Source organism: Eurypyga helias, unplaced genomic scaffold (assembly GCF_000690775.1).
Source record: "Eurypyga helias isolate BGI_N326 unplaced genomic scaffold, ASM69077v1 scaffold8346, whole genome shotgun sequence".
Taxonomy (NCBI): Eukaryota; Metazoa; Chordata; class Aves; order Eurypygiformes; family Eurypygidae; genus Eurypyga; species Eurypyga helias.
The window spans coordinates 1-52,039 of record NW_010255942.1 but is presented as its reverse complement, the minus strand read 5'-3'; the positions used below and the strand labels follow the sequence as shown (position 1 = coordinate 52,039).

The 52,039-nt window shown below is 46.6% G+C and overlaps 2 protein-coding genes across 2 annotated transcripts; one reads left to right on the top strand and one right to left on the bottom strand.

Moving 5' to 3' along the window:
* Window positions 1–5,434: 5,434 nt before the first annotated feature.
* On the top strand, window positions 5,435–10,717 carry KIAA1147 (KIAA1147 ortholog; the record flags this gene model as incomplete). The annotated part of the gene is made up of 8 exons (XM_010153484.1): window positions 5,435–5,534; window positions 6,555–6,713; window positions 7,385–7,538; window positions 7,789–7,927; window positions 8,390–8,521; window positions 8,711–8,861; window positions 9,346–9,414; window positions 10,522–10,717. Coding segments are annotated over 8 exons (1,100 nt in total), but the record flags the coding sequence as incomplete, so codon positions are not given.
* Window positions 10,718–17,309: 6,592 nt separating this feature from the next.
* Window positions 17,310–45,613, bottom strand: AGK (acylglycerol kinase; the record flags this gene model as incomplete). The annotated part of the gene is made up of 15 exons (XM_010153483.1): window positions 17,310–17,772; window positions 19,507–19,591; window positions 24,206–24,276; window positions 26,484–26,581; window positions 27,662–27,809; window positions 30,145–30,202; window positions 32,300–32,379; window positions 33,151–33,220; window positions 35,242–35,336; window positions 37,274–37,306; window positions 38,257–38,349; window positions 39,688–39,763; window positions 41,032–41,111; window positions 44,675–44,714; window positions 45,552–45,613. Coding segments are annotated over 15 exons (1,227 nt in total), but the record flags the coding sequence as incomplete, so codon positions are not given.
* Between the last annotated feature and the right edge of the window lie 6,426 nt (window positions 45,614–52,039).

The following is a 52,039-nucleotide window of genomic DNA, read 5'->3' as shown; positions in this document are numbered from 1 at the left end:
GGCACGATCGCCGGGCACGGGGATAGCAGCTGGGCTGTGTTTGTTGGTGACCGGTGCGTCAAGAGGCTGGCCGCGGGTGGGGTCTTTGGGATGCGTCGTGCTCTCTAGTGGAGGGCTGCCGTCCAGGAGAGGGGCACGGGGACGCATTTTCCACCTTTCGCTGCCATATCGATCGGACTTGGGCGTTGTATCACTTCTTTTACCGAGGGAGGTTATTCAGGTCTGCAGGTCAGCGCTTCAGAGAACATCTCGACTTTGCTTTGTTGGTCCCACTGCTCTGGCAGCACCCGCGGAGCAGGATGTTACGGCACAGAGAGAAGGGCAGCACCCGCCTCACATCTGTTAAGGCAGTGCTGTGCTCGGGGGTCTCCTCTCCCCAGACGGATCGCTGGGCCTTTCGGCTGCCTGGCACCAGCTGGGGGCCCAAAGGCCAGGGGGGACAGAGCTGAAAGTCTTGGAACTATCAGAGAGTGTAGGAAGTAGCTTGGGAGATGCAGGAGCCCACCTGCATCCGGATCTGGGAGCAAGCTCTTTCCTCCACAGACACTTTCTTAGCGAGTCCATAGCGAAAGAGCTCTGTAAAGCACGGTGGGTTCTTCTGTGGAAGGGGGCAGTAACTGACATCATGCTCATTAGGAGGGCCCTGATAGTGAAGACTGAATCCCGGTCTTGAACTGAAAGTCCCAAGGAAGTAGCCAAGAGAAGGGAGCCCCAGTGTGATGGGCAGTCAGACATCCACACTGCTGAACAGCATGGCCGCTGTGTCCCCAGACACCTGTGGGCTGTGGGGGTTACCTGTTTCACGCTGCACCAGAGAGAGGTGCCTTTAGTCTAGAGGTCAGAGGCCTTTGGCTCATCAAAATGAGATTGGATGTCATCTGTCCAGCAGGAGATGGAAAGGGGAGGTGTTTTTCCTAAGTATCCAAAACATGGAAGAGGCCGGATGACTGCAGCGACAGCAGGCTGCCTTTCAGTCAGAGAGCATATGCCTTCTACGAAATGGTGAGATTTTCCTGGTTGGCAGAAAGCTGAGCTTTCTCAGGAATTTGTGTGAACCAGCTGTTGCTTTGAATGAAGTCCAGGGAAAGTTGGGAAACAGCTCTTCTCACACCTGATGTGCAGTTAATGCTGGGTGTCAGCAGCCTTGGAGTAGTCTGTCAAGTCCGGGAAGAGCCAGCCTCCCGCTGCTACTCGGCGTAGATGCTGAGTGTGAGGAGCGTGACAGGACTGTGAGGAACACATCAACAAATGTCAGCTTCCTAGGTGGAGGTGCCCCATGGAGAATGTGGGCTCAGAAGAAAGAGATCTTGAAGCCGCAGGGCTGTGGGCTTGCTAGGGTCAGAAAGATGGTGGGGAAATTCCCGAGTCAACCACATCAGGTGGCGTGAAGGACTTCTGTAATGTTCATAAGGGTGTCCATCTAATGGTGAGGAGGGCCAGGAGATGCCCATCAAGGGCTAGTGCCATCACCATTGCCGTAAGGATGTGAAAATCCAAGGGAGAGGAAATACAAGAGAAAGAGGAAGCACATCCTTAACTCTGCACACCAGAAACTGGGAGTGCTGGTTCTGACTTGGCCTGGAGCTGGGACATCATCCGCTCGGTGTCTGAGCTGGAAACTGCTTGATCCTGCCCACGAGAAGCACAGCAGACCTCCTTTGGTAGCTTGCAGGGGCGCGTGGAAGGCAGGATTTCTGTGGTGGCTGGGAGTGTCATTACGCCAGGTATTGTCCACTCAAATACAGGTGAGCAGGTGGGTGAGAGGTGTTTTACTGTGGAAGGAGGAGGTGGTGAGTACACCAATAAAGGACATAACAGCTTTCCTCCTAAGTTTAGAAGGGCTAGAAACAGACAAGCTCAGTGTATGTAGCAGTTGCATGTTATGGGCTTACGAAGGTAGCTTAGGGGGTTGCCAGGCCACTGCTACGGTTCCGGTGTCCCTGGGACTCCGTCGATTCTCATGTGCATGGTGGAACAAAGGATCCAGAGGCAGCTTCCAAATCAGTGGTGCTGTCCCCACCTCCAGCATGGTGAAGCTTGTGGCAGTTGAGGAGCTCTTTTCACTGCTGTCACAAAGATGGCTGTTGCGTTAGTGCAGAAAGTGAACTGTACATTAAGTGCAGAATGGTGGCAGCCCGGGAGCCGACTGCGGCATCTGCTCGTTGCTCCCTGCCCTTTGGCAGTCCCTTCCTTCAGGGAGCAGTGAGTTGGGAATGCTCTGACACTTCAGAAAGTGCGAGCATGGGGTCTGTGCAAACGCTGTCCCTTAAAGAGTGTGGTCACAAGGGGCTTTAACGAGGCTGCTGAATTTCCTAGTGTGTGTATTTGCTTAACCCTAACCCTAATGGTAACAGAAGACCCAAGACTGTCATGGGCAGCAATGAGGATACATCTGGAAGGTGTGACCTACTTGGCATGAGGCTCGAGTGCACGTGCTTTTCGAGACGCCAACTTGTCCTGGGTAAAGCGAGCGAAAGAACACAGAACAACAAATTATGCTCTGGGAGGGAGATAAAGAAGGATGAAACAAAGTCCATGGCCACATCAACTCAGTCAGAATAGCAGAAAAGCCGCTGAACCTTCTTGGCCCTTCTTCTGTGGTGGGGATGATGACAGTCAACCTTCTGGAGGTCTGCTGGCTTAAAGGGTGATGTGAGTAGTGGAGAGAGATGAGACGAGAGGGAAGAAATCCATTTTGCACCAGCAAACATACAAATATTCTGTCCTGCATTGCTTCCATGCAGGAAATGGAGCTGGTGTGATGGCTAGGTCACGTCTTGTGCTCCTCATGCCCTCGCACAACGCTGCACAGCTGGGGACCCTGAAGATCTTGGGAAACATCTAATGGTGAAGAGGGCCAGGAGATGACCACCACTGTGATTGTTGTAAGGATGTGAGAATCCAGGGGAGAGAAAATACAAGAGGAAGAGCATCCTTATCTTTGCACACCAGAAACTGAGGAGTGCTGGTTCTGACTTGCCTGGAGCTGGGGGATAGCTCCCAGGAGATCTGCAGATCTGACTCTCGGCAAAACCTCTCGCCTGCTCTCTAACGCCGGGTGACTCTCACTTGGACAGCCTCCCGCGCGCACGAGAGCCGCTTTCTGCGCGGGGCAGGGTGACGCTTCCTGTTTTTCTACAACATCGTTGCACCCTCCTCCGGTTCCTGGGGCAGGCTGGCAGTCGCTCTCGCCTTGGGGTGAAGTCTCTCCTTTGTTTACTTTACTGTTGCACCACACCGCCTTTCTTACTTGTTTGGTTTTTTTTTTTTAATCTCCGCATTTGTTCTCCGACTGCCACGTCGCCGGCCGTTCGTAGGGCGAGGCGGCGCGAGGAGCAGGAGCGCAGGTGGGGGTTGCTTGTGTCGGCTCGCGGCGACAGAGCCCAGAAAAAAATAGCAGTGTGACACGCTGGTTGGTTTTGTGGTTACGCGTAGGGTGAGGACCTGTTTCAAGGCATCTTTTCCTTACTTGCTGCTGCAGAACAGACATTGGGCCATGCCCGCTTGAGCACCTCTGTGGTGGGTATTGTACCTGACACCGTGGTTTTTTGACCAAACTGAACAAAGTCAGACAGTTCCCTTTGCTCCGTGGCGCTCTTGGGTACTGATCTATACTAATCTATAGCTAACGACCAATAAGTGATTCTCTGTGATGCAAGACTTAAAAGCGGATCTTGCCTTAAACCACCGTGTTGTGGTTAAGAGGCAACAGTCTTAAAAGCTCCTTGCTCTTTCAAGGGAGGGTTTTGTGCCTTTAAAAAGACAGCCGAACGCACACACACAAAAAGCCCAAACGACAAAAGTCAACATCTATATATAATGTGCAAAACCTACGGGGGACCACGCAGGCTGACATGATGTCACTGGCTTTCCCTGCCAGCCTTTCACACGCCTCAGAGGCGAAGATGCTTCCCAGCAGAGCTCTGTGGTTTCGCGTGCGATTGCAGAGCTGCGCTCGGGGTCACAAGGCTGACGCTGCTCCCCAGCCAGCCCGGCTCTGCGGGAGAGGGCTACTCGTGGACTACAAGCGGTTGGTTGGGTGAAAAACTCTGCTTTTGCCACCCTTCACGCTGCTGGGGTTTTGAAGTCCTTGCCAGGCAGGGTTGGGGGAGGTCTGCTCAACACCGTGTCTGTGTGAGAAGAAAAATAGCCTGTTTAAATGTCAGTAGCTAAGCCCAAATCCTGTGCGAGAGTGCACGCAGACGCTTGTGCAGTATGAGTAATGCCACAACAGGCTTCAGAAAGGAGGCCTCCTATTTAAATCTCTCTAAAAGCCTCAGCTGAGCGAAAGGCCCTTCCAAACACGCGCAGTCCGTGCAAGCGCAGCTGGATGCGCACCCGGAGGGCGGTGGAAGGACTGCACCAGCAGAGAGCACTGTCAAGGGGCATCTGCCCTCGCGCTGTACTGAAGAGCGTTTGTGGTCAAAACAAAGTTACTTCCAAAGCTGTCGCTATGGGCAGGCTGCCGGAGACCGGGAACTCGGTGGGGAAACCTGGAGCACGTCTCCGTGCAGTGGGAGCTGCCAGATGAGTGGGTTAGGCTCTGACGTGCTGGCATGGGAAAGCCTGAGGAGCCCCCCTTTTTGTCCGTGATAAACTTGCCAGTGGCAGGGCAGGACTTCACCAGCTTTAGGGACTCTGCGAGTGCTCTGATATCATCTGTTCCGGGATCAGGCTCCTCAGGTGGCCTTTTCCACCGGACCTGCGTGCCTTCTGGCTGGGATGGCAGGTGACAGATGTTTGCTGATCTTGATCTAGCTCGCAATTGATGTGCTTTTCTGTTTGGCTAGTCGAGCACGCACAAACATGTTGCACTACTTGGATCACCTCCGTCTCCATATAAAGCTGAAGCTAACTCCTCCTCTCCTAAACTAAACATGAGAGAAGTACTACTACTCTTAATTCCAGGGAGAAGTAGTGATGACCGGGATGCTGGCTTAGGGAGTTCCTGTTTGACCAGCCCTGCTAGGCCCAGCCGAAGGAGGACGTTGATGGTGGTATGAGCTATAGAGTTTCTGTACAGAAACTCACCCTAAAGAGCAGCAGTCAGCACTTTGGGGTCTTTCTGTGTCAGATACTCATGCGGACAGCCTGAGCGGAACAGAAATAGTACCACAGCTCATCCACTGTCAGGTAAAACTGCAGCTGCTCTCTGATGAAGCTTGGGAAGGATAAACCTGCAAAGGAGCACTAGCCTCAGAACAGCTCAAACAGTTGTGCAATATCCGGGTGTTGCGCTGTAACAAGTACCGTTTGCCAGAGACGCCTGGAGTTCGGTACGTCAGCTCCCGCCTGCGACAATTCAGGGGTGGCGTCGGTGTGCTGTTACCGGCATCCCAGTGATGTAAGAGCAACCACTGGCTGTTGCTGGTGTTTGCCCTTCAGAAATGAGTACTGTGTCCACGTTTAACCGGATAAATTTGCTTCTCTGCAGGCAACATGGTAGAGTGGTGTTTACCCCAAGATATTGATTTGGAAGGTGTGGAATTCAAATCCATGGCAAGCGGGTCCCACAAAATCCAGTCGGATTTCATGTGAGTATGCCTGAGCTGTATTACTTTTTCCTTCTCTTAGCGACATATCTGCACCACCATCCCTTAATTCAGAACGTGCAAGAAAAATACCATCTATGAAGTTAAGTTCCTGCATCGGAATGCTGCTAAACTGCATCCAGCTGAGCCAGAGAAACCCTTCAGGTCCCCTCAACATCGTGTGGCGTACCAGCTAGCTGTGTGGACGCTGCTGTATGACAGTTCTGGCTGTGGAGGTCGGGTGGTGAATGGGGCAGGGCAGCTTCTCACTGGTATGCAAGTTTTATTGCGTACTGGGCAGATCGTGCCACGCTGCCCCTCTCGGGACTGTCAGCAGGGGCCTAGGGAGAGGACAGCAGAGCTGAAACAGGATTTTGCATGAACTGGACCTGGAAAAAGGTTAATTCTGCCAGTGCTTTTGGATCCTTTACATGTCCTTGCTCACTTTCTTCTCCGCTAGCTCCTTCCTTCAGTGGAAAGACATAAGCTGGGAATTTTCTCCCTTCCCATCCTTTTACTAACCCCAGTGTTGCAACGCAGCAGTTTCCTTTTGGTCAGGAATAACAGTTACTTTCTCAAAGGCACATGGACTTACCCCTGCACTCCGCTAGAGTATGCGTCCACGTGCTGGCGCCCAAGATACAGCTAGGTAGCTGCACGACACTGTCACGCACTGCAGGCTCTGCCTCCTTGGAAGAAGAGCTCTGCGCTGACTGGGTCCTGCATCCTCTGTTGGTCATCCTTCCGAGTTCCTTCCTTGCTTGCTTTCCTTATCAGCCTGTGACGTGGCTGGTAGGGGCTGTAGTGGTAGAGGCACTGGGAATTCTTGCCTTACATGTCCTGCCTTGTTCCTGAGAAGGTTAGCACACCCGAGGCCTGCCCTCAGCCCTTCAGATGCAGGGTGGGATCTCAAGGGGTTCCTTTGAGAAGGAACTGCATTCCCAGATCAGTATTTTTAGTACATAGGTTTCTTCCCCTTCCCTCTTTTTAACATTAACCCTTCTGTCAAACGTTTATCCCCAGTTACTTCCGGAAGGGGCTCTGTTTTGGGCTGGCCTGCTTTGCCAACATGCCTGTGGAGAGCGAGTTAGAGCGTGGTGCCCGCATGAAGTCTGTGGGAATTCTCTCCCCTTCCTACACCCTGCTGTATAGGTACATGCACTTCCTGGAGAACCAGGTCAGGTAAGCTCCCTTGGGAATGGGACTGTCCGCTCCCTGCCTGGGAGAGGTAACGTTGCCTCGCCAGGGAGCGGTTTTAGGCATGAGTGGGAATTTGGCTACAATGCTGAGCTGTGATCTCCTCGAGCACCAGCCTCTCCAGAAGGGGTTACAGGTTCACAACGGGAAGGAAACAAGGATCTGATTAGCTGTTGTCTGTTCACTGCTAACAGGCTACTCAAATGCTATCCAAACCCTTATTTTGTGAGGAAGGCCGAGAGGACAAGAAATTCCTCTGTTCTCCTGAAAACCATTTTACTAAGGGCTCACAAAAGCCTTCTAAACACACGATGGTTATCCTGGCCAGGTGTGTGCCTCGGCCGTGTTGAGTGGGCCTGGCAGGGAAAATGGTGACGGTGGAAGGGAAAGCTGTTCCTACCTGAGCGCGTTTTAAAACGGGATCAGTCCTGCGCATGCGTCACCTCGCTGTCTGCTTCGCTCCCGCCCGTGGTCTTTGGCAGCACTGGGGGTTGGTGCTACTCCAGATGCTTTGGCTGCCCTCCTGGATAAGTGGGTGCAGCTGAGGCACGCAGGGCTCCTTTGCGAGCTGGGAAGGCAGATGTTGGCTGGGGGTGAGGCACAAATAACTAGTCTGGAGCCGCTACACATCTCCCCTTTTCCCCTTTCTTTTCCAGACACCAGCTAGAGATGCCAGGGCACTACTCCCATCTAGAGGCGTTCTATGATGACAAGAAAGGGGTTCTCCCTGACAGCAAGGGCACCCCCACCTCTCAGCAACCTGTACACTGGCTGCCGTCCATCCACAGATACATGTACCCAGAGATGAAGGTGAGGCAGGCGCTCTGAGGCTTGCAGCAGTGTGCTGCTGCTCCTTGCTGGTGTCTCGTACTTCATACGAGCAGCCGCTCCAGCGCTCTGCAGGCTGCTCGAGAGAAGGTTTTGTTCCTTGGGCTGTTAGAAGCTGCAGCTCTCTGTCGCTGCTGCGTGCTGGTCTTGCTCCCACATTTAGACTTAGCATCTGTGCGTGTGTCCCTGTTTCACCTCGGAGCTGTTTTCTTCCCTCTCCCTCCACCTGCAGATCACACACCCTGCTGGCTGTATGTCTCAGTTCATCAAATTCTTCGGCGAGCAGATCCTTGTCCTCTGGAAGTTTGCCCTGCTGCGCAAGCGCATATTGATATTTTCACCGCCCCCAGTCGGAGTTGTCTGCTATAGAGGTATGTTTCCAGGGACACCGGAGAGCTCGGATCTAGTAGGCTGAAGTACCGCAGGAACGCCTGTGGGTACTGGGGGGATAGGTCTTCAAAATCCATCCCAACCATTCCTTGGGAAGACACCGTTCAGCATGCATTTCCCCATTTCCTACAAAATGGTTTTCTTCCGGCCTTTTGGGTGAGGACGTACCTGGCACTGTCAAACATAGTTCCTGCCACACAGGACAATATTCAGGAGTCCTGAATGAATCTGTGGAATCTTGAACATGGGATTCCTGTGGGAGAACTGATTATTTCCTGTGCAAAATAGGATGTCCCCTCTTGAGTTGTTCTGGTGTTCAGGGACATTTCCAAGCTCTAACCATTGTCTTCATGGACATGTGTGGGAGAACTGGGTAAGCGGGGTTCAGAATGCCCTTGAGGGAATATTGGAAGCATCTCAGGATGTACTTCTCTTTCCTGCAGTGTACTGTTGCTGTTGCCTCGCCAATGTTTCTCTACCTGGCCTCGGAGGAACTGTCCCAGAGTCCAAACCGTTCTTCTACGTGAACGTGGCAGACATAGAAATGCTGGAGACAGAAGTATCATATGTGGCCTGTAAGTACGATGGAGCAGGTGTGACGTTTTTAACTTCAGGCTGCAACATGTCTTGAGACACCAGACTGTAGAATAGAACTGCTGAGAAATAGGATGTGCATGGAATGACTAACTACGAAAACAGGAGAGAACAGTTGGTCTGCAGGGAAAGCAACATGCTGCTCTGAAAATCTTCTCTGGTTTTGGCAGGTACAACAGAAAAGATCTTTGAGGAGAAACGGGATCTCTATGATGTCTATGTGGACAACCAGAATGTGAAGACACATCATGAGCATCTGCAGCCACTCCTGAAAATTAACAATGCTGACAAGGAGAAGTACCGACGGCTCAACGACCAGAGGTAATAAGAGACGTCTGGCTGGTCCTGGCCCTGATAGGACAGCAGTGCGACACGGGATAAAGAGGACGCTGCTCCTTTGTACCTTCCTTCTCATCTTAGTATTTTCAAAATTTCCCATTGCTTCAGCTCATCTCTTTGGGATTCTGGTTCCACTGTAGCTGACTGGTAGGAGAGCCCCTGGGCACTCTGCACACGTACGATTACTTGGCCACTGAGCTGACGGAGGGGATCGAAGGGAGGAAGAGAAGCAGAGGTTGTGACTCACCTGGTTCACCACTGATCAGTGGCAGAACTGAAAACAGCCTGATTTCTATTCTGATGCCTTACAGCGACTACCCTTTCGCCTCATGTACCGGGGCAACTGTGTTAGTCTGATTTGTCTCCAAAAAATGGATATGAAGTTTTTAGCTGTGATCCTTATCTTCTCAGAATGCTTTGAGGTCTGCTGTAGGTATCTATATTTAATGTGTCTCCCTTCTCTCAGGCAGATGTTAATGTATTCTCAAGAAGTGGGTGAGGACTGTAGCTCCTGTGAAGAGGACCTTTTCATCTTGTGAGTAGCTGCCTCTAATACTTAGTTGGTCACTGTTAGGCTTAGGGAGCCTCTATCATGGATTTCATGTTGCTGGTTTGGCATAGTATGGAACATCATGGTTAATGTAATTCCATAGTAAGCTCTCTTCTTTTAGCAATCCAAGAACCAAACTGGCTCTTCCTTTTCAGATTATCTTCCTTCTGATTTGGGAAGCCAAATACAGCCATATTAGTTTCTACTGGGGTCTCTTAAATGCTGGGAGGGAGAAGGGAATTATAAAAACACAGTTAGAAATGAAAGAATCCCCTCCATGTTTGAAAATACAAGCACCGCAGGACTTCTCAAGCCAGAACATTTGGCTCAGGAAAGGACAATGTCTGGGAAGCAGACACTGTACCATGCTGGGGGAGGTACAGCACGGAGATAAGGCCTGCATGTGAAGGACTGGCCCATGAAAGTGGCTTGCTTAGTGCTTGGCAGAAGAACCAGACAGGATGTGGAGTATGAGGTATGGAATTTGGTGAAAACCACACCTCTACCACCTCTGAAGCCCATCACTGCTTGCTGCTGTTGTTCAGAGTCTGCAGCAGGTGAGAAGGAATGGGATGAAGGTGTGTGAAGGGCTGGGGTGGGAGAGCTCTGGGTTGAGCTGCACAGATGTAGTCAGAGCTCTTTGGAACAGCCTTGCACCTTCCTAGGAATGCACTAGGTAAGAGGTAGCTCTCACTGCTGTGCCATGTACCAGTAATGACCATTTATTTACCCAGTGGCTTACGAGATGAATGACAGCGCTGTTTCCTCCTTTGCATCATGGGAGCTCTAGGGCTGAGGTACCGTTGGATACCACAAAGTACACACCAGCCGGTAACGTGGCGTGCTTCTGAGGAGTGAAATGCCTACCATGAATCAGCCAGACAGAAGCACCGCTGTCAATTACAAGTCACTGTGCTATCTTTGTGTATTCTGGGTCAGCCGCAGGGTAGACGGAGTACTGCAGTGTCACCTAAGGTGGGATCTATGACTAAAGAGGGTTAAATGCAGTTCGGGGGCTCTGCTGACTGGTTGGTAAATACGCTGTCTTTTGGGGGGTCCCATGCCATCATCTCAATGGACTTTATCCTATAGGTTTTTCATGGAGCAGAACAACCGCATATTTCAGACGCTGATGGAGGTGTCAGCCAGCCAGGACAAGACCCTGACAGCTGACCACGCACGAGGCATGGGCCTGGATCCCCAGGGGGATCGAAGTTTCCTCATGGACCTGCTGGAAGTGTATGGCATTGATGTTATGCTGGTCATCGATAACCCCTGCTGCACTTAAACCAAGGGCAAGAGAGATGGGGAGCAAAAATCACTTTTTAAAGACTAGCAGGCATTGCTTAGGAGGATCACTGGAACTCACCCCAGCCACTGGACAGATCTCATTTTATTTAATAACTTTATATGGAGAGTATTTATAATTTTAAAACAAAATGTGATTTTATTTTCTCCCCCTCAACTTCCCAATGAGTACCTCCTCCAGCTGGTTTTTTGTTTGGTTTTGTCTCCCTTTCTCTTTCGTTTCTGTTATGTTTTGTTTAGATGGGACCAGTGGCACCTTTGCACCAGCCCTCGCTGTCGCAGTGACAGCTAGGTTTTGGCCTAGTCTGGATACCTGAGGGCTGAAGACTACAGGAAAGCATTTTGTCTGATGGGGACCAATGTGAAATGCTGTATCTGAGCTCTCAAGACTTGACTGGAAAACTCTCCTATCATCTCTTTTTCCACTTGGGGACTGCAGAGTGCTCCAGCACAGGCTGTTAGCGGCCCAGTCTCACAAAACATCTCCTGTCCTATCATGTTTACTGGTGGGGACAGTTAAACCAATGATAAAAGACAGGACTCCTTTAAACACCCCTCACCCAACTTTTAGAATCTGCGTGGGAATAAAGCCACCTTTCCTCGTCAATGGCAAAAGCACGTTTGGGATAGAGGGGTGCTACAGGACCTTATGACTTTACTTACTGGAGCAGCACGGTTTCACTTCCAGCGTTTGAGGTGGTATAAACTGGCAAAGACTACACCTACCTGTCTCACAGCTGGAGATGAGCACCATCTCTACTTCATCCCTCCTTCCACTTCCTCTGGTTTTCAGTTGCCTCACACCTGCTGCTTCGGTTCAAAATCCTCAAACCAGCAAGACGGTCTCCTCTTTACCAGGGACCAGCATCACTGAGCCACCTTGCAGTTGCTACGCTCTCCAGCCTCAGCTCAGAGGGCACTGGGCAGGATTGGGTTTAACACGTATGCTCTAACTAACGTCACTAGCTCTTCCTCTGTAGTAGATGCATTTCTCTCTCCTTTGCTTTAACAATGTCTGCTGATCCTCCTTTGCGAAGCAGCCTTCAGCACCGCCTGCCGCTGTCCTTGGCTTTCCGGGTGAGACGGAGTGCAGGTCACCTTTCAGGAATGGCATCGCACTTTGCAGGAGGTTCCCTTGGAGCTCGGTGTTCTGAACTGGTGTGGCTGCCAGGAGCAATGTCTAACGGCAAGCCTTTTTCTTCCTGGGCGGAGAAGCTGCAGGACCAGATGAACAGTGTTGCTCGTTCTTGTGCTCTGGACAGAACAGGATTCAGTTCATAACGGGCCAGTGGTTCCCTCCAGGAAGGCTGTCCCTGTGAAGGGTTATCCCTTCGCCATATGAAATCCAGGAACGGTGCCGTGGGTTCTTGATGTGACGTACCGCTTTGCGCAAACTCCTGCAGCCAGCAGTACCATCAGCTTGGAGCCAAGTGTTCTTCCTGAACTGTGGCTGTAGTTACTGAGCTGTTGTTTCCACCGTAAGAGACTTCAGCACCTTGGAGCCCGCCTGCAGTTTGTAGAAATGCAGCTGGAGCCGACATAGCCATTTATCCCAGCATGACACAGGACAAGACAGAGCCCAAACCACCAAAGTCTCACTTGCTGATTCTTTTTAAAACCACAAAGCAAACATCCCCCATGCAGACACTCTGTGGACTGTCTCCCTCTGGAAGGAAGGAGGCCAGCATGTCCTGTTTTTCCATGCTGCTCTCTGCGGCAAGGGGTAGTTTTGCTTGCTGTGGATTCAGGTTTTAGTGGGTCGTGGGACCAAGGGCCTCACAAAGCTTATTGCACACTTCACTGCTATGAGCTTCTGCATATTCTGTTCCTGTGACCTGCCTGTCTCCGAGCAGTCGCTCCCCTGCCTGCTCTTCCAGGGCTTTGGACGTTTTTGTACAGGGGAAAACACGGTGCTGCTTGTATTGCCAGTTGCTCACAGCTGTAATGCATTCATCTTAGAAAGTTGAGGGGAAAAATGAAGAAAGAAAAAAAAAACACCTGGAGCTGAATATCATGTAATGGAAAGATCAGTCCCTTTTCCTTGAGAAAAGGCTTTGTTTTTATAGCAGAGGTATCAGTTTCGAAGTGGCCTGCAATCTCCATGCTTTTTTCACTTCGGTTTTAACATGCTGCCCGCAGTGAGGACCCCTGAGGAAGTATAGCTGGCACTGTGTTACTGTCACTTACTTCACTTCCTTCAGACACAAAAAAAGGAACTGAGACTAGTCTCCAGCAATTCTTCCTCTCACTTTCTTAAAGGTTTGCTACATAGCTTAGTTGTGGTCAGCTGTTAATGACTTCTCTGTTCTCTTTGATGTCAGCGGCTCCTTGCTGACCTAAACAAGAACAAACCTTTGTCGTTAAAACTGTACAGCCTCTGCAGTTGGCGGCTTTCGCGCAGACAGCGCTAGAGCACTGTTCACAAGCTGTCAGGACATGGGGTCTGCAAGGCAGCACTGCTAGAACCCGCCGAGCAGAACCTCCTGAAGTTACCGTTTGACGTTTATTAAACTTCTGCCTCGCAGACATTAGGCCTTCAGTTGCTGGCAGGAGTGTGAGTGCAGAAGCATCAAAGCAGGCAGATTACTGTAAAAGTAGCATCCATGCTACATCCCAGCTGGATGGCTACAGCCCATTTTACTCTTCCTTGTAATTTTGCTTCTCCACAGCCACTCTTGGCAGGTGACTGCTACAAAAGTCAGGAACCTGACAGACAGAAACAGAACAGAGACTTCTCTCTCCTAACCCTTCCTTGTTTGATTTGCTGGAAAAGAACTTCCCACCTGCACTCTCCTTCGCTAACAGACATTGCTTTTACTGTTGTCGCATGTGGATAATCCATGATAAATGGGCACAAAATACAAACAAATGGCTACAGCCTGGGACATGAAGGCTTGTTCAGGAGGCTGGGTTTGTTCAGAACCAATTTAACTGAAACTAATCTTTTCAGGAAATAGCTGTTTTAACCTTGAATTGTATTAGGTGCCCTCACTAGCACTTAGTAGTTGCTTTTTTGAATACTAGCAGCTGGAAGGGAGACAGTTACTTGGTGTATTTTGAATTAAAAGGAGGAAAGTGTGGTGTAAGGTAGGATATTGCTGATTACTACAAAATCCTCTTCTCCGTCTGAAGTACTTTGCCTTTACAGTGGTGCCTTTAATTTCATTAGCGTGACGCCTCTGGTGGCTGCTTGTGATCCGAGCCCAGGCCGAACGGTGTGTGTATAATCGTGTCTGTAGCCTGTGCCCTGGCAGGGCCTGCTCGGTTCCGCTCCGACACCCAAGTCATGGTATGGCCACTGCAGGTTCTCAGCTGGCACAGGAGAGCATAAGCTTTGTAACTGCATCTTAACTCAAGCTGCACTAGAATTGTGTAACCAAGTAGTGAATTATTACTACTTGTACTGTCTGGATTGGAAGGTAACGCTTAGGAGAGGAAAAAAACCGCTAGGTTTTCAATCTGAAGAAGGAATACCATGCCAGACGTTTAAATCATGCATGAGTCTTCTCACTGCCAAGATGCACAGAGCCAAATACAACTAGGAACTATAACGGATAGTAGGAGAAAGGCATTTTACCGAATCAGAGTTCAGATTTCTCTTAGAGACATGCTAATACCTTTTCTAGCATATATGAAGTAGTTACTCCAATGTACGTTAGATCTAATGGTCACGTGCGTCACGGGAGAGCGTGCCTTTCCAGTGTCCTTAAGGGCAGAAGCACATTCCATCCCCTTGTCAAGGGAAAACAGCTTACTGTGCAGCTTGTTCTGTAAAGCAGTGTGACTGTGATACTTCTTCCTTTTTAAGAACTGCCAGGTGCAGCTTGTTCTGTAAAGCAGTGTTTCTTCCCTTTTAAGAACTGCCAGAGTTAATGGGCAAAAAGCTAGGAGTAGCTGCGGCCCTCTTGGTGACTGTGGAAGGGACAGACATGCGTTGCGCTGGGAGCTGGAAAGGCAGTGGTTTCTGGAACAGCAGGGCAAGAGCACTCTGTCCTAATGCAGAAGTGTAGGTACAAAACATGCACACTAACCCAAATTCTCTCATCACAGCTATTACTTCTGAGTTAGTTGCTGTCTCCTTTCCACCCCACCCCCTCCCCCCCCCAGGTCTTTTGCGAGGGACTGGAATGTACAGACTTCACAGAATGATAAGGGGGTACCAAATGCCTGTGAACCAGGATTTTGGGTATCGGTTAATGCAACATGCCATTCAAATGGGAATGTTTAATTGTGGGTAAAATAAACAGGTGCCTTGGGCTTGTCCGTGATTAGGTTGTTATCCTTCCTTTTTATTTCTGTTGTAGTATTTTAAGCCCCTCTAAAAATGGACTGTAAGTTGAAGCCAGGGTAAGTGTTTTCATGAGTGGGACCTAGGATTCTACTCCGCTTTCCTGTCTTAAGAGTTTATACAAAGAAATTTGTTTCTCTTGCTGTCAGACAGAAACATGAAAACCGAGTCCTCTCCTCAACACTGTGGAGAGTGGGTTCAGCCCCTGCTTATTCTACGTAATATCTCCTCACGCCTCACCTCTGACTGCTGCAATTCAGAGGTCTAGAACCACCCCACACTGGAAGACCTCTGAGCTGTAGAGGAAGAGGCAAAATGACTTGAATGGTATTTATACAAGCTACTCAACTTATGCTGATATGAATATTTAAATATCGGCCCACGTCTCAGATGAGCCTTGGTACGTGACCATCAGAGCAGCATTAACAACACCCTTTCTGAAGGGAGCTCTCGGTTACCCCTCAAGCAAGAAATCACATTGCAATGGGAGCTGTGCGTCTAATCCTCTGGAAGAGAATTGAGTTGTTTTCCCTGTAAAATGAACCAGAAGCTAGTTCTTATCATCTCACATCTTTCTTGCAGCAGGTTGGTTGTAGTTCTAACAGCTCTGATGTTGTTTGCATCTTGCAGATGTGTGGTCGCTCCCATAGGCCTGTGGCTGTGTAGAAACTGCTTACTAAAACATGGGTATTTTTTAAAACAATTAAAGCTTACCTTTTGGAAATGGCTGCTGCCTTGTCTTTCCTGCCACTTGAGAATAAAAACCCACTGCTGATCTCATTACAGAAACATCAGCTTGAGGAAAACCTCAGTTGGTGAGAACTGCCCCTGACTCTGAATGAGCCAGTGGCTGCAGGGCAACGGTCCAGGCGTCTCTGTGGCAAGCAAAAAGAGCAGAGCACAGCCAGCATGTTCCTTGGAGAGTGACCCAGGGGTCCCCTGGGCACTCTTAACTGCTGCAGATCAAGAGAAAGCACAACAGAGGCCCTATCACCAGCAGGACTATTAAAAACAACTAGCAGGCTGCTACTCCCCTAGATTTTAGTCAAGAAAGGGCTGAGTGCTTGCCCCAATAGCTTAGGTAATTAGTTTCTCCACAGTAACGTCAAGGGAAGGAGAGCATTGTTTGGTTCCAGCATCGTGCAGAAAACCAACCCTACTTCCCCTTTCAAAGCATGTTTCCTTTAGCAAGTCCCCAGCAGAGGATGCTCTTGGAGCAGCGTGCAGCCAGGACCCAGTCCTCAACACAGCTGCTGGAAGTCAATGCTCCAATGTCCCTATTTCCATTACAGCAAAGAATCGACAGCTGGACTTAGGCCAGGTCACAGTGCAACACTAGGACTGCGTACAAACAACTATCGCGTCGGAAAAATAAGGATCCTTTTATTTTTTCTTCCAGTCAGCAAGACAGAATCATGTGAACTTGTAAGTTATAATCAGAAGGGCAACAACAGATAACCTTGCCTAAGTCAGTAATATTTCCTTGCAGCAATTAAAGCGAAGCTATAAACAAAAGCTCAGAAAAGCAACAGTGCTGAGGCTCAAGGGGATGTAGGTTGCGTACGGAGCGGTGAGCACTCTACATTAGAGAAGAGCAACCAGACACAACGAGTAGTAAAAGTTGTTTGGATGCCCTTATTTGTGTTATGCTCCTGCAGGAATAAAAGGAATACTTACAAAAAAAAAAAAAAAAAAAAGACTCATTTGGCTCATTAAAGAGTCTTCCCACATGTACTTCATATAGCTTTCGGTCAATGATGAAGTTTTCCAATTTCCTTCTGAGTAATATACCTGAACTTGCCCAAAGGAATATATTTCTACTATGTTATTAACTGGAACTAAAAAAAAAAAAAAAAGAAGACTCATTTGGCTCGTTAAAGAGTACTTCATATGTACTTCATACAGCTTTCGGTCAATGATGACGTTTTCCAATTTCCTTCTGAGTAATATACCTGAACTTGCCCAAAGGAATATATTTCTACTATGTTATTAACTGGAACTCTGTGCTGTTGAATCTGGCAAGATTTAAAAAAAACCCATAAATATCCAGATACATACAGGGAATTCTTAAGCTTCCTCTGAAGCTTTGCATCACTGATCTCCAATTTTTTTGACCGAGTAGGTAGCCAACCACCTGTTTAGTGTGGCAGTTCCAACATTTCATAGACTTCCTTATCATCACTCCCCCAGAATAAATTTTTTCCAAGATCCCAGGCTTTGTGAGATTTATACATCACTGAAGCAGACCTAAACACTTAAAAGACAAGGACAAGTGTGCTTTCACTTTCCTTTAATATACAATTGCATTAAAGCAGTAACATCTGGCACACAGCACTCAGCCTGCAGTGCTGTAAATGGAACAGTGATGACTTCTTTGGGGAAAATAAAAAAGATGCCATCAAGTTAACATGCATTTATCAGAACATTCACTTGCATTTTTAACCCCTTTGAGACTAGCCAAGTCAGCCACTTCCAATGGAAGTGCCGTACGCATAAAAACAGCCAAACGGCTTATTAGTCTGGTGGGGTTACTCAAGTTGGTGAGGCCTCACGTGCCTGGAAGAGACCCTGGTAGGACTGGTAAACAATGGCCCCTTTGACAAGAATTCTCACTGCGCTGCTGCGAGCATCATCTGCTCTCTCACTCTGGGATCACAGAAGAACCGGAGTTTCCGGGGCAAGAGCTTCACCTCCACAGGCATAGCTTCATACTCCTCGTTATCAATGCCAAAGGATCCCTCAGTGCCCTGTGTACAGATACAGCGCCCGTGAGGGTCAAGCATCAAACAGACTGTTTCAGCAATGCTGCAACACCGATTCCTCATTTTCCTAATGGACTACAGCTGAATACTTCGCTGAGCCTTAACAGAGATGACCCCCTCCCTGTGCCTTCCAGCCCATTTGGGCTCAACAACACAGTGAGAGCTCTCCTTCACCGCATGTAATGTATTAAGAGTCTGTTGCATAAGATGTTACCTCACCCAGTTGCTAATTGGTGATAATTAAATGTTAGGGAGCTTTAATGACTCCCATTGTTTATACTGAAGGATTCTTTGCTATTGGAACTACAATTACGTGCACTTAGATCTTGGTCTGCCAGTGGTGACACAAGCTAATCTGCAGAAGTGCCTCTTAAATACCTCCTATTAAACCCATGTTACAAACACCGTTCAGTATTGTTTTACTAATATTGATCCGAAACGTGAGATGCAAAGTAATTCATGGGTCAGGAATTACCCAGCAGTAGAATGTTCTTAAGCATTTTCTTTAACGCTGATAAAGTCACCAATGATTAAAAGTCATTCATCAAAATGGCAAGTTGACTTTTTCTAAACAAATCTGGTGACTGCTCTGCATGCACCTGACTCAGGGGAGGACAACTTGAGTACACCGAGGCTTGTGGGCTGCGGGGATACTCAAACTAGCTCCAAGGGAACTCGTACACCAGAACGGCACAGATCAGAGAAAGTAGCATAGGTTCTGGAAGTCAGAGGTACAGCAGTCCACTTGGATCAACATATCCCGCTTCTCTTCAAAGCTGGCGAGACTCATCTGAGCTGCCTCAGGTCATGGAGTCACAGAGCACTGCTTTGTGCCATGCGCACACACTCTGAAGATCTCAGCAGCAGCTGTGGTAAGAACAGCCCATTTCATACCACAACCCTTACTTACGGCTCAGCTGAACTCAGCCCAGCACTCCAAAGTATGCTTTCAGAATCATAAACCTGCCACAACAGGGGTCTGATGGAACTATTAGGATGTTGGTTAATCATGACCTCATAATTCATGATTTTCACTTGGTAGCTTCGGCATGATCTGTTCTCCCCTAACACGGAATTATTTTGCCGAATGACAGATCACTTGAAGAAAGAAATTATCTACAACATTGATTTCACATTTTTGTAAAGACAAGAAACTCTCCTCCCCAAGGCCGCAATAACAGCCTCTTCTTTTCTAAGAGGTGATGAAAGACTGATCTAAATCACGTAGGCAGACACAGTTTTGGCTTCTTTTTCAGCCTCATCTATTCAAAGTTTTGAGACACTTCTGTACAGTGATCTGTGCCCCAGTGCCTTGTCTCACCCTCCTTGGTCTCCACAAAGCTTTCAGTATTTATCTCCTTCTCTACAGCACAATCCCTTCCAAGGTAAAACATAAACACATCTTCAATACCAAGGAGAAGGAGGTGTGCATATGCAATACTCCTGAGTAAAAGACCCTTTACAACAACCACCACTGTCTACATCAAAGGTCTGCCACTGTTTAATGGCAGAACGAAGCTCCCCCTCTGGTTTACAGACCCCTTGGGAAATTCCAGTATGTGTCTCCCAGCCAGGGACTCAGTCGCTGCACTGAGGAACAGAGCGTCTCACTGGCAGTCTCATCAACCCCCCAGATTTGGAGTAGGAATTTCTTAATGTGCAGCACCAACTGGTACAAGGCAAAAGTGACAGGGTTTTCCAGCTCCCTGAGCTTCTCACCTCTGGAAGTTGCAAGAGGCATCTGCTGGCTTGGATGCACTGACTCCCTTCAGGGCACGTATGCGGATCACGCATCTTTTGACTCCTGTTCAAACCAAAAGAAAGGTAAGGTAAGGAAAGGAGTTGTTTCTCTCAGAAACAGCCATCTTTAGGGGCGACATGTCACGGTGCATTGGGTAAATCAGTATGCATTTGGTAAACTTAGAGGTTATGTATATATACAAACATCTGTGCCTTCAACTGTGAGAAAGTAAACCAGACATTCCCCTTCTGCTGCACTGAGAGCCCCTAACCACCTTCTGCTCTGAGGCTCACTGAACATGTTTAACATACAGCTGTGTACATTTGAACATACAGCACAGTTTTGCGCTCCCCACTTCCATGCTGACCCGCACAATTCCTGCGATGGCTACCGTCCCCTCCTATCCCATGCACCCATGTAACTTACCAGCAACCTAAACAACCCTAAGCCAAATAAAGGTAGAGGTTTGCAGTTATACTGAACCACTAAATTACCATCTAAAAAAACCCAAATAAACAAGCCAACCCCCTCTTCTCACATCAACACCAGTCAGCATGTTTCTTACCAGCTGCTTCTATACGACTCTCGTCAAGAAACCCCAGAACATCATCATTTTATCCATTCCAAATAATACACCTGCTTCTGTTGGCTAGTCTCTCTTCTGGTGCCTGTGAGATTCTTATTTACATACTGTACTTAAAGAAGTGCCACTTTCCTACTTCTGTGGGTGTCAAATGGGAGAACGTGGATGGCAGTCGCTTGTCTTAGAAAGGTGGCGGTGCAAGTGCCATGTGGTCTTTATGTATGAGCATGACGTCACATGGTGTGGAATATCCCTTTGATCAGTGGGGGTCAGCTGTCCCAGCTGTGTCCCCTCCCAACTCCTTGTGCACCCCCAGTTCCCTCTCTGGTGGGGTGGGGTGAGGAGCAGAAAAGGCCTTGACTCTGGGTAAGCACTGCTCAGCAGTAACTGAAACATCCCTGTGTTATCAACACTGCTTACAGTCCAAATCCAACACACAGCACCGTACCAGCTACTGAGAAGAAAACTAACTCTATCCCAGCCCAAACCAGCACAAAGACTTAGGTTTCTGTCCAGTCACTGGACCAACTGTTCAAGAATAGCGTGCTGCAATTCCTCTTCCCAGCGTGTGCTGCTGCGGAGTAAGGACAAGCTCTGGGTACTCCGACCTACCTCTGGCCTCCTGGCTGAAAACACATGTAACCTTTTGACTGACCTTAGACAAAGGGTACACCCCACCCCAAGCAGTGACCCTTCAGTTTGGGCCCCTCTCCAGCCAGACAGCAACACACAAATAGCAAAAGGGACAGCAGAGGGTTACAGTGTTAATGTATCACAGCTCTCAACCACGGCAGAGCACCACAGATATTCCTCCACAGGCAATGCCAGCTGCCCCCAACTTTTCTGTCTGTTCCACAGACTGACATGAAAGAAGAAGAGTTTATTTCAATATTGTCCAGGAAAAGAAGTCACAGAAACACATCCGAAACTCCCTATACACCGAGACACCTATGCCCTGAGGAATGCAAGCACCTCTTAAAATCCCAGAAAATCCCAGAGAAAGAACATGAGAAGAGAGGGTTGAAATGGGAGATGATAATCAAAGACAAAGGAAGAAAAACGAAGAGACCGAAGGGAAGGGCAGGGAAGGACGGAAGAATATTAACTGTGGAAAGTTTGGTTTTAATCAAATATGTATATACTAAAAGATTAATGAGTGAATGTGAGGGAATTAAACAACCTTCTGGCAATATAAATTATAAATCATTGATGGCACATAATACTGTCAGTTTATAGAGTGCTGTACAAACAAGCAGCATGATTCCCCACTCAAAGTTTTTCCTGCTCAGAGTTTAACATACAAGGTCCTAGAAACTGCACTCGGGTGAGCAAGCAGATTTTTTTGGCACATGAAGGTAAATGAGGCTCTGCATAGGTGCAATTATGGGGCCCAGGTAAGCTCAAAGGGGACAAGACGTGGAACTAAAGATCAGTCAAAGGAGAAGGCTGGTAGAAGGAGATAGACACAACCCCACCTGCAGCAACTGCCTCTCTAGTGACCCAGTATAAAAGGATCAGAAACCACTTCCATTTGATTCCGCTCCTTACTCAAGGCAAGACAGAAAAGCGAAACAGGAGCAAGACCAAAGCCTAGCAGAAACTGTTTCAATTGATTGTTTTATCTCACTCCCCATGCTGAATCACAAAACTACAGGCGGAGAGAAACACAACACCTACTGCAGATAACAGAGATTTTAACCTGGTTTCCACCGCCAGTAGTTAAACGATTCAGACTAAGGCTCTAACCAAAAAAACCAGTCTCCTGCACCCTAGCTGGTAAGTGTATCCATGCCCTGGAGTGACAGCTTTCCATACTTCCATATACAGAAGCTAAGCTGGCTCGCAGGATGTGGATTATGGTGCTACACTCTCATTCCCTCCAGCAGTTCTCGGTAAACACTGCCTGTCCTTCCCCACCTTATCTTAAACACCAGCTCTAGCCCCGCTGCAGATGCTCTTGTTCACACAAATCTGACCCACAGCTGGGGGGCACTTTTATCCACCTCGGATGACCTGCTCCTTTCTTCCCAATCCAACAGCGGCTGCCCTCCAGCACTGATGCACCTCCCACCCGCCCCCCCTTCCCCCACTGCCTGAGCCTGCATGGCAGTGTCCTGCTGGGTGTGAGGTTTCCTGTGTGAGCCATCAGTCCCTATCAGCTGGTGGCACTGCCCTCTTCAGTGTAAAAAACCTTGATATCTGCACTGATAAGGTATTTCCGCTAAAATCCTTTGAACGCCCCAAATTCTGGTAGAGTTTTAAACTATGCATTAAAAAAGGAAAAAGAAAGCTCCTTCACACGTTTCTAAAGACAAACCCTGTTGATGCCAGGCGCTGGGGAGTCTCTAACAGTGGGCTTGATTCAAACCTGGCTGCCAATGGGCACGTGCGGTAGAGAGCTGCTCTGTAGACCCTGATTTTGCCTTGCAAAAACAGGGCACATGTTTTCCGTTCCGACTCCTCTCTGTAGGACTAACCAGATCCTCCCGCTGCTCCCCCACCCCATACACCCCTCCTTCTTTGTTACCTATAGACTTTTGGGCACTATTTAATCAAAAGAGCTTGTTTCTTTGAACTTTGCGTGAACAGCAGCTCAAAGCTTTGGGTACTGCTGACAATTAGCTCTACCCAGCAGGGCACGTTAACTCTCATCAGAGCCTTTTTCTGCATGACAGTGTAACTGCAGTCAGAAAATGTGACATACTACTGCGTGAGGCACGTCCAGTCCACGTGGGAGACGTTCTTTACAGTGGTTGTACACTCCAATACCCCTCCCTTAGATCACACAGACTCATCCGCATCCTTTCTGTTAGCAAAGTGTCCAAGAACCCAGCACAGCATCTCCTTTGCCTCCCTCCTTTAAGGTCACATTCCTCTTGGGAAAATGTCCCACTCCTTTCCTTCTGTAACCTTCAAAGCAAAGATTTCAGTCCCAAGCAACCTACTGTCCACACAATTTAAAAGCTGCTGCAGGTGCTGACCTTACCTACGGTGTATGCATAGGTCAGGAGATCCTATACCCACTGAGGCTCGTGGGATGCTCAATTAAGGGGCCTGCTGCTGCTATTAGTCTCATAAACAAGACATACACGCAGGAATTACTAGGATGATTAACAAGCAAGTAAAACTTTGTTAAAATCACAGAATGAATCACAGAAGGGTTTGGGGTGGAAGGGACCTTAAAGCTCATCTAGTTCCAACCCCAATGCCATGGACAGGGACACCCTCCACTAGAATCTTTCCACTGCTTTCACTAGAGGGAGCTCTAAGACCAGAAAACAGTATTAGCAAATAAAACGGTAAAGCACAGAAGAGCACTCTTGGGTTCAGGAGGAAAATCTGTTGCTGGTAAAAACTGCAAGATGCAATGCATTTGCTAGTGGGACTGCAGGGAGAAGCTGGAAAAAGCAGCTCAGATTTGCATCTGGTGGGAGCAGAACAACCGCACTACGAGACAACACTCCAAGCACAAACGAAGCAATACGTGTCTGCTGCTACTCTACATGCTGCTGCTTCATACCTGCAGCCTTCTTACTCCACGTACGAGCAGCGCTAATACATTTTCTTAAAGTCCCTGTTTAAACTCACATCTTCCAAAAGTTCTTCCAGCTCCAACCTGATTTCTCACAGGGGTTATTGAATCAAGGGAGCTCTTCACTCAGAAGCAGAGCCTGTCTAATCAGAGTTCCAAAATTCAGCTCTGTGACCTGCCTCACAATCCACTGAGCAGCTGGGGCTAAAAGATTCCAGTGATAAGTCTGTCTGGCTGTCTATAAAACTCGCTTATGACAGTATTACCCAAGTAGCACCAACCAATAGCTGTGGGGAAAAAGATGAAAGGTATAAGCAAACTGAGAAGCCAGAAAGAACTCCAGGTAGACTGCTCTGCCTTGTGTCCAGACAGAGAAAATTACTAAGGATTCTACAGAACAAAATCAGTAATCCCCATGAAGCATTGCTGACTGGTGTCCTTCGCAGTCCTCTGCTGCTAAATTTTGCAGCACAAGATCAGACAAACCCAGGACACTTCTGAGAATCAGTGTTCCGACTCATACAGTGACTGTGTCACCTTTCCGCAGCCTTCCCGTACTCACCCTCTGTTTACAAACTGTCCTTTGCTGACCGTATCTGCTTCAATGCAGATATCCATGAAGTCTTCCATGCGCTAGGCAGAAAAGGATGCAGAAACCAAGTAGTTAACATTTCAAACCGCCACACTCGTGACACTGCGTTACATTCACAAAACGTCCCGTCCTTTGTCCCACAGAAGGAGACAGGAGATGCATTTCATGCCCTTTTCCCCCTCTTGCCTTGAGATTCAGATTATAAGTTAAGGCAGCAATGTCTCACTGTCACCGATTCGACAATAAATAGCACAAGAAGTGAAATGATGATTCACACGTTTGGCTGTTTGTTACATCTCACACACTTAGTAAAGGCATAATAGCAGGTCACTCGGGCTTACTTCTGTTCATAGAGTTTTCTAATGAACGAATCTTTCTTGAATTTCAGCAATAGTACAGAGGTGCAACGTTTGGCCACCAAACACGAGAGTAAGAGGATGTTCAGCAATGCAGATCAGAAGGCGAAAGTGTTCCTGCCACCATTCCTTTGAAGTCTGTACTTAGCCTCTTTTCTATTTACAGCTCGCCCTTAGCATCTTTGATTAAGATGCAATTCATTTTTTATTTACTTATTTTAACATTTCTGTCCTGGCAACGGTCCTAGTGCAGATGCAGTCAAAATGTCAAAAGTAAAAATAAACGCATCTGTTAGTGTAACTGGTTTTATTTCCTCGCTGTATCTGCCGAGGTAGGCTCCGCGCTGCCTGGGCTGCACCTGTACAGATCGGCTCCTCTTCACGCCCAGGCATGAACCTGAGGTGAGAAAGATGGACAGGAGTGGCTGACAGTGCTCAGCAGACATGCACTGGTATCGACTCAAGACAGCTTTGATGGCTACAGGGACAATGGCTTCAAGAGCAGGAGTTAAAAGCAGTTATAAGGGGTCCATACGCGTAGAAAAAGAGATGCAGTATGAAGAGAACTTCCAGCTCTAGAAACAGAAAAGCACAACTGCCCTAACATAAACTTGGGCATCTCTCGGCTGTGCAAGGGACCTGAGAACCCTACACCATTCTGTGTTCAATGCCAGTACTGAAGTGCACCTTGGAGGCATAAAGGAGGGAAAAACCCAGGACGTCAGGGCTGGTCTGTGGCAAGGAGGTCCTTTTTTAGTTCTTGGCAGGTCTGTTTTCACTTTATATCTCTGACTTCAATTCAGTTCAGCGACCAGAACTGTTCTGTTCAAGTGCCACCTAGAAACCACTGAAAAAAACACGCCCAAATACGAGTCTCCATCGAGCTTCTTCCACTCCTAGGACACTGGTGGTCCAATTCATAAGCCACTGGTGAAGAAGAAACTAAAATTTATGTGGCACATTTCAAGGAAAAAACAGGAGGAGATTTTAAGACTAGATTTGCCTAGGTGTTTGTTTTGGGTTTTTTTTTGTCTGATCCCATAAGGATAACGTATCAGTATAACACGAATTTTCAGGTTCTTAAATACTCTGAATTCTGAGCACGAAACACGATGAAGTAAGTTCAACATCTGCTGTTCATCTGGGGGTAGTGGGCAGCAGTTTCCTGCAGCCATGAGGAAGACATGAAGAGCAGCTCACCAGTTCGGGATAACTGTGTTAGCATTTTCCAGGAAAATTAAAGACTGACATTTATCCAAATAACTTTTCCAGCAATAAAATTGCACCAAAACACACACATAAGCCAAAGACAGGCTTTAAAAGAGTGAACAAACAGTATGAGAGTGCTGAGAAACCTATGACAGGAACAGTTCCCTTCCTCCCTTGGTTCTACTCTTCCACAACCACCTGCATTTCCTGTCCTTCCACTCAGCGGAGCCCCCTGTCCCTTCTACAACCCCACTTCTTTTTAGTTTTTTGCTCTGCAAGCCAAAAGGAACACAAAAAGTCACAATTCGAGGCAGACATTCAGGCTCAGCTTCCTTCCAGCACCAGCTGATAAAACAGAATCACTCTCCCACAGGTCAAGAGGGAAAGAAGAGCCTATTTTGATGCTTTGTTTTCTTCTGGGCAATCCTAAAGCTTTCATTTGGCTAATGAAACATTCTTGTTGTACAAACCCTTCCTGATCCCACTGCACCCCAGTTTTACATGGGTCTCCAGTGCTTTTACACTGGGGCTCTGAAACATGCCCAGTCCTGGATTCAGTCATCGGCCCCTCCTTGCATGGGGTAGGAGATTTTATTTGTATAGACACAAGAATGGGGGTTTAGCAAGAAAGGAAAACTGTGTACGCAGGCAGCATTTGGAATCCAGTTATACTGTGGTCTTACTGTCAGATCAAGCTGCCTGTTCCGAGTTGCAATGGAAAGCTCAATGGCGGATAGCTTCAGCTCTTCCCAGTCCTCTGGGGCTACCTCCTGGGGGATTTCTGCAAATCAAGAAGAGAAGATATCATTAAGTGGAATTTAATTACACAGCTCATCATTTCCCTGCTATGAAGCATGAAACAGCAATACCAGCTGCAAAAAATCAGTCTGACCCATTGTGACCACTGGCTTTGTTTCTTTCAAACATTAAAACCTTAAGAAAGGAAAACGGAGCTTGGAAGAGAAAAAAAAATTACTGCCAGAATTCACACAGTAGCAGGAAAGGCTACCAAGCACGTTACATGGCAGCTCGGTGAGTCCTTGTGCCCAGGGATTTGCAGATCTCCTGGGCTAGTAGGACAGGAACATTTAGAAAACACACAAAGCGCGGCTAGCGAAAGCCCAGGTATCCAACGTTCAAAATGCTCTGGTAACGTGGGTTTTCTATAAGAGGAAACTCCACAGTTCAGTTCTTATATACAGGTCACACAGTTCATGCTTCTGACTACATCACCTCTGCTGCCCAAGAAGGAATGAGAAGGACTTTGTATCACACCACGCTGCGCAAAAGACACGCTCCCCTTCCTCCTGCAGCCTGCCACGTGCACTGCCGGGCTAACAACCCACCCAAGAGAGGCTCACAGAAGAAAAGTTGGGCTACAGAAAGAAATGTAATGTCGTAGGAGAAACTTGCGGCCCAAGTTTTACTCTTTAAGTAACATCTGTTGCTCTGTGTCAGCAACTCCCCCACCCCAGAAAACAAGGGCTGCTCCTCTCTCGCCAGCTCATTCGGAAGCCATTCGTTCTACCGGAGGAAGATTCCCAGAAGCGCCAATTATCACCTGTGGAGGGTTCCTTAGCAATGGGAAGCAACCGTGTGCCCAGGAACGCCCTGGGTTCCTTACAAACACACTATTGTTTGTGAGACTACAAGCACTGGCAGGACCACTCTGGTCCATTTCTGACAGATACCACTGTAGCCATCTTGACAAAGTCAGTTTTTTAATAAATCATAAATAAATAATAATAATATAAAAATGAGAGAGCGGAAAAGTAAAGCAGAACCACCTCCCCACCCCTGCTCTGACCTAGTAGAGGAGTAAAGCCGGCCTGTGAGTTCATGCCACAACACCCCCCCTCACCTTTTGGAGGGGATGACCAGTATAACCGCAGTCGCCTGTAAAGCCTCACATACAAAGGAGGTCTGGACGGTTTCTCCTCCGGCTCTTCTGGAGGTCTCTCAGTTGGACCCAGATACGTGAGAGCAGCTTGATGTTTCTGAGGCCATTCCTTGGATTTACATGGAAAGGAAGACAGAAGATAAAGGGCCTTTTGTTTAGCACCTCCCTGTTCATTCTCTCTAGCCTTTTAGCCTATTTATATATTCTGTGCTCCCCCGTGCTCCTGCAGAGCTACCCAGATCCCACCGCTGCCTCAGCCTACTTCTGTGGCTCTCCAGCCTCCAGATTCACACGTGAGATGACATTTCTGCAGCTTGGAAAAGATCACCCTCAGTTCCCAAGCCTACTAATCTACTCCTCCTCCACAGAGAAGTGAGGTATCTCCCCCCCTACAAGCAAAGGGTAGAGGAATGTTTTCTCTGGTGCTGATGCATGGCAGGGTGACCCAGCTGCCTCTGGCTGGAGGGAACGACCAAACCCAACATTCATGCTTGAAAGCACAATCGGTTTCTGCGTGGCACAAAGGCAGCCGCAAAGAGCAACTGCACAGCAGGGCCTGGTGCAAAGAGGCACAGACCACGGTGCTGCGCGCAGCACAGGGGCACTAAAACCCGGCGGCCCTTTGCTCTCCAACAGCTCAAACAATCAAGATCTGACCTTATAGTCAGGTGCTTATAGACAGCAATACAACAGGTCTTAAGGCAAGTCAGGTGAGCTTTATAAAGCATCTGAAGGGGGACAAAAACAAAGAAAGAAAGAAAAAAAGAAGTAACACATTATTCTCGGTGATATTTCAGATTCCGGTGCCAGAAATTGAGGGGTTACAGAGGAACCTTGGCTCCTGAAATACTTCCAGCACTTCTTGTTTTGTTTTAAAACTGATTTCTGAAATGCTTAAAACACAGGACTTACGGAGGGAATAACATGATTGGTTTTTTAAATGTATACACTAAAGCAACGCGGCCGAGAGCCCACATGTACCCAATACAATTACTTTTCCAGGCACCAAACTTCAGAGGTGGGTTTGGATCCTACAGCACAGGCTGTTAAGCTAATTCCCCTCACACCTCTGCGAGCAAGGAAAGACTCCACGGCCCTACGTACATAACAAACAGGACAAACAGAGGTTGTATCAGCAGTGCCATGCACGAACAGGAAGCATGAATGATTTAAGAGCGGCGATGCTGGGATAATTTAAGCCTGCATACTTTAGACAAGATGGTAACACTCAGCAATGCCCCTACCAACATCAGAGCGAGCTCTTTCCCCTTACACTGCATTCAGCTACAGGTCACCCTGTTTCCAAGGACAGCTACCGCCAAACCAGAAGAGACAAAGCGCAAAGCAGCAAAGACAAGCTGGGAAGAGCTTAAGGTCTAAGGTTGGAGCCTTTTCTTATAGAAATTAACAAAATTATAACATAAGAGGCACATAAAGCACTAAATACCACAAACGGGGGGGAAAAGGTAGAAAGTTTTATATCTTAATAACAGAAAAAGTGGCTGTTTCTCTTTAACCTTCGGTAGGTTAAACAGGTCTTTTCCATGTGCAATGAACAGCTCACCAGTGACATCCACTGTCACTGCTGCTGACTCAAGAGTCACTAAGGACTCAAGAACAGTGATAAAGGGGCTGGAGAGAAGTGAAGAAATAGGTTTCTGCCTAGAATGCCAGCACACAGCATCATCATCTCCAATTTCCTGGGGACAGGAGCAGGAAGTTTTCATGGACACATTACAATTTACCTACCCTTTACAGGAGCTTCCTATAAAGGAGGCACCGGCACGATCACAGACAGCATGGCCAGACTGCACAACGGGATCTGCTGTACCAGCTCCCGGGTACTTCCGCAGCCTTTCATGAGGCTCCTTATATGTTCAGAGGGCAGGAAAAGCATGTGAATGAAAATGCCTCACCTTTCGTGCAGGTCAAATTCTCATCTTTCCAGGATCAATTTTAAGCACTGAGAAGTTTAAGGTGCGATATAAGCTATTAATCTTCATGTTCACTGTACTACACACAGAAGCCTGATTATCAACGTGCATGGGCAGCCTAATTATAGACACTTCTGCCGGATGAATAAATCAGAATGAAATGTTACCACAAGAAAGGCTGTTGAGAAAAGGTGACAGGGGACTTTAATGGTTATCTTCAGCACCACTACCGCTCTCCAGTCTCAAAGGTGGTTACTGGCTCCCCCTGGTGATCCTCCAGCAACAGATCCTCAGTAAAGAACATTTTTTTAAGTATTCCTCCTCCCGTTCAGTTCATCTCTTCAGAAGTAAGTCTATCAATTGATGCTTTTTTTTAACAAGTCGATTTTCACTCCCATTTTATACTGTTACCAGAACCCTTCCCAAAAACTGGCAGATAAATTTCACAAAGTACAGTCAGCCTTTTCATTTCCCAACTACAAAAACGCTTTCCTTGCAATTACTCTTTACCTTAAACGTACTGAAAAAGTGAGCTGCTTTGGTTTTCAGAGGCCCAAGGTACCAGTACCTGAAAAAATAACACAGATAGAACTTCTAAGATATCCATATCCAGGAGTCAGAACACAGGAAAGGGAGAAATCCTGCATGAAGTCAGAGCAGAGAGACTTGTTTGCCACTGAGGTTAGTGCCCCCCCCAACCTTTAGCTCTGTCATACTGTAAGGTACTTCCTACACATCAGCAGCAGCTTCACAGTGACAACCCCTTCCCGAGTTACAGATCACCAACATGCAGCATACAATCTTCACTACAGGCAGCGTGAGATCTCAGCAGAATTTCATCTGGTCATGTGGCACAACTGGGAATGATTTAAAGATCCGCGGTCTAACAGCTGGTGGGATGCATCCTCAAGATATGCAATAAGGAATGAGGTTGGAGGAAACAAGGAAAAATCAGTAGCTTCGGCGACAGAAGAACAGAGCCACCAAACATCCATTTGGCCCAAAGGATTCTCAGATCAAAATAAACGTTTTCCAAAATAAAAATCCTGCCAGCCACGAAGTACTGTATAGAATCTAAAGATGGGACAATATTTAGGCAGGTTTGACACACATTTTGATCCCTGTCTTCCACCAAAGAAGGTCAACAAAGCACATTACACACCATCAGCTCCAGAGTACTGCAGATTTAAGTGTACCGTTAACTACTAAGGTGTGAAACGGTCACACCACTCCAATCAAGTCGTGAAATTGTCTGTAAAATAATAAAACCTCAAAAACATAAACCAGAACCATGTCTCCACCTGGACAGTGCTTAGCAGAGGGACAGCCACACAAATTTCTGGAACTGTGGCTTATGGCTCAACTCCCTTCAGAGTAGGTGCCTTCTTTTAAGTACAAGATCTGTTGTACTGGAATACACCAAACATTCCTTTACCCAGTAACCCAGCTCTGACAGGGACCAAAAGTGGATGCTTGGAGAGAAGTAAAACACCAGCACAAGCACCCACGGCCCTTGCCCCAAGCACACCCTGAGCACCCATTCATTTGTGGCTCAAGTGCTTTCTGAGGTGTGCGCATTTTCTGTGCGCTTGAAAACATTGACGGAAGAGAAGGAGGTTTGAAAACGTTGGTGCTGCCCCAGGTACAAAAGTGCTGTTATGCCTCCAGCACGGAGTCCAAAAGACTTGCAAAAGGGAAGTGCTGCAGGAGAAGACGTGAAGGCTGACACCAGGCACAAAGCAGGGCAGAAGGCGGGCAGCCCCGTGAGAGGGCAGAGGGGAGAGAAGCGCTCTTCCTTCGCCTTGGGGCTGCAGTTGGCAGGAGAGCCTGCAGCACAGCCACGTCAGCACCTCCACAAGCTGCCAGGCACGTCCCTGCTTCCCAGGGACAAACACCCTGGCCATTTACTCATCTCCCCCACTCCCTATCGCCTCTCAGTCCTACCCAAATATCTGCCAGGCCGACTCCAGAGGTCTGTAACCTCTTGTCTCCTGACAAAGACAGCTCATTCCCAAAGCACACGGCATTTTCTCACAGCTGTGTAGCAGGGGCTGCAACTCCCCCACAACGGTCTGAGAAGTGAACTGCTTTGGCCCTGCTGCTCCCTCACCAGCTAATGCTCATCATTCGATACGCAGGCAGCGGCATATTAATTGCCCATTTGGAAAAAGCCCAGCAGTTATTAGTTTAGCATTCAGAGAAGAGCCATCAGACAGCACAGTCCATACAATTTCTGGCAGGAACTGAAGGGCATTTCTACTGCATCTGATGTCCCTCGTTGGAATCGAGTTACAGAGTCTGCTTGTGTCTTTTCATTGGCAACCGATGAAGAACAATGGCCAATTACTTTACTCAGACTTTACTCAAGGGAGAGCTTTTCCCACTGACACAATCTGAATAAAGCTCCAGATGTGGGCACCACAAGGCAAGCAGAAAGTAAATACTTAAAAAACAGGTCATCACCAAATAGGTGTTTATTTCAAATTACAAAAATGCTGAAGTATCTTAGACTCCCCTGTGTGTAATGCAAGACCTAGCAAGAGTGGGTGCCTCTGCCTGTCAGATGCCTACACTCAACACAGACTTTTTTACATGAGGAGGGCATGTCTTTCTAGGGAATGGATGCTAAAAAAGCTAGAGCTTCAAAAAACCAGTATTTTCTTACTTGCTAACTTTAACTCCTGCATCTCTGTAAGATCCCCATCTTAAACCAGTCACTGCAAACACAGGCTGTTCCTTTTCTCCCTGTAAAGAAAAATAAATATTGCCAAGTTGTTGGGTTTTTTTTTCCCCCAAGCTAGAAAAATATCATTTCCATATAAAAACTGATTTCTGATTAATCCCAAAAGTGAAATTTCACAGAATAGGTATGATAAATATCGAACAGCAATAAAGCTAAGCAGAATTTAAGTGTTATACATTCCATCTGCTCCCAGAGAGGAATATAAGAGGTGAAGTTTTGAACAGGTTGATTGAGTACAACTGCACACCCAGCAACAGCCATTTCATTTTGTGGATACTGTCAGCCCAAAGCAAGGAGCTCTGCACAGGTGACACGAAGTTTTTGCTGCAGAAACGTCCATTCTACTTCATAACAGAAAAATAATATTCAAAAGACCATAGGCAGCACAGTCAAAGGTTTTCCCAGTTCACATTCTTCCATCTGTAAAAGAAAGCTATTAACTCCACAATACATATGAATGCATTAAATCAGCTCAGACAGCTATTGTTCTCTCCCAGGATTTCTACAGAAATACCAGTGATGCTAAGTTCTGCATTCACCAATAGCCTCTGAGCCTCAAAAGATGACACTCAGGCATTCCAGTGTTTTCTCCAGTTCAGACTACCTGATGTGGTAGCATACAGCGGAGAAAAGACTGCCACCAGAACTGCTGGTGTCATAAATCAAAATTCACGGCAGCATTACACAGAAGAAAAGCAGTCCATGTAAACAGAACAACATGAGAATAGGAAAGTTGTAGGCACACTGAGTGCCAAATAAGCAGAAGCTTTTACCTTGATCTGCAAGACGTCAAGTGGAACCGTCTCTCCTTTCAAAATGGCCAATGTAGCATTAGTAATATGTCTGCAAAACAAGCAGGAAAGAAGCAAAGGAAAACAAACAAGAAGGAAAGAAAAGAGAAAGCTTTAAAATTACACTCTTTTTTTTTTTTTTCCCCTGAAAACCCCACTACACATTCAGGTGAGTCTTTTTTGCAGCAAACACAAACACCCGAGGGAAAGAACTCTGACAAAATGCTGCACTTCCCTGAAATCAGAAAGCAAACTGGATGGCTGCAACGCATGACGAAGCCTAAAAAACCAGCAAAAGACATGAAAAGCAGAAGGAAGTTCCCAGCCTAAGCTTTTAAGAGATTCCTCCTTCTTCAGCTTACCTGGCAGATCACAGGCCAGGTCTGTTACTTGCTGTTTCAGATACTTAACACACTAAGGACCCAAACTGTGGGTTTATTACATTGGTGACAAGTACAACAACCTGGGAGAGAAGGGGATGGTCATGAGACTGGTCTCGATTCATGTGTCTGGGACTGAATTGTCTTAGTATGTTAATTACTTCTGAAGTTCTTAATCAACATCAATCTTCCTATCATCAGTGGTTTTGGTCTCCAGTAAGTTGTGGACAGCAGCTAAAGGCACTTTCTCATTTTATGTTGTAAAGCATGGCATGAAGTAATCTGTAACCAAAGTGTCCAAGTTCATCAAGAAGTCTCTAGGTTCAGACCCTGAAAAATCTATTTCATTAAACCCCCTTCATTCTTCTCCAAGTTGGGTAAAATTTAAATTTCACATTGTGCACAACTCCAGTGTCTCAGCTGGATGGGGGGGTGGGGGGGTGGGGAACCAAAACCAAATGCAAATTTCATATCCAGACCAGTATTGATGTGAATCAGGAGAAATTGCCCTTGGCTTCATCAGGCTTAAAGTACCGAGATGGAGAAGGAAGCTGCTCCTCCCTCAGCCCTTCTCTGCAGGAACCAGAGCCCAAATATTTCCTTTAAAAACATTACTTCTGCACTTTTTCAGTCAGGTTTTGTTACTGGTGTGGGTTGTTAAGCAGCATGTTGACCAAATTCCTTTCAACTTCACCAATATGCTGCCGTCTCACCTGCACAGTTCATTACCTTGGGACAAGAAGATCATTCATTTCAAACAGCTTCCTTAGAACCCAAACATAAATGATTATTTTAATCTTAGCTGCTGATTACAGCCTTGTCCATCTTGCTGAGCTTCAAAGCACTCTGGTAGTTTTCATGAAGGATGCTATGCCAGTTGGCTCATGGGTTTTATGTATGATGGATACCAGCAAGGGTTCCGCAAAGAAGGATGTTATGAGTTACTAGGAGAACCAGAGTGAACAGATTTCAGGAGCAAGGAGAAATATATTCATTAGTATGGCAGGAGAGGAAGGAAAAAACTGAAAAGAAATCACCTGTGGAGAAAAGCAAGCTGAGTTGACCAGACTTTTTACTTTAGAAGTGGACAAAACAAGCTTACAACAAACTGAAATGCAGGTGACAGACACTGCCAGTCTGGATCGTATCCGGGATGCTGACAGGTAAGACTCAGGCTGTTGGAGAGTTGCCAGCACCAGTCCCATCACAGGAATGGGCAAGAAACCCTGCAGAGGTCAGAAATGGGATCCAACCCTCCACATAAAAGGTATGTGTCTTACTTCGCAGGTGCTAACCAGGTTATATGTGGACTGGTTTCTAGATTCTTAAACTGGAGAAGGAACAGCAAGGGAACCACCTTTTTTGTTTATTTTGTCATATCCTTGATATAACCTTGTCATACCTTCTGACCTTGGTGTTTGTTTGGGTTTTTTAAAACAAACTGAGGATCACAGAGAAATGAGCCATAGCGAATTATTCCATGTTTTAATAATACATACATTTCCTTCTTTCAATTTCAGTCAGTTTTTGGAAGTTACTAACTCAGGCAAGTCCAGAGAATCATCATGCTCTGCCCACAGACTGCCAACTTGCATGTAACACAGAAGAAAAAGAAAAGTATCAAGCTACCAAGAAGCAATGCTCCTTGAAAACAAACCAAAAAAGCCACCTTTCAGAAACATGAAATACTTACTGGACTTGGTTCGTGCTTTCAGGGTAGAGCGTGTGGCTCAGAGTGCAGGTCTTCCCAAGAGGTATGAATCCTATAGGAATCTTACTGAAGACAGCCTGGACACATGAGGAGAGGAAATTGTGCATCAGCTGAGCCAAGCTTCCTGCGTGGAGATGGCAGCTGTGTGCGATACCACCCCTTTGGCACTAAGCAGCCAGGCACTTCCTTAAAGGAGGCAGTAACACAGAATGACCCTGAACATGGCACCCGAATCTGCAAACCCACCGCTGCCAGCTGGGTACAGAGGAGCTCGCTGTAATCATTAAGAGCACTGTAACATGCAGGCAGGCAGCCACGTCCTAACGCATGCGTGGACGCTGTCAGCAATCTGCCATCTTCCTTAATACTGACAGTGGCATCGTGAGCTTCGCATCTCATCTACCACCGCAGAAATCCCCCTCCGATGGAGGGACCTTGCACGCCAAAGAGATTTCCTCAGTTAAGGAAATTAATTGATTCCTCCACCATCCAAATCATGAAGCAGCAGAGGGTCTAATTTTTGGAAGTCATTGACCATGTTATTTTTCTGTACCACAGTTCAGCGAACGGGCTTGTGGAAGGAGCAAGTTATTACACTATACCTCATAATAAACTGTGCTTCTTGATGCGTGTCAGCAAATCACTGTAAACTATCATATATCACAACACACCGCCTCCCTCCTGGGCGCCGCTACGAGCAGTGCCACAATACTGCCAATCCGTGCCGACCGAGTAGCACCCCTCTCGCTTCCTGCTCTCCCTTGCTATCTCTGTGTCACCTGTGAGTCTCAGCACATCTCAAACACCCTTCTCTCATTTCCCTCAGACATGTTTTACAACGTGCAGACAACAGGCCCTCTGCAGCTCACACAGCGATGCTCTGCTCCCCTGGCTGCTAGGAACAGCGTTTCAGGAATACCTTGCCTAGGCAAAAGGGTAGGACATACCCGAGTAAAAAGGGAAGCAGCGCACAGCATGAGGGGCTGAACCCTGGCTGTCCCAGGACAGTGGTATGAAGGACAAGAATTCCCTGGCTAAAGGCCTAAAGTGACACAGTGGCAATATTACAACGCAGTATTTCACCCAAAATAGTGCTGGATGCAGAATTTGCTACACTACTGCAAATCAACCCAAGCTACGTCAAGATAGTAAGTCAAAAAATAGAGAAGAAAAACTAGGCAGTAAAGCCTCCAAAACTTTTCTTCTAATATCTTTCAATTACAGAGATCTCATGGGCCAACTATAATCACATTAAATTTAAAAAACCGATGTATCAGAACTGGTAACACCAGCACACCTTTAAAAATACCGACTTGGTTGCAGTTTCTCTTGTCACATTCAGACAAAGCAACTGCCTAAACAGATACAATTCCAGCTGCCAAGGGTATCACCATAATCTCATCTGGATCATTCATTGAGTTTTTGCCAGCTCCTGCCAGAAGGTTTTGGGAACAATGACTCCCTCCTTTCCTCAATAACACCGTCCTCCCTCTTTAAAATCTCTCTCGTTTCCATTCGCAGCCGCCCACCTTGAGAGGTTAAAACCTGCTGTCTGCAGCCATCTGCCTAGGGGGGCATTCACCGCCTGAAAAAACGGCCAAGGACCCCCGAAGCAACCCCAGCGTGGCCGTAACTGCACTCACTTCCAGGGCTGTACAAATCCCAGAAAACCCATGTACTTTCACCCTACGCTTCTGCCAAACAAAGCAGCACACACAGCTGGCCTGTGGGTCTTTGAAAGTTGTGCAGTTGGCTTCCCCACAGTCCCTGCTCTGAGGCTGGACACTTCCCAAAGCCACGGCTTGGGAGCCAGGGGCGCCCCCCGAGAAAGGGGATGAAGAACAACAGGCAGAATCGCAGGACGCTGGCGCGGGTGACTCCCTCCGCAGCAAGCTGGCTCCAGATTAGTGAGCAGTGTGTCTGCCCGAGACAGCTGAGGCCAACAGATCACACTGGATGCACAAGACACTGCCTCAAAGAAATACACAGAATTTGAAAAATGACACTTCCTCACCTCATCTGCTCTGCGCAGAAGTCCGGTTATCACCTGAAAAACATGGGAAATGCTCAGCTCTGAGAACTTTGTTTTTTGGTTACAGGAGAAAGTTTTGAAATTCATACCCACATTTACCCTTTGGAAATGATTTAAGGGATAGCTACCCTTTCAACGGAAGGTGCTGCTGTCGCAAAGATGGGAAAGGACGCATGTCCGGCGTGCAAACATGGTGGAAACGGTGAGTGTGCGTGAGCACATGCACAACCAATGCCAGCGTGAATGTCTTAACACTGAACGATGCTTTGCATCATGCACAAATAGCACTGGCCGGTGTGCAATTAACAAGTGCCAGTGCTACAGCCAGGAGAAACCTGCAGATGTATTTGGACCACTTTCCCTTAAGGTCACTGCATTTCACTTAGCCATTGCCTTAGGAAGCCAGTAGTTAGTATTCCAGGAAAAGCTTTAATAAAATCCAGCCCTCCTTGAAAAATAGAGTATTCCCCCGTTCTGCTGCTAGTTTGCTCCTGGCATTAATCATCTTGACAATAGGCATTTATTACATATATCGTGTGCTTTGTTATCACTCGCACGTAATTTTTAAATTATTTGATACCCACTTAGCAAAAGGTGCATTCCTCTTGGGGAGCACAGAGAGGAATGAACTCTGAAACTTAGCACCACTGCAGCTACATTACACAGAAAGAAACAGTTAGAATTGTGTCTCCCACATAACTTTCTCGCTGTAGAATAAAATTCCAGAAGATAGTTCTGTCACACGGCCCTTCTGCCCCCACTCCCATCATCACCTTTAGACTAGTAACAACTAGCAGAGTTTTCTTATCCCCAGAAGAGTATAACATTGACTGAAAGCAGAGATCCTAAAACGGACAAATCTCTAGTAATAGCTGTTATGATGTTGCTACATTACACAGGCTCCATCTTCTCACCCTCGGCCTGACTATGATTCTCAACAAACCAGGACAAAGTTCCTCGAGTACCTCTTGTACTGTGCCATCTCCTCCTGCGATAATGATCAGATCTGTGTTTTCCATCAGTTCCAGCAGCTTTTTCGCTTGTCCCTCATAATCAGTCTGAAGAAAGAGAAATCCAAACGTGAGAACTCAAGTGACTATCATTCCTCTTCTAAAGAAAAAACATTATCTATCCATTTGCTTAACAGTTATTCTCCTACAGCCGCACAGTACTGTGTATTACTTCCATTCACTGAAATTTCTTCAGCTTACAAAACAAGCCTGCTGCCTAACACAGTATGTGCAAGCAAACACACACACACAAAGGCTAAATGAAATATCAGAGTAGATCTTATTCCACCAACCTAGAATTTTGCAGCAATAATCCTATTTCCCGGCAGTTTTACACTGAAACAAAACCAGAAGCAAACGATGTTCTTGCAGAAAAAGTCCCAGCAACTTTAGCTGCCAAAGTGTTTAAGCGTGTCTCCTGAAAATCAGAATCTGCTACGTCAAAGGCTGCTGCCCGACAGCAAGCGGCTGGCAACGCGTTTAGCGGTTCAAGTGTACGCCGACCTTCTGCACCATCAAACCCACCTTCCACAAAGTGAACGTCTTCTACAGGGACATCCCAGGCTCGGTTACTGGCCCAGCCCTGTTTTGCTAACTTGGCAGGTCTGAAGCTACAGAGCATCAGTTTTAAGTCTTGCAAAAGACTTTTCTTCTCTTAGGGTGGGACTATGCATTTTCAGTGATCAGAGGGAGGCATTAATGAAAACAGCATTTTAACACTACGCCTCCTGAAGAAGATTCCAAGTCAGGAAGATACGCTATTAGAATACTTCTCTGCTAGGACACAGTGACTATTAAACACATCACAGCCTCAAAAACCTGCAAAAAGATCAGAATCCCTTCATGTTTACTTTTCTTCTCTTTCTGAAGAAAGCCTCCCTGCTAATTCGCTTCAAGCAGCCCAGCGTGCTGCTTTTGTGATGGGAACGTGGAACTACTTGGGGACACACTGAGCTATTTTCAGTGGAAAAATAAAATGTTACTTTTAATTAATCTGAACAGTTCCACGGCACGTCAGAGTCCCTCGCTTTTGAATTCTGCAAGTTCATGCAGAACTGATGATTTCAACAGCAGTGGGCACGCACCACTGGCCAGCACTCAAATATTTAGAGAGTTTTCCCTCAAAGATGAATTATAGAAGGGCTGCTTTAGGCAGACAGGCATGTGTACTGCTTTAGCTGAACACTAAAAACTCAGTACACAGTTTGTAAATTAACTGTGAGTTAAAAAGATTAAGTACCAGCTTAATATCTCGGTATTTATTTCTTCTCAGAAGATGTCTGCAGGACAACTGAGAATTTCAAATGCATCCAGAATTGAATTTCAGCTCTTCAAGGGGACAAAGCAGAGCAGACAATGTATCTGCATTAACAGAACAGCTCTTACCTTAACCACAGTTACATCCAAGCCAGATAAGTGCAAAATTGGAGCAGCATTCTTTTCAAAAAGGTTACTGGCTTTGCTAGAAAACACAGAATAAAAACTATTTCATTATTCTGGTGTCTAAAAGAAATAAAAAGGAAAAAAAAAAACCAAATGAGGAACAAGAAGCAATCTACTTAAAAACAGAGCACACAATCTACACAATCAGTCACTCGACCTGCCAGTCAGGAAAGATGAGATTTCATTTGGTTCAAATGTATTACATTTCTAGGCTCGTATCGCAGATGTCAGCTTTTTATTGCAGCTTTTATAAATGCGTAAGAGGTTATCTAGCTTTCTCCAAAACTAATTAAAAAAAACCCAAACAAGATCTCCAGAAAGAAATTTATTAGAAAGTTAATGACTTACAGAGCACTAGCTTTTATGACCACAAGGAAGGCCCATTTAGGTTTTCAAAAACTTAAAAAAAATGTATTTATTGTTACACATTATTAAATTAGTTTAGAAGCAAAATTTTATCCCACTTTCTTCTGTTACAGGACTCATGCATTTTCTGCCTCTATCTGCATAATAAAATAATTACACCATTAACTCTAAATTGCTTACAACAAGCAGAAACACAAGACTAGGAGTCTAAATTCATTAAGGCTGCATTTCCCAGTCCTGGGTGCTTTGAACACAAGCACCCAAGTCCAAGCACTGCCATGTCAGACACGTAATTCCTTTCGTATTGTTACTGACAACTCCCCGCCTCAAGATGCAACTGATACACAGCTTAGGTGATCAGCAGAAACAGACACACATCCTATCCAAGATAGCTCTTTTTCTGCTAACGAGGATGCAAAAATAGCAGCCGACCTCTTCCAGGAGTCTTGCTCCGAGCCCATATTTAGCCTCTCAGTTTGTGGGCACATCCCTTTCAAGGACACATTCCCAGAGAAGCAAGGTGACTGCTGGCTAACTTCAAGTCTTGAAGCAATCAAGGTCATCTCTTATTTCTACAGTTTTTGAGGATGGAAACGCATCACATACACAAGTGTGGTACGAAGGAATTCCACATGCGAAGGAATGACAAAGGCCAAAACACAGGGTAAAAGGAAAACCCCCCCCCCCAAAAAAAAACCACCACCACATTTAGAAATCACTCTTTTAGTTCAAGCATTTAGTTCTATTTCTCATCCCAATAATTTTGGTCAAATAAAGGTTGGCATGGTCACACAACACCAGCTTGGCAGCAGAGGGAGGCAAAAATAAGCTCCAAAATCTGGCTGGCTGTTACAGCGTATGGCAGAACAAAAATACAGGAAGGGTGCCTCACACATGAGTGCAGGGAAGGGGCAATTTTACCCTTTGCAAGCTGCTGGGTTGAGGAACACTGTTGCTTTCTTCAGTGGCATACTGGAAGGGAGCAGCTGGTTGCCAAAAGCCTAAGCAAGATAAAAAGAGCAGAGTTCAGTTTATCTTTTAAGCACGTTGGTAAAGCAGTTCAGAAAAACGTGCACGTCAACGAGCTCTCCAGCCCCATAACATTGGAATGACTTCCACCTCCAGCCATGGTGCAAGTCCGCTACTCACCGACCTGCACCCTGAGCAACAGCTCCCACCGCTGTCACAAGCTCATTTTTACAATTCCACCACCATTTCCTTTGAGTCAACCTCTGGTTTTCTGCCACAGGCAGAGATCTAGGGAACTATCCCTGACTCCAAGGTTCCGCGATTGTCCTTCCTCATGTAATTCTCATACACCCGCCTGCCACCTTCTCTCGGCCTTTTTTTTCCCCTTCTGTACTCCATTTCTCACGTCTCTTCTGCTCATTTTTGTATCTTCTCTGCTTAAGCTTTTGAAGATACGAAAGAGAATCATCAGAGGACTTGCCCCAACCCATAAGCAAGCCCACTGTTTCTCAGACATTTTTTCTTCCTAACATCTCCATCTAAAAATCACTGAATTCCTCTTCACCTTTTCATCCACTTCAGAGTAGGTGCCTCGATTTTAAATTCTCTGAGAGTTACGCCATACAGCCTCTCATACCTTTTAACCATTTGTACCTATTTCCATAGCTTTTCAGCACAGGAGGGGCAAGAAAAGGCAAAGCTTCACGCATGTTCCTTCCCACTCCGTAAAGCTCTTTTAGGTGACCTAATGGCACCCTCCCCAGCACAACAAATCAGACTGGTTTGAATAAAGGATGACGATGTATTCAGCTGTACCACCCAGAAGCCCCAGAAATAAAGTACGAACAAAAGATTTCTGTGCTGAACACGAGACAGAGTCAACTGCCCCTGTTTTTTTACCCTTTATCTTACAAGTTGGAATTTTTATGTTGAAGGTGGACACTGTACAAAAGCGCAGCAGATTTTAGTGATCGTTACCTGTTTACATTTATAATTAATTCTACTTGCCAACTTTGCTCAGGAAACCTCAGTTAAAAGAAGTGTGCGGTTGGCTGCGACACTCAAGACATTCAATTTTTTTCTTCAGCAAAGGAAAAAAAAGGGAGAAGTGGCTGACAGCAAAGGAATCTTCAAAGAAAGGGAAACAAATCAACAGCTCTTATGCTTCATCCAAAAAATCAGCTGGAAACAGACCAACTCATTTTACTGCAATTGTTGGGCAGGAATCAGGAAATTTAGGGGACCTCCAGCATGTTACAGTGGTTAGAAACAATTAATTATTTGCTTGGGGGACGCCGCGTGTTGTATTTGTTTGCTCTAAACAACCTAACAAGGCTCAAAGAATTGATGAGTAATGACATAATCACTTCTTTATGTAATATACTTGGACATCTGTGTTACATACAGGGGCATTTCTAAAGGAAATGATGATTTTTTAAGACAGGAAATAAAAAAATAACGATGCAACATTCTTGAAGTCCTTTTTTCTCAGAGCACAACATAAGGAAAGACAACTTAAAGCTGGCTTTAATTAAAATTTAATTTTAATTTAATAACCGTAAAAATGGTTATTTAATATATGTATGAGAAGGTGTAATTTAGGAAAGTTCATGTCTTTTTCACTTCCTTCTCAAATGCACACTTCCAGGTACTGCATTTTGGCCTTCTAAGATGCAGCTCACTATTTTGCAACTGTAAAAAACCCCTTTATACATAGGCTTTATAATGCTTTATTATGCTAACAGAGAAACTACATTCCTTTATGGAAAACCAGCCCTGCTTCACATAGGGAACTGTTTGCCAGCTACACAGGCCCACGTTAACACGTGCCCAGAGCTCAGGAACAACAAGGTCCATCAGCAAGACCACATCTGCAAAGGAAGTTCACTGGCTTATTCCAGAGAAGGAGATGAAAAAGGTTTTACATATGATGGTTATTTATTACAGAGTCTTTTGCCTCCCCAGGGCTGTCACCATAAACTGGCATGCATGGTGGGGCCTCTGCATGAAGTACTGCTGTAGCGGATACTTGGGCAGGAAGGTGGGCGCCTCATCGATTTGGCGTTGCAACAGGCTTAAAAACCTGATGTAAAAATAATAGGGAAACCTCCCCACTTCACTCAGACTAGACTTTTTCTTGAGTGAGTCTGTCTCTGTCTTTCCCCAGCGCTTACGGGGGGCTATAGACACCAGGAGCATTTTAAAGCGATTGCAGATCTTCGTTGCCCTGAGGAACGTGTGGGGCACTCAGTGCCTTACTGCCGCGTGCTCACATGCAGCACGAGGCACCGACACAGTAGCGAGAGTGGAAATCACAGCCAGAATTGATGACTAGGCTTTCCAGCTGACTCCTTACTAATGCAGGAGTCTTCTGCAGGATATTTTCCCAGGCTTTAACCACTGAAATTGTCGGAAACTCCACTGACAGTGGTTTTGCCCTTTCATTTAAAAGGCTAGGCTGTAATGGAATAGATCCCGTCACTTAATGACCGGAATTAAAATACAGGACAGTCAGGATTTCCACAACAGAACTGTCTTCTTGTACAAGTCTTTCCTTAGCAGTTACACCTCTTTGACAGCACCTGGGTCTTTTAATGTCTCTTTACATACCATTTCATCAGTGCCTTTTAAAAAAACTCTTCAGCTTGGTCGGCATGCTTCAAATACTGAGGCATTAACTGCTATTTTTAGCAATATAAAGAACTTGTATCATTTTGATACTATGCCGTAAAAATTAATATTGAAAACATAACAAAAAAAAAAATCAAGAACAACTGATACTGTGAGTTGGGAATGCATTTGGCTCTGAAGCTATAAGTATAATTTACGAAAGCAATATTTTCAGGAAAAGATTTTTCTTATTCTTTCATAAGACTTGAGCTCCCTCACATCTATTCTGGCATGAAGTTTCACTGCCCAAATCAAGTTGCTCTGAATATCTTTCCCTCAACAGCAGACAGGCTAAAATTGGGATTATTCAGGTGTACCACTGAAGCAGGGTAATCTCAAGATAAATTCTTTAATGAGAAAAATGATTTTCACCATTCTCCTCTGGCCCCAGTACGTAGCAATGATGGGAGCACTGTTACACCCTGCAAAATCTCTAGCATATGGCGTGGAGAAGCAGGTGTAGAATAAACTTTATTTGTGGGACAGACTCTTAAAACCCTACAGCCCACCACCGAGGTAATCGGGGCCAGTCAGCGGTACCTGTGCAGCAATGCCATCCCTGGGCACCAGCACCTGCGCCCCTGCAGTACTGCTTATTATGGACAAGAGCTCTTTGTGGGAATGCTGCAGTATGGGAATCTGTTCATTGCTGGTTGCCTGCTGGTTGCCTGTGCAGGCCACAAACCACAAAATGCAATAGTCAGTATAGTCAGAGAGTAACTCTCTCTCTGAACACTGGCTTTCTGGTCAGCAATCAGCAAACCGGTTGTCTCCACTAAGTTCCCAGTGCGTTGGCACCTCAGCAAAAGAACACAGATGGCATCATTGTAAGGCCTGTCACGTCGCTGGGAAAATCTCAGGAGCCCTGCACAACCAAGATAACGGGGAGATTTTAATCTGATTTTATCACTTTAAATGGTATTACCTGGGCTTCCTGGCACGCAGCTCTTCGTAGCAGGTTATCGCTATCAGGTAAGACAGAAAAGAGAGTGGACATTAGGTTGTGCAAGTTAAAACAATTTTCTCATTTTTAAAATGTAGGTATATACCCTTTGACAGCATGAAAATAAAAAACCACAGGTTCTTTAAGACTTATTTAGCGTATTTTAAGGATGAAACACACCCATGTAAGTACACATGCATACTGTTTTTCTGCATGTGCACACAAGCACCCTTTCTACAGCAAATAAAAGCAGAAAACAGACCAGGATGCCACATGTGCTGAGATTACATGAGCTATGAGACACTCTATAACTGTGATTTATTTTTCAATTGCTACATAACTGTACTACAGATCTAAGGTGTGGGGCGGAGGGGGTTCAGTGTTAATACTGCCTGTAATTTACACCGAAGGTAGTTACCATTCTGGCAGTATAGAAGGGATTTAGAGTAGACTTAAGTGTGACTTCCATGGACTTAAATCTTTATGCATTGTAACTGTGAAACCCCCTCTCCATGGTTTGTAAGCTGAACACATGTCAATGCAGCACCTACCACCCACTTAGCTCTGAGCATGGCCTAAAGCAGTAACTCAGAGAGGTGAAAATCACCCAACTCCCCTCGGTGAAGTTTAAAAACACAGAAGAAAAATATACGTCCCTGATGGTCATTTCAGAAACAAATTCCACACTAACCCTTGTGCTGGTCATTGGTGGCAGACAGCATTAGCAAGTTGGCAAGCAAACTGGAGACAGAGCTACTGAGTGAAGAACAAAGTTCCATTCTTCTCCTGACCAAAAGAAGCCCGATTTGCCCTTGCAGACAAAACAGGGAGTCCTGTTCTGCAGCACCCCAAGTCTCACCTGTCCTCCAGATACCAGACACTGCCCCCCTTGCTAAAACCTACAAACTCCTTCAGCTTGCCCTTGCCAATACCGGGCAAGACAGCATGTTATTGTTCCAGAAGTATCAAGTACAAACCCCCCAGTTGTCGTCAGCATCCCGAAATGATCACCCTACACCAATAAAAAGGATTCTGGCCAACCATGAACAAGTGATGAGGAAAGCAGCACACATCTGCCACAAAGAGCGGCTCATCGGGACAAATCCTGCCATGGAAACGGCAGAAGGGAAGGCAAGGCCTTGGTCGGACCTCTGGGCCCAAACACGAGTTTCACTCAACCCCCTGCGTTTATGGTATTTATCTGTCACTGGCACTATACAAGCTGCTCTCCTAGGCACCACCAAAGGATGCTGCAACGCCTTAGAAGACGCAGGGTGGCTTCAGGCGAGATACAAGCTTGGGTTCTGAGAAAATAGCTCCACAGCAAAAAGGTCACACATTCATTCCTGGTAATAATAAAAAGACACAGGAAGAATTCAAGCATGGAAAATTGAAAATATGTGAGTAACACCTCACCAGGATAACAGGTAACTGGAATGTCTAAAAAACGTGTCCTCAGAGACATGCTTTTAATTGTCATGTTTGCTCCTTAAAACCAAAGGAGTAAGTCATCCTTAAGCCCCTGAAATATTACTCAGAGGAGCAACAGACTTGTTTTTGATTGCAGTAATATAATGAAAGCGCACTAGTTAAAATAATTATCTCCGGAAAGGTTTGTGTTCCAAGCTAAACAACATGGTCACAGCTAATTCTAGTTCAGTCAAGAGAGCATGCCGGGCTGTGTCCGCCCTGAGCTGCTGAGGGCACGAGCCCTCATACAGGGACATTTTTTTTCCCTTCTGTGACTATGTGTGGCCAGAGCAAACACAAAGCAACTGCCGTTTCAATATGTGAAATACTACGGGATAGGAAGAAAACCCCACCATCAAATGACGGCTGTATTTGAGAACTGCTCTCCTGACCTTATTATCCAATCCTAGTCAAATCCACGTTATCTGTTCACTTCACGTTGATGCTGTTCCGTGCAGAAGTCAAGCTGCGGCACGCCGTCAGCCAGTATGTTTTCCTGGCGCCCGCAACCTCACACCACCCATGTTAATCGCCTTTAAAACGGAGTCCAGCACAACATACGGCACTCTCTGTCCCAGCCTGCAAAGACCCTCAAAACAGCTGTCAAGGGTGAAAGCTTGAGTCAGCTCAATGGAGTCTTAACCATAAAAATTAGGCTTGACAGTTGAGATGTCAACATTTAAGCTCCTCTGCTGAGGGCCCGCAGAGGCCGAACGGAGGGTTCCCACGAGGAAAGGTCAGCCAGGGCAGCAGCGAGCCCAAGTCGGTGAACGGAAAGCGAAGCAGCTGTTCAAGGCCACAGCTGGAGCAAGGGCAAGCCTTCGCCTGGGAGCCAACCAAACCACACCCTAAAAGTGAGCACACTGCAGACACACAAAGCAGCTCAAGGGCCAGATCGCACTTTAAAAAGGGTTATCAGCATTACCTCTAAGACATCTACGTGCATTCGAGCCAGAAGGAGCCTAAAAACTCTCCAGTGCAGTGTCTGCATCAAAACACAGTTTTGCGAGGAGAAACTTGACCAAAGCTGTGCATATAGGATCCCTCCCCAAGAGCAGTAACAGAACTCCTGAAAGAGATTTTAGCTCAGCAGAGGGCTTTTTGGCTCCTTCCAATACAGCAAGAGCACAGCATCCTCTTTGCTGGATATTAGCATTTACTTCCAGCTTGGCTCTGGATGGGCCTGAAAGACAAATCTGAGTTGTTACCAGCTTTACCCAAGACTCAGAATTTACACTCCGTTTTTTGGACGAAGTGTGGATGAAATAAAGCCAGCCACTCGGGAAGTAGATGCAGAAAGGTGACAAAGTGAGTTGTCAGTTGGCAAACACACAGACACTAACATTCAAATTACAGATAACAATAACACTCGGATTACTGGCAAGCAGTCAAAGGCCCAGATGCCTTGCCAGCATTTTCTACGGAGAAAGTCAATACTTGAACACATACAGAGTAAACCTGAGTATCTGATGAGCCCGCTGCCTCAGCTCAGCACCGAGGGTCCCCATCCCGACATGGTGATGATCGCTTGCCCAGTGACACTGCTCTAACAGCCTGGCCAAATCCAACAATCACTTAAGCTGATGTCCATCACGCCAGTGATTACATTTCTGCTGATTTGACACCGCTGGCGACTCACTGCACCACCTGGGCGTACACAGAACGGCAGCAGCTCAATTCAGGGAAGGTGAGCCAGGACATAAAGAAGAGAGTGGCTTCCAAACCCGGTGGAAATTTGAAAACAATCACAGGGTGTCGTTATCTGCAACCATGCTCACGTGCATAGGTTAAACAGAGGTACATTAAGTGTGTACGAGCACACCTCTGACAACCTGCATACCCCCTACGCTTTGATCCAGTGCATCAAATTCAGTGTCCCCTGTGCCTGCAGTATGACATGCTGCAGATTAAAATGATGTTAACACACAAATTCATTCAATCCAGTGAAATTAGAGGGAGACAATCTCACATGTGGCAACACTGAGTTATCTTCTTACTTCTCCAATACTACGAGAGTATTTCCTCTCCTGAACGCAAGACAACGGATTTTTAAAACATATTATTTTACGAGACAGAAAGGAACTTTAAGACTCAGCACGGTTTTGTAAGAATAGCAATACGGGTTTAGTTAACAGTAGTTCAACCAGACATAATGCCTATCATTTCACACATGAAAAACCTTTGCCACCTCCTGATCGATGTCTCTTTGGAAGAGGCACCTTCGGTGATATTACATACTTAGAAGGGCTGAATCACAAATGGGGGAGGGGGAATAAGCTCCAGGTCTCCCCTTTACTCTTCCTGTTCATCCAAAAGCCCCTTACTTTTAAATCAGTCAGTATTTGAACAAACACCTCCAAAGATGAAAGGCTAACACATTGATCCAGAGACTGAATGCTGCACAAAGAATCATCGGAGACTGGGCTAAGCAGCTCCTCCACCTTTACAGTTACCATCATCCATGACCTTTGGACTAACTTGGCAGTGAACCGTGACACGCCAGTGTCCCTCTTTCCTCTACAGCCTATGAAGCACAAGGGTGTCCACATCACACCCCACAGCACAGGGTGGAGGAGGGGGACACCCAGGTCCACTTCCAGGCAGGCAAGAGGCATGGGGAACAAGTCTGGAAAAGGTAATATTCTTCTTATCCATATTTGTCCATGTAGCACCCTCCAAAGTCTTAAGGAAGTACTCCAGCACTCTTCTGTCCCTATGGGCACGTAGAGAATGACTATAGAAGAGCTGCCGTTGATGTGCAGGACGGATTGCTATTTACGATAGCTCCACTGAATGCAGGCGTCACAGCCTCTGCATCCAAAAGAAGAGTGAACCTTGAGAAGTCAAGAAAGCAAATTATATTCTCCTTGCAAGAGAAATACCTTAGAAAATCCACAAGGATGAGAAAGCCAAGAGGAAGGATGCAGGATGGGAAACAAAAATTTACTTCAGCTGCAAATAAACGAGCAGCACTTCGGACAGCTAATTCCAAGAAGCCAGAGGCTAATCTGAACCGAAGCTGTGCTAAAGCAAGCCCCTTCATCAGAAACTCCAGCGATGCCAGAAACCGAAGCACAAGACTTCACTAAACCTTTAATCTGTTCTAAAAGGGCAAATATAAGTCTAGTCAAGTATGCCTCATGCATAGTAATTTAGCCCCTAATGCCAACATCGCCCTCGTCAACCTCTTCAAGTGCTGCCTGCAGGAGTTTGTGCAGCGGTGGAAGGCACCTCTCATGGTCCCCAGCATAACTGGTACATAAACAAAGAAACTGGGGAGAGAATGTGCAAAAAAAACCCACACCAAGAGCTGTTACCATATTCAGAAGCAAAACAGAAGGTCCAGAGGGATCCTGGCCTATTCCCTGCTGTCCAGCAGCCACAACGTCAGGCTCGCTGTGAACAGAGCGTCAGGAAAGGGCTGCTGAGGCCACCTTTGAACGTTTACGCTCTTGCCATCAGGTTCTTCCATCACTCCTCATTTTCCTATTCCCTGGCTAAAACAATCCTCCATGGAGAAATGGCTGGAGCACTGTCAGTTTTTCCAAACAGTATTTAAATCTCTGAAAGCAGTACCTGACAGCTGTGCTTCAGTCTACGTCAAGGTCAGAGAGCTGTTTGCCATCAGAGGATTTCCTGCCTCGCATTTCTAGCATCTGGTAAGGAAATGCTGTGTTCTGCCTTACAGATAAAGGGGAGATTGAAGAATGGGATGTTTAAACATGTTTTTGCCCCCATCTACAGTGTGTGGGTTAAATCACCATTCCTAGACTTGTGCAAATAACCTCCAAGCACTGAAATTCAGATATCAAAAACTGCCTTTCTGTTTGTTTGCCCTGCGTGTTTTCCTCCTTATTCACCGCCACATCACCTACGGTACGCTTCACGCTCTCCGTGCTCCTAACATGCTTTCACAGTTACTGCACAGGACATCAATACAGCTCAAACCAACAGCACGTGGGCAAGAGAATTCCCAGAAAAAACACACACGAATAGGAAGGCAGCTCTGTCTGCCCACTCTCCATATGCACAAGGAGCAGACATAGCTCTCTCTGGTACCCAGGCCTGACATGCACTCCGCTGCCATTAGTATCTGTAGCAACAGAAGACCAGCAAATAGGCCACTTACCTAAGCAGGGTACCTGGGAAGGTCACAGCCCCCCAGCCAGCCCTTCACATGAATGCACACAAGCAATTTCTTCCTCCTCCTTTGGTAAATTAAGGTTACTAAGAGGTATCTAGAATGATAGAACTTCCAACAGTCCCTCATTTGCATTTTGCTATTTTATCTGAATTCGAAGCTCAAGCCGTCAGAGGGAAAAGCGGAATGGAAGCTCCAGGACCCACTGACATTACATTCAGGCATAAAAAACCCACCAACCCGTTTAGCACAAATACTTCTTACAACACAGCAGTACAGAAGCATAGAACAGTCTGGGTTGGAAGGCACCTTTAAAGGTCATCTAGTTCCAACCCCTCTGCCATGAGCAGGGACACCTTCCCCTAGGTCAGGTTGCTCAGAGCCCTGTCCAACCTGCCCTTGAATGTTTCCAGGGATGGGGCATCTACCACCTCTCTGGGCAACCTGTGCCCACTGTTTCATCACCTGAACTGTAAAAAATTTCCTCCTTGAATCTAGTTTGAATCTACCCTCTTTTAGTTTAAAACTAAAACGCCTTGTCACAACAGGATCTGCTAAAATGTTTGTTCCCACCTCTCTTATAAGCCCCCTTCAGGTACTGGAAGGTGCTATAAGCTCTCCCCAGAGCCTCTTCTTCTCCAGGCTGAACAAGCCCAACTCTCTCAGCCTTTCTTCTACACACTATCTACTTCTGTCTGTTGGTCCATGGAGGCATGCACATGAAACTGTGACCTTGTTACCACCACTTTGGCATGGTTATTTCCCACCTTGCCATAGCCTGCCCTACAGTTAGCAATTACAAGGGAAAAAAAAGTGTGGAGGGAGTTGTTATTTTGCTGTTTGCCCAGCAGCCAACTGAGCCTCAGCGCTTCAGGTAAAAAGGAAGCAACTAAAAGCAGATGTACCATTCAAAACGAAGACTGATTCAATGCAAAAGTCCCTAGGCAAAAGGGAATAAGTAAAGTGTAACAAACAACACAAGCGGATTTATTTTCCTAAGTTTTCCACCGAGGCTTTGGCAGCGTTTTAATGTAAGCAGAAAAGAACATTGCTAAAATCATGACTTTACGATTAAAAAGATATTAAGACAGTGACAGAACCAACAACAGCACCAAAACTAACAATTCTGAAAAATAATGTGGCTAAACTTGCATTTTAGTCAAGTGTATTAACCATAACCCTAAAGGACGGGGATTAAAATATAATCCTAGCTATTTACAACTTGTGATGCAGGATTTTGCTTACTGTAAGGAAGACTCGCTCCACAGACACGTGGTGGGAAGGGCTCGGTGGGACTGGCGTGAGCAGCACAGCTGCGGCAGCAGCCGACAGGCTCCTCGGTGGGTGGCAACACCAAAGCAGGGGCACCTGGGGGGGCAGCACCCAGCCCTGCCCGGGCCGTGCCTCAAGAAAGGCACAGGTGCTCCTGCAGCACAAACTGGGCACCTTTCGTGAGGCGTACAGCACCAGGCAGAGGGAAAAGGAGGTGGGAAGGCCAATGGGCTCATGACCCCCACGCTGGGACGGCGGCCCGCTGCGCAGGAGGGCGGCTTCCTGCTGCCCCGGTACCAGTGGCACCGTGTGCGGGTCTCCCTCCTCCCTTACAACGCTGGTAATAAGCGACCCGGTGACAGGCACCTGGGCGGTGGCACTCTGTTGAACTAGGAAGAGAAAAACCTTTCTCCGCCCCAAGGCCCCTGAATGGCCCAAGTCCAAACTGCCGCCTGGGCTCGCCC